General features: G+C 31.6%; 1 protein-coding gene across 1 annotated transcript; it reads left to right on the top strand.

Moving 5' to 3' along the window:
- The first annotated feature begins 12,390 nt into the window (after nucleotides 1-12,390).
- On the top strand, nucleotides 12,391-48,125 carry LOC124360003 (serine/threonine-protein kinase GL21140). Its single transcript, XM_046813228.1, has 9 exons — nucleotides 12,391-12,548; nucleotides 18,785-19,461; nucleotides 20,958-21,054; nucleotides 24,739-24,825; nucleotides 29,365-29,524; nucleotides 31,250-31,427; nucleotides 38,813-38,959; nucleotides 40,621-40,767; nucleotides 41,780-48,125. Exons 2-9 carry the CDS (start codon nucleotides 18,790-18,792, stop codon nucleotides 42,038-42,040), a joined length of 1,749 nt encoding a protein of 582 aa, XP_046669184.1. The 5' UTR covers nucleotides 12,391-12,548; nucleotides 18,785-18,789; the 3' UTR covers nucleotides 42,041-48,125.
- The last annotated feature ends 6,940 nt before the right edge of the window (nucleotides 48,126-55,065 follow it).

Raw genomic sequence — 55,065 nt, 5'->3', positions numbered from 1 at the left:
GTGTTAGAAACTATACGGCACCATCATTAGTTAATCTTGGGCATTAATTACCATGTAAAAATATTAAGGCTTTTAGACATGGTCTTAGATCGAAGAACTCAAAAAAGTAGATTCAAAATAATTATTTTTAGTAGTTGCCTAAACCGCTTCCATAAATCTATAAGTTAAACTTTCTTTCAGTGTTTCTACAATGATGTCCTTTCTTTTAATGACTACTAATATAAAAATTTGATATTTCTTAAAATGTTGTGACTTCAACAAAATTAGTTTAATTTCTTTTGTTTGGAGTTTGTTTATGACGATGGAAGGATTGTGAAGGAAACACGATTTCCCAGACATTTGCCATCGTTCAATGATACGATACGATTGTGTGTTACTGATTGTGATTGTATTAGTTTGGTCTTTAATTAATTATACTGATATTAGGCTAACAAAAGAATTATTTGTTCGAATTGTAACGATTTGGCTCAAATGAATTATTTTGTTGGAATATCTGCTACACCTGACTAAAAGATGAGAAATGTTTACCGAAAACATTTTGAAATCTTTTTCATTACTTTATCAAAATTGTATCTCCTGATGTGCAATGCAAACTCCGCACTTACTTTCTTGTCATAATTTAATTATTTTTCAATCTTTCTGTGGCCTTAAAAATAAATAAAATATCTAAATAGCTTATTTTTTTGTTAAAATTAAATTTGTAACATATTGCAAAAGTCTTAATTATGTGTGTTACATGGAGGTTGAACAAGTTCTTTGCTTACATTTAATATTTTGATTAGAGAAATAAAGCATTTAAGTTAAATTTACTTTTTAATTAAAGTAAACCATAAAATTCCAATAAGCATTTTTATTTATACGTTTGAGTAATCAAGTTTAACCACCTTTTGACAAGGAAATGTGTTGTTTTCTGTGATTGCGCAAGATAAAATCAGATGAAGAAGAGTGAGAAAAACAACGTGGGATTCAATACGTTCTTGCATTAGTTTATTACACGCCAATACTTCATCAAAGAAATTGGCACTTCGGGCTCATCGGAGAGAACTAAGACGCGTGGGTGTTGATTAATAAAGTTGATGGTTTTTACCAGTGAACTTTTGCGTTCCAGTAGTCTATGAGATGAACTGTATCCAATTATTGCTTCTATTAGCTGAGCGTCAGCGAAACCTATCACATGATGGTCTGGAAAATATAAGTTTCTGTCCGAATATCTGTCAGTCTATCTGCACGATAGCTCGAAAACAAACCGACCTGTAGACTTGGAAATGTGCACGAAGGTTTATTTCTATATAGGTAGTGTTTGTTGACCGAAACTTATCTAGTGTGTTACTCTTATAATAAAGCTATAACGAATTACATAACTAATAAGGCCAAATGTTTGCTAGGCCTATATATACCTATAATATAAAAATAAAAATGTTATCGAATAAAAATATTCGCAAATTATTAGCGCGCCTGTTACAACTATTGTAATCTGCATGTGACTTTTCTTGCACCTTTTTAATGTCGATACTTGTCACACAAAGTTCGTGAGTTTTTAGTATCAAAAGCCTCAGTTATTCTTACAGTACTATTGTCGTAAAACTGATGGGTGGGCCCGAGCCCACCCTAGATTAACGATGGTTGGCCTGGGTGGAAGGTGACCGGGATCAGTGTTCTTGTATAAGCGTACGGTACTACACACAAAACACCCGTTTCCCATGTTTTGTTTCAACTAAAAAAAAAAAAAAAAAAAAAAAAAAAAAAAAAAAAAAAAATACAAAAACACTTAATTTGTGTTATTTTATGTTTTGCAAGGCATTTATTATTACATTATAACCATAATAGTGGCTTTTAAGATTTTAAAAAACCGTATAAACTATACCCAATATGTCGTAACGGTTTCATGTCCACGTTTAGTAACAGAACATAGTAGAAACCACGTGTTTAGACCTTTACTTATAACAATATCTTAATTATAATCGGATTGTTTTGGCTCTCTCTAACAAAATCTGATTGTGACTCATTAATGTAGGCTATTTCTTGTTCAACAAAGCAGTATTCCTTCTTAAAGTTTGAATTGGTGGTATTATTTTGTTCCCTGTTCAGATAAGATTAACCTAATATTTATAGGGAAGTTGCGACACGTTTCTTCTTCTTCTATGGCCAGAAGATTAGTCTAATAATACACCAACAGGAGCCACTGTAAACTGACCTCCGATCTAGTTTATATACGTACGTTCTCCTCCGTAGACTAATGCATATAGTCTCGGCTCTCTAACCAATTGAATCAGTAATTTGAGAAACACCTTATGTCCATTTTTTAATGTTAGTAAAGTTAAAATCAAAAAGCTCATCAGTGCATTTTTTACATTAACCTAAGTTGCAAACTCTAGCCATCATTGAACGGCTGTCATTTTTGACTCGGTTATCCGTTTGAGGTCGGGTTTGCAGCTCTGTCCTCTACTAATATAGACCTTTAATTTGATATGCATATCAACCTATGCTTACATTTAAGATTTTCTTTTGACTCCTAGCGGGCCGCCCCCCTGAGGAAGTAGCGGATCACTGAATATGTGATAAAATAGATATTTATGTCCAGTAACTTTGTGTAAGGTTTTATAGCTCTATTTTAAATATTTTGAAAAATATTTAACCGACCCGGGACTTTTTGGACACCCTGTATAATCATCCTATGTCGGCATTGTTGGATTAAATTACTGTATCGCATTGCATGAATGCCTTTTCAAAGCTTTTATTAATCATACAATTGTTACGCTATACTAATTAATTTATTCAGCTATACACGTTTGAATAGATGAATATTATGTACTGAGACGATCGCTTATCCTTGAGTGTATTACAGATTGCAAGTTGCTGATCCATCAAGTTTAATTTTTAAACAAAATAGATTTATATCCTACCGTCAATTCAATCCAAATAAATGTGGTCTTATGGTTATGGTGACATGTTTGGAAGGTTAACCGTCATCCTCAGACCTCAGTAGCCGTGGTTGTGGATGGCTTTGTCATAAAATCTAAATAACACAACACAAAATGCATATAAATAAATATCACTCGCACATAGACACAAACATGATCGCATGATCGCGCGCATGATGTTTTTTGCAGGCTGCACCCATTCACAACCATGGCTAATCAGGTCCGACTATGTAGATATAACATTCTAAATATGTCACTATAACCATAAGACCACATGAATATGAATTAAATTGATGGTAGGATATAAAACCAATATTTTTAGTCATTAAAATCGGTCCTTTGCTAACTACAATGAATAATAAGTTTCATTTATCATTATCGTATAGTACACCCTTCCTCTACTACATAACACTTACGCAAAATGTAACCAAAACAAACTTATTCTCAACCTGTATTATAGCAAAATTTTTACGTTATCTGGATGAATATGATGTTAAAACACAGTAATATTTAGCATAAATCTAGTAACTTATAGCCTCACATACAAGTAATTCATCACATTATAATAGATAATTTCTGTATTTATCAATAAAAATGAGGATTTGAGAAGACATAGGCAAGATACCGTAAAATAAAGATTGTCAAGGGCTCCACTTTAAGGTGGTGAGATCCTCCGCTAAGGCCTTAAAGCGTAAAGTGTAATCTGTATTACAGCAATTTAGTTATATTTTGAACGGGATCAAAACATTTTCTTGAGCGGTATTTTATTCAAATGTTACACTTTTCTAAAAATTGTTTTGACTATGTAGTTTCTAAGATTTCAGACAAATATAACGCATACTACGATTTTTATTTTATATGAAAATATTCTAATCTATGCGCGCAGTTTTGTTTGAGTTGAAACTAAACTAGTGAGCATACCTTTATAAAAAAACCTACAACTAATTGCGTAACTAAAAAGGCCAAATGCTTTTTAGGCCTACATGTATACATGCCTATAATATAAAATTGTTATTGAATTGAAATATTTATGCATATTATTCTTTTCTTCTCTTGTAACTACTCTTCATATGGCTTTCCCCACAACTTTTAAACGTCAATACTTTTCACACAAAGGTTTGTGAGTTTGTAGTTTCAGGTATGCTTACTTATAATATAACAAGATAATATATAAACACATTTTCACTATTTTTCCTTTCATAAAATACTGCTAAATTATAACTATGTTATGTTTATCATATGATTGTTATAAGGTGATTTGTTTGTAAACTTTCAACAATAAGGAGTTACAGATTTTTGTTAAAGGTATTCGTTATATTTCGTTATTCAATATTAATAACAATATTATCATGTATGCACACAACAATTTGGCGACGAGGTGTAATTGAGGATTTTGGTCCGTTTTATTCTTTCTTTGCAATTGTTGTAATAATTGTATAACATAATGGCTTATGAAAGTTTTAGTTTGTAGGCCTACTCAAGCAATTACTGCTCTTGTAAACAAATTCGATGCTGTTACAACAGCACAGGCTACCTCTACGTCAAGAATAAACGATACAGGATTATTTCATTTATAAAACACTAGCTGTTTCCCGCGGCTTTGCACGCTTTTCGTAAGCTTTGTCCGTGTAAGAGCATTTCTGGTTCAAGTAAATTATATTTCCATCGCCAATGTAGAGTTTGCCTTGATGTCACGATCATGAAAATCGATCAAAAGTGTATTGTACACGTACATGTCCTTTATTATAAAGTGGTCTAACACTCAACCCTTAAGTTCAACCAGAAACTTATTTTAAAGACAAATATACATCATAACTTAGCGCCTTCAAATAGTATTTGGCAGTTAAATATACGTAAATGCCTTGCATATTGCAGTTTATAATGTGTAGGCGATTTGAAAACTTTTATCTTTTGCAGCGCCGTCTGGTATCGAGTTACATCAATGGGCGTAGCATATAAACCTTCTCAGCGGAAAAATACATATACATACAAATTTTCATAATGATCGGCCACATAGTTCACGATTCTATAAAGGACAAACACACAAACATTCATTTATATATATATATATATATATATATATATATATATACTAGCTGTTTCCCGCGGCTTCGCACGCGTCTCTTAAGCTTTGCCCGTATATTTCTTTGCCTTCAAATAGTGTTTGGATATTTTAATATACGTAACTACTGTGTTGTAATTGCAGTTTATAATGTGCAGGCGCTTTGATAACTTTTATATCTTGCAGTACAGCCTGGTGGTTAGTTACATCAATGGGCATTGCGTATAAACCTTCTACATAGAAAAATACAAATTTTCATAGTGATCGGTCCAATAGTTTCTGAGTCTATAAAGGACAAACACACAAACATTCATTTTTATATATTATGATTGCAGAAACAGTTTAAACAAAATTTGTCGTTTCTCTTAAGCTTACTCTATGCTTTAAAACTATAAGTGTAAAGAAATTTATATATAAATATATTTTTTGTCGCAATATATATGTTTACAAAGAACAGCTGATTAAAAATTTGAAAAGACTCTTTCACTTAATAACATATGTTTGCTGCAATGCATTTCTTACGGGTATTTCTGTAACCAGTGGGGCGGAATCCTGAATCGGGAAAGGGATAAAAAGTATCCTATAACCTTCTACAGATCAAGACGAACAAATTAAAAAAAAAATTAGGCGAATCCGTCCAGCCGTTTGTGAGTGATGCTGTTACACACGAACAGTTTCATTTTTATATATATATATATATATATATATATATACAGTATATATATATATATTTATAGCCATTAAAACTTCAAAGTTTATCTATATATATATATATATATATATATATATATATATATATATATATATATACAGTATATATATTTATAGCCATTAAAACTTCAAAGTTTATATATATATATATATATATATATATATATATATAGATAAACTTTGAAGTTTTATTGGCTCAAAAGTAACTTTAACGTATTGCAAAGAAAGGGTAGAACACTGTTTTGAACTTAAACTTAGTTCTGAAATAGGAAATAATGATTAACTGAAGACTCCCATACTAATTACCTCTGTTGGAACTAAGTATTATCGACTGCTCTTTAGTATGAAAGTTCTTGTTCCATGCACTACTAAATCATATGCTGAACTTGTTGAATTACTGGAACACCACTTATGTTCTGCCCCAAATGCTTACACTGAACAGCATAATTTGTTATATTGTGTACAAGATTCAGGTGAGTCTATTGCTGAATTTATTGCAGTTCTTCGTAAATTAACCATTACTTTGCAATATAAGTGTGAAAATCAGGAATGTAAAACTGAAAATACCAATTAATTTCTCAGGGCACAATTTATTAGGGGCTTAAGTCATGTATACATCAGAGAAAGGTTGTTACAGGAGGTTTGAGCGAGCTTGCCAAATTTCTCTTTAGAAGCATATAAATAGGTAACTAACTAGATATCTTCTTCCTCGATTGTTACCTCAATTAATCAGGTATCTAGGAATAGCATTTAAATTAATCTTAAAATATCGGAGAAAATCGAAGATAAACGTAAAATTAAGTATGAACCAAATGGACGCTGTAACCGTCCGGATATTTAAGCTCTGTGTATTAATTGACAACATGTGTCTACCAACGAACTATACTACTGCCCATAAGCCACATGTTGTGTTTTCCAGTCGCACACAGCTGTGCGTTACTGGTGTATCCATGGACTTGCAGGCGCTGAAAGTGGGCAAGAACTCGCTGAGTTGAGCGGCGATCGACGGGACGATACGGCATCACGCCTTTTCATGCCGAAACACAAATCATTGTTTTTATTTGCATTGTTGGCAACTCTTCCTGTTTATTCCGTCAAGACGTCTGATCTGAGCAACTCAACTAGTTTGTTTTCCTTTTATTTGTTAATGTTAGTAATGTTTGTTATTTCGTGACATGGTGAAGAGTTGCTCTGCGTACAACTGCACGTCCAGATGGACTAAAGGCAGCCGCATTTCTTGTCACGAGTAAGTTCTTACTATATCAACCATGTCATTATTTACTTTTAACTTCCAAAATAGTAATTTTCACCAATATTATGTTCTGTAATGCCAAATTATTAACTGGGTTATCCAAATAATTAAAAGTTAAAAAGGACTGTTAATGAGTACATTAATAAGCTATCGTTTTTATTCATTACTAATAATTATATAGTTAAATAAAACATGCTTATCACTCAATTATTTTATCCGCATTGATCCAAGATATCAATGTTGGTCGTTATATCACTTATGAATGCATAAACTTATGTCATTGCTAAAACAGTATATACTGACCTACTCTACTTTATAATTATGGGAACTTTGTGATTTTCAGCTACCTGTATTTTATTATTTGTTTGTTTGTTTTGGCTTTCCATTGAATGATGTCAATTTACTAAAAAAGTGGATTCCTGCGACAAAGAGAACAATTTTTAAGCCTACAAAACATACTGTTTTATGCAGTAAACATTTTACAGAACATGATTACCATTTAATTTTGCCAAAAACACTACGAAAATGTCTCGAAAATGAAGCAGTTCTAACAGTTTTTTATTTCCCATCTCATATACAACAGCCACTGGAGAAACGAAGGAGGATTATTGTCAGAAAGAAGGTGTTTTCAAGGGCGTTTTCAAGGGGCATTTAACCTATGACGAATTCACTGGAAGCCACGGGTTATTTTTAATTAAAACTGTAATTAAGCTATTTTTTTAATAAATATCTCATCACATCTCAAAACAAAAAACTTTTGACATTACAAAACACCCAACTTAGGAATAAGGCAAAAGTTGTAAAAATAATTTTATTTTCTAACACGTAGATTAAGTATGTCATGTTTGTAAATTTTATGTAGTTTACTTTGAAATAAAATACCATCAATAAAAATGTTGTTTTTTCACTTGGGAAATATTTTAATCTTTGTTTTACATCTTTTACAGACATCTTCGTTTCCAACTTTATAAGTAAAATACCAAGTCAAAATCTCAGTTATTTTGATATTGTACAAAAATCTGTCCTTTAAACTAAAAATAAAAATCCACGGTAAAAAGCAGTTATTAACATTTGTAATAATAAATAAATGGTGGTATCTAACAATATTATTAAGTCTAGAAGTGATGTTAGATCATTACTATAATGCCTGCCATATGGGCGGAGTGAGTTCTTGCCCATTTCCAGCGCCTGCAGTTTCGGAACGCAGCCCAGGATTTCGGCTCGGTTTCTCCGCCCCAGAGCGCGTTCCATTGTTATAGTTCGTTGGTGTCTACACTGCGGATACACAAATCGCTTGTTAGCAGTTGTAAACGTGACCATTATTATCTAAATTTCAGTTCTTGTTGCCACATCGACCGTGTATCGAAAGCGTGTACTAAAACTCTATCCAAAAAGCTTAAGCCGGTAAATTATAACCACAACATTAGACAATTACTGAGTGGAGACAGTGTATTTAAAGATCATGTTGATGATTTTGACAATAATTACCTATTAGATAATAGTATTAAGAAAGTAATTAGTATATTTTACAAGCCTAAATAACTATTCTAAATTTATGGATCCTGTTAAGGTTGGTTCAAAAACAAAACTTTTTGAAGTTGATTCCGGTAGTCCAGCTAGCACCATGACTCTTAAATAATACAGTGAGTTGACATTGGGTCAAGATTTAGAACCCACTATACTGTACGTTTTCGCACATGTAAGGCGAAGGATTTACTCCTCTAGGAGTAGTCAAGTTTCCTGTCCAATACAAGATTGTATCTAAGGATGATTTTCATGTTGCTAATGTTCATCAGATCATATATGGCTTCGTAATCTTAACATCAGCATAGCACGGTCAACATGTCTTCTCCTGAACTAATAAATAGCTCAAACCAACTCAGAAAAGAAATCTGTCAGTCTTTCAAGGATATAATTAAAATTGATTTTATTCCCAACTACAGGTGTAGCCAAATCCAACTTTTGCAAAAACGAGACAAGTTCTGTATACATTGCGGAAAAAAGTGGAAAAAGAACAGAACAACCTTGAAAGTCAATGAGTTATTACAAAAGTAGAATATTCTGAATGGGAATCACATCTTGTAGTTGTACCTAAGTATGATGGAAAGTACACATATAGTAATTGAACTAATGAATCGACTTACATTTTGTATTAAAAGTGTCCCAAATGAGTTTCAAAAGTTCATGAATGATGCTACTTTAGATCTGTAGGAACAGCTGCATATTTTAATGACACTAATAATCTAAGGATCAACATTACAAGAGTGCAAGAACTTAACCTTAAAGTGTTTACAGCGAATAAGTGGATTATATCTTAATTTGAATCTCGATGAATGTAAGTTCTTTGAACAAGAAATAAGTTACCTTGGTCATGTAATTAGTGCTAATGGTCCGAATAAATCTTCAGTTAAAGTGCAAGCTATAACAGAGCAAACAATATCGAGGAACTTAGGATAATCCTTGGTGTAACAGTGAGTACTACTCAAAGTTTATTCCTCATGCATACACTTCTACAGCCTTTAAACCAACATTTAAAGAAGAACTCCAAATTTAATAATGGAATTCAAATTGTGAAATTGCATTCAACAGTGTGAAACACAAAATAGCAAGTAATAAGCTGCTTATTCCATTTGATCCAAAAGGAAGAACTATAATATAATAATCTCTCCAACAAAAACTTCATCTGAACAATATTTTGGGCAAAATGTTCGGACAAGACTCGATTTAATAAGATCATAAATTTGTGATAGAAACAAAACATTTCAACCCTATTGAGAAAATTCGTAAAGTGTGGGAGAACGGGTGCTTACACGAAGTTATTCTCCTTCAAATTCTTGGCTCTACGGTATAGTCGTAGAAAAACTGAGGAGACTCCATTGTATTGTTGAGCTTGATAGAGGTTAAGCCATAAACAGACAAATATACCAATTACAGAAACGGGAAATGGAGTATCAGAAAACAAACATAGACTCAGCTACAAAGATGTATTCGACTTCTCTATACATTCAGCCATCTATTTCTAAAAGCAAAGAAACCAAGAAAATGTTATCACTATTTTTGAATGGACATTGCACTACTTCAGAAGCTATAAAAGAGACACTAATTACAAATCAAGATACAAAAACCCACTAAATTCGACTACTAATGTGTTGAAGATATACATTATATATCTTTATTTAATATTAATAATTATTATCATGAATAGACACAACATTTACATTTGAATAATAATACTGTATAAAAAAAATCAAAATTGTTTACTTTAATTGAACAGATCTAAGAAATAAAACCACTTTTCTTTATCTAAAAGATTCAAGAAGTGCATAACAATTTGTAATGTCCTTTAGTATGTAACATCTTTTAAGATCTAAAAGAATAAAAACAATGTTCATAATTGAAAAATACATACTTTACAAACCCCCTTTTGTAATAGGAAATTAAAAACATTAAGGAGGGCCATATCAAATACAAAACCAGGGGTTTTAACAACACATTTACATACACTCTCAATCTAATTGTATGTTTGTGAAATACTGTAGTAGCATACCCCTATCTCTCTGATCACGACACCTAACATAAGAAAATAAGTCCAAGTAGGGTAAAGTTATAAAGAACACCCGCAATCCAGTTAAGACTACGCAGGAGGTTACAAACAGATGAAAACTATTAATTTGCCAAGGAGGGAGAAACAGAAGCACGAGAGAAAATAGTTCATGATCCACTAAACTGTTTTGAGTTATTATTAGTACTCTAAGGAAGTTATAGCATGACCGGTGGGATGCGCGTGAGGAGTGGAGGAGTTGAGCGCGTGGGGGCACAATCTAAAGTAGGGGAGTGAATACGGTGCTACTAACCCTACTGAGAGTTTTCGGCTCCCGGCTCATAGTGGTGGCGGGAGCCGAATATTGTAGTGTTTGCCAACATTTCTAGACCCTTATGTTCTTACCACGGTGGTCTTTTATGATGAGCAATTTAGTATAGGAGACCTTGAGAATATTTGAACATATCTAGACTCTTTTGAAGTTACGGCGACGGACTTTTATGATGGGGAATTCAATACAGGAAATCTTGGAAATATTGGGACCGGATTTACGTGATCTTAACAATGACTATGTTCTGCCGAAATTGTGTTCATAGCTCACCCTTCTTAATGAGTTCGCATTAGAGATACCTGGTGGTAAGAAAGGGTTCTCATAAATTGGGAAAGGGTAGGAATTTATATTATTCTTGATCTCCAACGACTACAACAGTTCAGAATTGTAATTGTTACGCTTTGTTAGCCATTTAAATTCAATTTATCATATACTAACCGTGTAAGCTTCAGGATTTACGATAGTAGATACAATTATACACTACAAAATTTTCAACTGACATAGCCTAGCTGCTAAATTAAAAATTAATATAAAACTGGTTAAACTAATTTGTCAATATACACAGTAGAATAAGAAAAAACTCAGTTTTATCTACCAACTTGTATCAAGTTAATTTAATGATGTATACTTAAAATAACAATAACGCCAACGATCCACACGCAATAGTTAACATAACAAAACCCCGTTGTCGATGAAAATTATTTATTGTTCTTCGAACTACACCCAAATCAAAATTGTCCAGATCACTTTTAGTATGTTTGCGTTTTCTTACTTTGTTGGGCGTACTAAAAGAATTGCCAATTGGACTTATTTTTTTCCTCCTTCAAAATTCGTCTCAGCGTACTTTCAGAAATTCCAGTTGCCTCTACGACACGCTGTTGAACTTTCTTCAAATTTATAAGTGTGTTCGTTTCTGCTTCCCGTTTCACAAAATGGGAAGCACTTCTCTTGCTTGGCCGTGTATAACCTTTCTACCTCAAATTTTACTTTTTACATTATGATCCATCACAAACTCTTTACTTAAAACGTAATGAGCACAACGCAATTAATTCACAAATTGTATTACAACTCGTGAATTGGCACAAGCGAATGTTTTTTGGGCGGCACGTATAGAAGACTGGAGACCGAAGTTCACAAGGCTAAATACGGCAACAGACTGAGCCGCTTCACCCCCCCACCACTTTAGTTCCGTCTTTGCCTACGGCGCATCTCGAAGTCACCGGTCATGCTATAAATTCTCTACTATAATACAGATCATTTATATGTATAACCCAATCAACCAAGTTCTTCTAATTGTATAATGCATCAAATTAGACGATCAATTTCCTTTAACACAATTAACACACAAAAGATGTTTTTTGTATTTTATTAACATTTTAAATTTAGCTCAAATTTTATTAATTTAAAACAAGAAACTGAGAAAACCTTTTTGCTCGTTTCTGTGTGAAGAGAGTATAACAACGCACGTCAATCAAAACTATAGCATATAGTTCAACAACTATTTTATTTAGCAATGTTTTCCAGATGATTCTATTTTTTTTCGATCAAAGAAGATATTCCTCAGGTCACTGGTCACTCTCACTCTTACAGGCTGTCATAGTTATAGTGGCAGTGGTTTGTTTCCATCACTTATAGGTTATGCTGTTAACACTGAGAATTGGAATTTAAAATTTTACTGATATGTTTAGTTGTTAGCCATAAATTCAAACACTGATAATTATTAAAAAAATGTAAGTAGAATTAATTTATTATTTTAAAGCATCTTTCCTAGACCTAGCCTATTATATTCGTTTTATAACGGGCAACCTTAGGTGAGTTCAATAGGGCTAATTAAATTGGTTATATGGTTAGTCATAGGTGAAGAATTTATGAAAGTCGTGGTCAGTATTTGTAAAATCATCCATATTTGATCTTTTTACGTTTTCCTTTAAAGATTAATTTCCAAATCACCAGGCTTATGGAGGTTGAAACATCATGAAACAGCATGTTTATTAACCTGTAGATGTTATTAAGTTAGCCTATGAAATTAACACTTTGTTCCTTCATGGTCATACATTCTAAATTAATGAAAGACCTTTTCTTTATAAAACAAAGAATTATAAGATCAATAAAGCTTACGACTATCTTCAGTTATTGATTAATGATATCAAATAGGCTAGATGTAAACTATGTAAGTATAATACTTTTGTAATTTGTAGAATTTTGTATTCACCAATGTGTCCAATATTTTCCTTCTAAAGCCAGTACACCTTACAGATTGATTGATTAAGAGTGGAAGTTGAATTAGAAAAATATTTAGTTATTATTTCTATATTAGGTATTATATGAAATTAAAAGTCTCCTTTACTTAAATTCTAAATTTTACATATAATATTTATCATCTAAGCAATTTGGGTACTTTGCTATTATCCGGAGGCCACTATATTTGGAAAAGTTTTTCTTACTAGGAACCGAAGTAAACAATATTATTAGAAAGGGGGAGACTTTAATAAGCGGCCTACACTCGTTATTGATTGCTGTAATCGAAAAATTCGATATGTAAAAATCGCATACAATAAGAGTTATAAATAACCGTAATAAGAAGAATCTCGTACATTACAATTTTAAAAACATATATTTAACAATAAAATTACAAAACTAATTAAGGCCTAGACTTTGATATCAAAGAAACCTTACAATATTACTTGCCTAGCTTGATATTGAGTAACCGCTTTAGTGAAATGGAGGAAAGAATCCTCCGCTTGGGTTACTAGGAGCCAAATCCATATGTTGAAGCCACATAAACAGTCACTTGTGAGAAATATCTCACATATTTTCCTCATATTTATTGCTATTTTCAAAGTTTACAAATATTAGTTACTTCTTGCTGTTTATTGTTTACATTAAAATTACTATAACTAATAAGTTCAAATCATATGGTTAGTTAAATCAATTGTAATATCGAATTATTTCTACGGATTAAAACAATCGAACCATTCGATAATAACAATTGAATAACGAGTGTAGGCCGCTTATTAAGTCTACCCTTAGAGAGAACAGACTTTATTCGACTTACTGTGATAATTACATGTCATTATTACGATTGGTTCTTGTTTTCTGCCTCCCACGCACGTATGTATAGCCTAATAAAAATTGTAGATGGGACCGAGTAGCCTCCTCACAGACATCACTTCCTGTTGGGAGGTAGAAAATTTGGACAGATTTTCATAATGACATGTAATTTTCATAGTACATCAAATAAAGTCTTTTCTTTCTAATAAGTAGTTTTTTAGGTCTCCAGTAAGGAAGAATTTAAAAAACAATGCCCTCCGGATAATACCAAAGTATCGTACTTTGTTAACAACTTAGGATTGTAGCATTGAATAAATATTTTGGATAGCTCAAGCCAAAATTAATTTTTTTCCTAAAGTGAATTGCAAAACACCCACTGAAAATTTTCCCCGGCATTCAAAATTTTGTTATTGCTGGAAACACTTTAAATTAGTGCTAACTTGCAGAGGGGCAAGTACAAACTCTACTACTTTGCTGATGTACTCATCATTGATAAAGGTTTATTTAAGTTTGTTTGTTGGTTTGTAAATTGTTTTCATTTCATGTGAAAATATGACTCAATAATTTATTGTACGGATAGGCCATTTCATCAAAGAACTGAGAAGATTATCAGAAATGGGTGACATTTTTTTAGGTATTGACATTAGTTGATAAGACCATCTAAGGTGTCATCAGGTTCTCATTCAAACATTACCAAAGTTTTTAAATGTGCTGTTCAAGCTCTAAATGGTAGAAATAAGTTTCATAAAAATCAAAAAGTGTTAAAGACTTAGCATGTACTTTTAAAACTGTGTATTAGTTCTTGTCTTATAAGATATGAGGTAAATGTGATGTTGGCCTTATTTAAAGGTTGTTTTCAAAATAATTTTTGATTTTATCTTTGAGCTCAAAAGTTGAAACACTCCAACCTTATAAGTTTAAAGTTTATTGGTAGAATATAGCTGCTTGGCCATGTACAGCCACAGTTCTGGATGTTCATGTATTCAAATTGGTTGTTAGAACATCAGGCCATTTAGGTAAGAACAAGAAAGTAGGTACTGTACTCTTTAAGTGGCACAAGCAACTTCATAATATTCTATACAGTCGGCACCAGTGCAAGTCTTTCTGTAACCCAACATTGTAAGATAGCCCATTGAACATCAATGCTTTCATCTACTGGCGGGTAATTAGGTGCACTTAATAACATTGTTAATAATGTGTGATAAATAATTATTACCCAGAATATCTCTACCAGCAAGCTGGTTCAATATGTGGTAGGTATTCTCTTCACTATTTTGAGCCCCACCACTGAACATATTGGTTGCTATCACTACTGAAAGAAATTACTTTGTTTGTTAAGTTACGTTTCTATAGTACTTCCTTTAAATAATCTACAATGATGAGTTTCCTGAGGCTGAGACAGACTATGTAATGTCTTGACTTTTATCCCCTCAAACTAATAACATATCTCTTCAAAATAAAAAAGTTTTTTGTGATTGCATGCGTCTGTCATCACAGAAAAATTTCTGTTTTGCAGCTTGTCTTTTAAGTTTATATTTGGTGAGTTTTTCAAATACTTGTCTTACAACAGCTTATAATTTTGTTCTAGTGGAATGGAATTTTTGGATCATAACATAAAAATTACTTTTGAAACAAAGTCAAAGTGAAAGTTGTGGTTCTCTTGAACAGTGAACAGTGTGGTGGCCCCAGATACCCTCGACAGAGTTGATACTTTGAGGTCTTCTCTCTTACCATATAAAAAAATAATAGATTTGCTAAAACAAGCCAACTTGTCTGTAGCTACAAGTTTTTAGGATTTTGAAGTATTTTTGTACTTCACATAACTGTCATGTGAATCATCAGAATACTTCAACATTTTGTACAGGCATGGAAACGTCATTATTAAAGAAACACATTTTGAGCATTGCCACATAAAATATTATACAATTTTGTTAATAAAAAGAAATCATGGCTTGTTGGCATCCTTCAAAAGAGCTCTTTTTGCCCGTTGCAATGGAGTGCTGCACAACGATGACATTGCCATGCCGCTGTTGACATTTATTTATTTTACTCTTGTTACTTTTACTTGTCACTTATTTTTAACTAATTATTTACTAATTTGCTATAATGGTTGTGATCCGTTGGAAACAAGTGAAAATTTCACAGTAGGTAAGAGTATGTGGTAAGGTATATTTATCATACTGTAGCAATAAAACAAACGACTAGTGTCGTTTTGGGCCCAAGTAACAGAGTGTGTAAGCACATGTGTGTCATCCACTTCTACTTCAATTTTTAGTGGCAAATATTATCTCAACAAATCTAATAGTTCTAATATTGTACTTATATTAATATAGTATTACTTATATCTTTATTACGACTGCTGGCACTAAACCATTGCACTATTGCATTAGACATTTATCCAATCCCCATTTAACTGCATAGGTGAACTTAAACTTGATTAATCTTTAAATTTATTTCATAGAAAATGGGACAATTGCCTGCCCCATATTTCTTGCGGATAGCGGAACACAACTTAAAAGCGGGACTGTCCTGTCAGAACGGGATGTTTGGTAACCTTAACTTTATCCCATTAATGAAAATATCTTGTTTTCTATTATAAATCCAATTTGAAGTAGGATTGTAAGGTTTTATATTTTGAATAAGTTAAAATTCATTATTATAACCAATACACGGTTAAGTAATATGGAAATTACTGTTGCTCTTCAATAACCTGATACGAAAATAACATGGTTATTTAGTAGGAGATATTAGTAACATTACTGTGGTGGTAAAATGTCACCTATTTCAGAAGTTCTGTTTGTTCAATATTTGCACTGTGATGTTAATGGTCTTGAATTGACGTTAAGGAACCGTAATTAATGTTATACAGGAAGTATGTTTTTAGAACAGCAGACGCATTGAGAACATTTTGTCTGTCAGTTAGCAGGCTAAAGTGAGCTTAACTGTTTTTCAAATGGTAGGCTTCTTATAACGTGTTATGAGATGGTCACAGGATAATCACTAGACTAGAGAATCCTGTTAATGACTGTAATCTAACATCCTTTTCTTTAATGTAGTCTAAAGATTTCACGTAATTTTCTCACTTTCTATCATAGCCTGTATAATTAGTCACATTAATCTATTATATAGTAAAGACTTAATTGTGGGTTTTCTGTATTGTCTTTATTCCTTGAAATATAGCACTGCCTTACAACAAAGATTTCAACAAGTGATTTGTTTCATTGAAATTATTCTCTAATTATTCATGTATTAGGTTTTTGTTTTAATAAACAAAGTTACAGAAAACAAATTTGTGACAACCAGAGTAATAGATAGTTGCCACTGACTGGTTACTTGTATTATAAATTTGCAAAATTCATTCAAATTCTTAAACTACCTGGAGACAGTTGGAAGTATGTTTGATTTTGTGTAATTATTTTAATATATATATATATATATATATATATATATATATATATATATATATATATATATATATATGATTAGTTAATTATACGCTTGTAATGGGAAGCAGTCCAAATCCATCTATAAAATCCAATGATATATGGTAAATTAATGACACAAAATCCATAACTTGTTTTTATGTGATGATTGTAACTGTTTATATATTTTGTAATGTGGGATGTAAAATACACCTTAGTGTTCTTATAAACACCATGGTACCTGTCAAATAATTAACCTGTATTAAAGTCAAGTGTCAATATATTTTGTAATGTGGGATGTAAAATACACCTTAGTGTTCTTATAAACACCATGGTACCTGTCAAATAATTAACCTGTATTAAAGTCAAGTGTCAATATATTTTGTAATGTGGGATGTAAAATACACCTTAGTGTTCTTATAAACACCATGGTACCTGTCAAATAATTAACCTGTATTAAAGTCAAGTGTCAATATATTTTGTAATGTGGGATGTAAAATACACCTTAGTGTTCTTATAAACACCATGGTACCTGTCAAATAATTAACCTGTATTAAAGTCAAGTGTCAATATATTTTGTAATGTGGGATGTAAAATACACCTTAGTGTTCTTATAAACACCATGGTACCTGTCAAATAATTAACCTGTATTAAAGTCAAGTGTCAATATATTTTGTAATGTGGGATGTAAAATACACCTTAGTGTTCTTATAAACACCATGGTACCTGTCAAATAATTAACCTGTATTAAAGTCAAGTGTCAATATATTTTGTAATGTGGGATGTAAAATACACCTTAGTGTTCTTATAAACACCATGGTACCTGTCAAATAATTAACCTGTATTAAAGTCAAGTGTCAATATATTTTGTAATGTGGGATGTAAAATACACCTTAGTGTTCTTATAAACACCATGGTACCTGTCAAATAATTAACCTGTATTAAAGTCAAGTGTCAATATATTTTGTAATGTGGGATGTAAAATACACCTTAGTGTTCTTATAAACACCATGGTACCTGTCAAATAATTAACCTGTATTAAAGTCAAGTGTCAATATATTTTGTAATGTGGGATGTAAAATACACCTTAGTGTTCTTATAAACACCATGGTACCTGTCAAATAATTAACCTGTATTAAAGTCAAGTGTCAATATAATATCAAGCAGTGCTCGATTTCTAGAATAGCAGTGACAGAACTATAACTCTCAGGGGTCTGGTGGTATGGAATCCCATAACATGTTGGAAACACAAGTTCTTAAAACAATATTGTTGGTGTGCAAGGGGAAGTTTTCCGTTAAAACCAAAATGGCATATTTTTCGTAGAGTGGGTAAGCATAAATATATTAGAAGTAACGTTGATTAGTTTGTAAGTAACCACCAAAGTTTGGGGAGGAATATATCAATTAACTATCAGTTAGTTCTAAGTTAAAGACCTGTATTGTTATCAAGCACATTTTTGACATTGAATGATTTTTTTCTGAATTCATTTCAGTTGCAATGTCACTAGTAGTGGGTGGAGACAGAAGCATACTCCAAAACAATACCAAAGTATCAAGCTACAACCCTCGTTCAGTGGAAGTACAAAGACATGTGTCGGACTTTGCCGTACAAAGCTCTCCTCTCCGGGGTAGAAAAGCAAAACGAATCAGGTTCCTGTGCAACGGGGATAAATTCTACAAGGGAGTAGTGATGGCAGTGACACCTGAGCGGTACCGATCGTTCGACAGTCTTCTCACTGATCTCACCCGCGCTCTGTCGGACAACGTGAACCTGCCCAGCGGAGTCAGGATGTTGTTCACCATGGACGGGCGAAAGATATCGCAGCTGGAAGAACTGGAGGACGGGAAGTTATATGTGTGCTCAGGTACCGGTGAGACGTTCAAACGTGTCGAGTACTCTGTGTCCTCGTCCAGCATAACCAAAGTGAAACCTTCAAGATCTCTAACTAGACTCTCGCCGTGTTTAAACAGTGCGAGGTCTACGAACAATGTTATCCGTCCTAGAATAATTGTAGTTGTTAGAAACGGAACGAGGCCTAGAAAAGTATTAAGACTTTTACTAAACAAAAGAAATGCACCGTCGTTTGACCACGCTCTCTCAACAATAACTGACACTGCCAAATTAGACACTGGTGCTGTGCGAAAAGTATTTACTTCTTCTGGTGTACCGGTAAGTGACATTGTTTTCCTGATTTGATTTGATTATCATTCCATAGATATGATTTTTCATTTATTAAGTAATGATAAAGACAGAAAAACTTTTCATTTATTAAGTAATCATAAGGCAGGAAAACTTTTCATTTATAAAGTAATGATAGGACAGGAAAACTTTTCATTTAATAAGTGATGACAAGACATGAAAACTTCTCTTTCAACAGTCTTACTGAATAAGGTTCAAACTAATGATATAGATCAACTTCTGGTGGTAAAACCAAATCAATGTTTCTATATACCCTGCAAATATAATACCTGAATATTTTAGAAAAAGATTTGTGAAGAATTATCACACAATTTGTTTGTTTGTATTCAAAACAATACTTTGTGTAAAAAGGTAAAAACACCATAATTAGCCTATAAAAATGGATGGTTCATAACCAGTCTAAACTAACATTTTTAATTAATTTCATCCGTTTATAAATCTTGTGGAGTGGGTAACATACTGTCCATAGTAGATGCCACTAGCTGTGGTTTTATCCAATTGTTAGTACACTCATTGTAATTCATGTACCAAAGTGGCAGTTTCAACTTTACTACATAAACTCTAGAATATTGTTTTAACATAAAAAAATAAGGTAGTTTAATACTACATATGATCTGAGGTTGTTGTTACTACTAACTACTATATCAATGTATGTAACTCATTCTAAATGGTAGTCATAGTAAATGCTGCAGTGATCAGAAATAAACATGAACCCACACTAATAACATTTTAGATGGAAGAACTGATATCTGCGGAGTCTTAAAGCTTCAGATTTGGTTCAGAGTTATATATACAGATTGGTTCTGGTGACAGATCTGAGCTTTTTTTTACCAGTAACTATCACCTTCTATTGTTCAGAATCTGTTCCTTAAATTCTGTAGGATAAGATCTTTCATAGGCCAGTGGGCTAAAGAGAACAATTACGTTAAGTTTAAAAAGAAAATAGGCATTTCTTTTTAGCACAATGCCTTTATTAAAAAGCTAAAGACAAGATTTTTGGATACCAGTAAACTTTAAAGCATTTTGTCATACTTGATACACAGCTGCTCTGCTGCTTGAGTATACATTTTGATTAGCTTACTATGTCTCTTGTGTTAGATTAAATATTTACCCTCCTCTTCAGATTACCTTTTCTATTATATACTACAGAAATCAAAACAGGTAATTTTGAAATATCAATCTCTGTGTGTTTGTTTTTTTTTCTTATCTCATTATAATGCCATATGTTTATTATTGACAATGTCCATTGCTCACAAGGCTTAAAGACAATAAATATTCTATTCTATTCTTTTCTAATTAATAACGAGGCCCAGTGAGTGCTCCATCACCATCCATCACCAATTACTCCACTCCATATATATTCAGTTTCTTCACTCACCTTACATCCAGGTTTTGTACAATGTTTAAAATTTTATACATATGTTACATGTAATGTAATATAGTAAAAGTTTTATTTATTCTTTTAGGTTGTTGCGTTAGAAGATTTCTTCGGTGAAGATGATGTGTTTTTTGTGTATGGAAACGAACGTCTAAGTTCTGACGATTTTGAGCTGGAATTTGAAGGTAACCAAAGAACTATTTTAAAATTAAACAGCAGTAGTTTATAAATATTTAGTAATACTATAAATTTAGGTTTTTCTATTTATCCAATAATACTTATATTATTTTATGTTTTACAAGAGAAAGCTAACTACATTTTGATTTTAAAATATTTATGCCATTAAAGGAAGATAAAGAATAAATAAAATTCGTAATGATTGTTCTTAGAATATTAAAAATTGTTTAGAATACTCATTAACCCATTGGTAATAACCAATACCGGTATATAACCAATACCGGTATATAACCAATAAATATATTAACCAATGACGTAAAGCTCATCATCAGTTAGCGTCGGCATAATTACCTAATTACACAGCACTGCCCCATCATGCTGTTTATAATTACACAGCACTGCCCCATCATGCTGTTTATAATTAGACAGCACTGCCCCATCATGCTGTTTTTAATTTTCGAGTTGAAAAATATTCCTGATATTGATTATTTTTGTATTTGTCTATATTATTATATCAATGGTCAGAAGATGTTCGATTTAGAGCAGGTTGACTCTCTTGAAATCGATTTTTGTGTACCGCTTCATTAAATGATGACGTTGCGGTAAAATAACGTAGTTATTTTCTGAAAGTTTTAGTGTGGGAACATACTCAATGAAAGTAAAAATGAAGTGAGTGATGGAAACTTTAATGACAAAATCTGGAGTGAAAGTGGCCATGAAGAAATGAAAAAAGTTTTGTGAAAAGGCCTAACTTTCAAACTTGGGGATTGGCCAAGGCCAACTAAAAATCCACATAATTCTATTTTTAGTGGTAGATGATCTGGTATAGATTCTATTGTTACTAGACAACTAAATATTTAAAATATAAGATAATAAAATACAATTTTAACATGCTATAAGGCCGTTTAATATTTTTAACTGACCTAAACACCCACACGATTTCCATTGAAAAGTGAAAAATTAATTCGGTACCTGAGAGTAAAAATATTTGAATTTTAATTGGTAGTCAATGGGTTAAAATTTATGTAAACTTTATTTGTAACACATCTGTTGTAATATATTTCTTTTAACCGTTCACTCTTAGAATGTTAGATACTATGCCACTTGGGACTCGTTAATAAAACCATTTCAAGCTATTTTCAAGATTAATAAATCTAGGATCTATGAAAGAAAACAACTGCAGTGATAAGAAGTCATTTGTCATTTATTAGGTGGGTAGACCAGAGGAAATGAATCATTGACAAATGTGATAAGCATTCTCACTAATGAATTAGTAGTGAATGATGAAAATAATGTTGACGTCAGGGTATATACTAATAACCAGTTTATTGTACAGTAAATTTGTCTTTGAAAACATTTCAGTATATCAATGGTTAATATATTTATAGGAAATTGACTGTACAAGTGGAAATTCCATAGATGAATAGTCATGTTTAGGCAATTCATATGGTATCAGTACCTGTTAAGATTTATATGACTTTTATATGAATATGGCACTATAAATAAGAAACTTTCCACCACATAATTTTAATATTTTTGGAAAAAAAAAACAATTACCGAAAAACTAACTTTATGATAAAATTGATGAGGTTTTAATTTAGTAAATGAAATTAGTTTTTTTTATAACGTGTTTAAAGCTCTCTTAGAAAAAAATATGGTTTTGGTGAGATGTTGACCAATTTAGAGAAATAGGTAAATAAAGGCTAATTTAGGATGAATTCAAACCTATTCGCTATCACCATTGTTGACACTGCACAGATTCTCATTATACAATATGATAGTAGGGAATTTCAATGAGTAATCAAAATATTTGACCTTTAACTAGGCTATAGTAAATTTCAAATCGGGCATTTATTGTTAACGTGTGCATTTATTGAAAGCCAGTCTCTTGAAAGATAACACTGACAATTGATAATCAGATGATTAGCACCTGTGGATTTAAAATAGTACAGTATTGATTACACTGGAACTAATTTTTATTATTATTCTCAATTTCTGTCAAATTATTGTTTGGTATCTTATCAAAGTATGCATAGCATCTTGAAGAGCAATTAATAGTTTTATTTTCCTCTAAATTAAATTATTTTAAAAGTCATTTTCTTTTATAAATGTTGAATCTGTACGATTCACGGATTCTACTATTAAAAAAGAACACATTCAAAAACAAGCAATAATCTCCATTTAATCCATACATTTAAAACCTAGATGAGTGGGAATGTAAATTGTACGAATCCTTCAGGATAAGTTTTAACTGATTGTCTTATGTGAATATAGGAAATTATTCTCAATCCATTTCTTTCACAAATCAGCATAATATTTGTTTAAAAAATCGTAAATCCAAAGTAACTAACAGTAAAGATCTAATCCTCATAGTTTTTGCTAAAAATAATAGATTATATAACATTTACATGGAGGATTACATGGAGAGCAGTACTTCCTAGTTACAAAATCTTCATTTATAATTTTCCAAATAGGATATTTAAATATAGAAGCCAATTTGTCTGTAATGCTGTTGTTATGAGAAAAACAAAAGTTTTTCATCTAGAATATAAATTAATTGAAATTGATGTGGTTACTTGCTCCATAAACGGTGCAAAGTTTAGATAATGTAATTTGTCAAGCCATTGACCTACATGGAGCAATGCAAACTATGTATGTCAGAGAATACCTGGTGGTTTTATCTTGTCTGCAGACACTGCATGTAGCTATTAGTTTCTTCACTAAGTCACAGCACTTGTCAGGGAGCTTAGAATTATTGATTTTCGTAATGAATTGAGCTAGATTTTCATGCAACAGTTGGCTATTATGATTGTTTGAAAATACAGTAACTGAACATACAATACAGCAGAGTTTTGAGGCTTTGTAAACAGCAAGGTGGATTATGCGGTAGTGCAATCGAACTTTACATGGAATATGATGGACTTTCTTCCTCTTCAATTGAAATTAAATTCAATGATCGTGTTATTACTACTAGTGGAATCTCCAGGAGGGTTCACTTATGGCTGGTTTATACCTTCCAGTTGAACCTACACTCGTATAGCAAAAACCAATGTGTCAAATCTGGGAAGCCCTATGGATGTTCAGGAGCGACACATAACTAACCGCAGGTCCAGATTGGGGTGCAAGGGTAGATCGATAGCTCTATTCTAATGCAGTGGATGACTGTTAAGAGTTGGTGGATCCCTAAGTGTTAGAGGCAGTTTCTAGCTTCTATCATAAGGGTGTGCATTCCTTGTCTGCTTTGACTGGAGAGGCTGCTATGGAGCTGGCCTCGCCTTTGTCCAAGAAGACATGACTGAAATTAATACTTGAAATCCTTCCTCTTGACAGCTGGCGGCCCCTACATCCAACCTTGCCCATCCAGAATATCTTATCACTCCGGAAGCAGATCAAAAGTTCTTTTAGGATTAAGTGCAATTTCTCAGCTTTTTGCCCTAAGGGCACAACAAAAAAGTGGAAAACAAGAATAGTTTCAGTGATGATCTGAGCCCGAGTAAAACAATCAAGCTAGAATTACACAGTATGTATACAAAAACATAATTGAAGTTAATTTGTTTAAATTAGTACAAAATCCTCTAAAAAATTGGATTTCTAGGTATATGCAGTTGGGAAAGATTGTTAGGTCAATGTGTTAATATATACATAGTTAAAATGTTATGTAAAGAAGTTCTATAATGAACACTCTTTTTCAGAACTGAAAGCAATTCAAGCGCAACGCAAGAGTCTGAGACGAACTGGCGGAGAACTGAAGTCAGGCACTCATTGCATCGATGAATTGGGTAAGTTAAGTAGATCTGTTATTTTATTTAAATTGTTTGTGTACTACTTAGAAAAACATGAACATTTAAACAGTGCCTGGAGAGGGGGAGTAATTTGATACAGAATTAACTTTTATAAATCTATTATTCACATTATCAAAATAAAAAAAAAAAATGTTTTATGTGTTCTATTGTTACCAAGAAATTTTGGTATTAAAACAATTTTAGACTTAATTTCAAGACACTATACTAAAAATCGAATTACTTTAAATTTGCGTAAACACTGGCTAAAATAGAAACTGTAAAAAATAAATTTTATAAAAAAACACAAAGTTTTGTTTTATTCATCTTACTTAACGTGAAAACCAAGAATTACTTTCATACATATACCTATTAAATTTAAACTAAACTATTAACTTAACCCTTCAATGAATTGCGACGTACGTGGTACGTTTACGTTATTCCAATGAGCTCACACCGCGATGTACGCGGTACGTTTTGTGACATTCGATCGTTCGTTCAGCAAATAACCGGTTATTTTTAGACTAATATATTCTAAACACATACTCGTTTTAAAGCTACTGAGTTGAAATATCGAATGGTTAAGTTATATATCGATTTATTGTTATCGATTCCGTTTAGCAAAACAATCGATAGTGGGTCAGCTGATGACAAACAGTCACTGCACAGTTCGAGTGCCGCCGGCTAAAATAGTCGTCCCGCGTGGTTTGTTTACATCATGTATTGTTGTAAAAAATATAACAAAGAAGTATTGAAACCTGCAGTTGTTGTTGAATACTTACTTACTTACTGCTGTGGCTCTTGCTACCCAAGGTGGTACTTCGCCTCGCCAACACACTGCCTCCAGATCTCTCTATCCATTGCCTCTTCTTCCCTTCTTCCCAGCTTTCTTATGTCTCTTCTGATCTGGTCTCGCCATCTCAACTTGGGCCTTCCTGGTGGTCTTCTGCCCTCCGGATTGTTTACAAGGACGTTCTTGACTAAGGAGTTGTCCTCCTTCCTTAGTAAATGGCCAGCCCATCTCATTCTCCTACTTCTCACCTCGGCCACTATGTCTGGGTCCATATATAGTTGCCTCAACTCTACATTATGTTTTATCCTCCACTCTCCATCTTCAAGGGTTGGCCCATAGATTTTTCTCAATAATTTGTTCTCAAATACTATCAATACTATCAAATACTATCAAATATCAATACTATATATATATATATATATATATATATATATATATATATATATATATATATATATATATATATATATATATATATATATACATATACTATATACTATTAATACAAATACTATCAAATACTTTTGTTGTTGAATACAACAAAAATATGGGTGGAGTGGACTTAAGGGACCAAATGCTGGAAAGTTATTTGATGGAAAGGAAACGGGGCACAAAATGGTATCTGAAAGTGTTCAAACGATTACTAAATATAACAATTCTGGAAACACATCTGGAAGGCCAAACATCCAAACAGAGACCATCTCTCTTTTAGATTAGGTTTGATCAAAGAAATTATCGAAAAATATCAACCTGGTTTTCCTAAACAAGTACATGGTAGGCCATCAACCGAGCCACCTCCGTCTCGTCTTACAGAAAGGCATTTCATTGAGAAGATTCCTGCTACTGGGAAAAAATTCAAACCTCAAAGAAGATGTGTGGTGTGTAGTAAACATGGAAGGAGGAGAGACACAGTGTATTGGTGTCCAATTTGTGAGGCAGGCCCATGCCTTGAAGAATGCTTCAAGGTTTACCACACTACCACTAACTTTTAGTGTAAGTAACCAAGTTTTGTTATATCTCGGTCAGGATAAATAATTAATTTATTTTATCACTAAATAGGTTTTTTCTGTTCATAGTTAATGTAAAAAGTTATATAAAATATCCCTATAAGAGTATTTTATAATTTTTATTTTCCTTATAGTAAATAGAGTCAAAATAAAAGAAACCGGGTAAAAAAGTGGTGCAGACTGGGTTGGACTGGACTTTAAAAAAAAATGTGTTGAAGGGTTAAAAACACACAAAAAGTAAAGTAATGAATAGATTTAACTAAATATTAATATTAAGATGGTTGCTCTTCCCTCCAAACAAATACATCAAAATTTTCTTGGCTTTGCTATAATAGTGGATTTTTGAAACTGCTAGGTATATTCGAAAAGGATAATACAATCAGTTATATGGCTGCGGGCAATTTTGAATAATTATTTGTTTTGCATTAAATGTTTAATGCGATGTCTAATTTATCTTACTATGCAAGTTTAATAAATTATATAATCTTTTGAGGGTAACAGGCTATAAACACCACTATAAATTAATGACTTGTTTGTAAGCTATAGAAAATAACAATTTAAACAGAATGGACATATCCTTTTCCGTAGGCTAGACGTTATCTTTTTACATAGTTTTAAGTAAATTAATAATTATTGTACTCATTTATATTTCTCATTATACTTATTCATTAGTATACTTATAATTGTGAAGTATTATAAAAGAATATCTAATTGAAAATTGGATACTATGGTGTTATATTTGCCAGAGTTTTTGTTACCGGGGGCCTAAAATGACTACATTAATAAAAAAGAACTGACTTTATTTGACTTAATATAGTAACGATTATTTTAAAGACAGTTTTATCTTGGCTTAAATATCAAATAGGTATAGCTCTTATCTGGTGAAGTGTGTGTGTTTTGTGATATTATTGACAAATGATGAAATGAAAACCTTTGAAATGGAATGGAATGTATCATTGTTTATATTTCTTTTAGATGTTTGTATACTAACATACCTATGTTCTCTAACTTACAGTAAAACAATGTTAGAGAATATTTACTGCTGATGATGAAAAACCATATTTTTTAGAAATTTTAAATTGGTGTATTAATGCAGAATACTTATATTTTGGGATACAGTGGGATATAAAACTGTATCAAATGGTTGCAGTGTATTTGTATTATATTATCATGTTTCTGTTTGCTGTAAAAATATTAATATCATTTTAAGGTTTTAAAGTTTTTTGTAATATTCTATTTGATATTAACAATGAAAATCATATGTTTATATATTATAGTTCAAACTTCATATGTAATAAAAAATCATTTTTAAATATTTCTAAATTTTTGTTATACATTTATATTCTTACTAAACAATTGTAAGATTTATTCTATTTTCTAAGATATTCCAGAAGAAAAATATACATGTGGAGATTGATTGAGTTATTAATTATTAAATATTTATAATAATTTCCCCTCAAAGTAAAAAAAGAAATCAAGTAGGGCCCTGTTTTACGTTTGGTAAATACTACAATAAATGTACGAAAGAGAATAATGGATATTTTAGCAGCAATTACTTTCAATTAATTTAGTTCATTTTATAATGCAAAACAATGCAAGATTGAATCTAGAAAGTAAATATCTGTAGCATTGCTGTTGGATGTTAGACAATATAAACATGAAGTCGTTATAGCAAACAAGACCTTAGTCACCACCCATGTGCTAGCTAGACTTTGTATCTGTAAGCATGGCAACCTGTTTGCTCCATTTATAGTCACTAGCCTATAAAACCTGTTATAAAAATTAGTTGGTTACATAATGCTAACAGTACTTCCATTTTAAACTTACAAGGGTTTACAATTTGTACTAATATAGTATTTTATTTGCAAATAGTTTAAGGCAATCAAGGCAATGTTTAAGGTTGCATGTACATACGAGTACATGTACAAGGTTGCTCGTACTATCGTAGTAATTCTACCAGATTGGGAGAAGTTGGCCTGAGCAGTTTTTGTATATAATTGAAAATAACTATACAATTAACTGTAGATGGTAATAATATCTGAGTTAGGGCTTGTTTCATACTGATTTATATTTTCGCAAGATATTTAGTGCAAATTTTTGTCCTACAACAAGTTTTTGTAAAGCAATTTAAAATTATCTTTCTAATTATGTTTAATAGTGATGTTACCTATTTAGGTCATAAGATTTCAAAATATAACTCTTAAATTGTATATAACCATAGAATTTACGTTTAACCTTAAAGAAATTTGTAAATATATAAAGTGTTTCCTAGTGAGGAAACTTTTAACTTTACTTTTCAATTTTTTTTTAACTTTTCGATTTACTTAAATTACTTTATTGGCTGAGTGTTAACAAATCCTTTCACTCAAGGGGTAGTAAAAATTTAATTTCTGTCAGTCTGTCACACGATGTCGAGAACAAACTGACCTGTAGTCTTGACATTTTGCATGACGCAACATCAAGTTCAATGTTGGTGCATGTCACTCCATAGGATTTGGCTTTTTACATTGTTTGTTAGGGGAACCATGATGGTAATGAGAACTGCACAATAAATATATTTGTAAATAAATTGAGTACAATCATATGACATTTTATGTGATTTATTAAAAGATGTAGTTAGTGACTTGAAATGCTTTAATAGTGGTTTTAAGGGTAAATTGAAAGACTCAAGTGATATATAACAAATTACTTCAGTATAACAGTTTTAGTTGGTCACTTAAGTCTTTTGTATGATTGTAGGTCGAGGAGTGCCAAAGTTACCAAACAAGACAAAGTCTGTTAAAGGATCCCGTAGACAGGACTCCAACCCCAGCATTCCAAGCAAGGTGCTCAGCAGGTACTCTGTGGGGCTCATCATCGGGGATGGGAACTTTGCCGTCGTCAGGCGTTGTTTTGACAAGTAAGTTTGTTCCTATAGATCTTATGTTAGGATGAATAGAGAAATTGTTGAAGCTTTACCTAAGTTAATTCAGTTTGAGATTTAAGAAGCGTAAGTATGTAAGATTAGCAATCACAAGGAAGGACTATGTTAATTCCTTCATATTCGAATAACGCTTATTAACGAGAATTTATCACAAGGAAAGGTGACATTGAGATGTCCAGTATCAGACCGGTTGTCATGTTTATCACAAGAAAAAGGTGACATTGAGATGTCCAGTATTATACCGGTTGCCATGTTTATCACAAGAAAAAGGCGACATTGAGATGTCCATTATCAGACCGGTTGTCATGTGTTGGAGATTTGTTAGGAGACAAGCAAGATGGTTAGCGGGTGAGGCAGATAATTGTCTATCTGGTAGTAGTTGATGGAAGAAAAATTAGTTTTATAATATTTGTCATCTAAAAATTTCACATTGACTGGACTAATTGTTCCTCCTCATAATTCAAACCAGTACCAATTTTATTTCTTCTTAGAAGTGCAGGTGATCACGTCTTGTCATTTACAAAATAGTTGGATACTATAAACACTGTATTTAACTATGTTTCTGCAATGCTGAAGATGGAGTTAAATTCGTTATTCATCACCAAAACAATATTTAGCACTTTTTTATTAACAGCCTTGCCCTTGAAATGGCTCATGAAATAAATTTTTCAGTATTGGTTTATTGCGATGATTAAATAAAGTAAGATTTTATCATTTATACTAGTTTAGAAATATTTATTCTATAAAAACACTTATGCACCGACATTATGCAAGTTTTTCAATACTATATCATTGTTCTTCTATTTGATGGTGTTTGGTTCAGTTTATTATAAAGTACAGTAAAACCTGTCATGTCCGATATGGTAACAAAAAAAAAAAAAAAAAAATTTGTAAGCGTGAGCTTTATGAGCAAGGAATGCCACATGGAAAGCTTGATCACTTCCTCCCATGTATGTTGATGTCAACTTGGGGGGGGGGGGGGAGGCAGAAGGTGAAGGTGAAGATCTTTGTTTTCCCATAAGAAGGCATTGCCCAAGCTATATTTATAAACAGTGATCTTGTAGAAACTGTGAAATCAGTGTTGTTATATCAGCTTTTTCAAATGTATGTTTGTTGTGTGGTAGAATTGTTATTTTGTTATTTCAGTAAAGTTAATTTCTAATTATTGGTTTTAACTAAAAGAAAGTTGTAATTTTTTGGCACACATATAGCCGTAAAAAAACAATTCAGTGCATTAGTTTAGTCACAAAGTTTTTGAAAGAAAAAGCGTTTTTGTATGATTTATTTATTAATGTCACAAAAAACACTTTGAGCGCAGTATTCAACATTTTCATAATTTTGTAGTGCCTTCAAACTGTAAACTGCTACATCGGTGCATTTACTATTAATAACATAATATGTTTCTCATATCACAATTACATATCCAGTTTAATGATAGCCAGCCTATCACATTGTCACATTAAGCTGGTTCTACTGTTCTAAGTATGGTATGGCTCCCATATGTAATTGAGGCATTACACTGTTATAATAGTCTTGTCTATATTAGTCTGGTAAGAATGAAAATATCCATGTACAGCAAAAAAAACCCACAGATATTTTATGAAGATGCAAGTCTCCAAGTTCAAAAGATTTATTATTGTTATTCTAATTAAAGTATACTATGGTTATTGGTAGGCCTACAGTTTTATTTTCATCTTCCAGAGTGAAGGGTGCAGAGTTAGCGCTTAAGATCATTGATAAGTCTAAGTGTGCCGGGAAGGAGCATATGATCGATAATGAGGTGGCCATCCTCCGCAGTGTCCAACATCCGAACATCATCAGGCTGGTGGCGGAGCATGACACACCCGCCGAACTGTATCTCGTCATGGAACTTGTCAAGGTAAGTAAGATGACTTGCTTTACCAACATTGTCAGTATACTATAGTTTTACATCCTCATTCTAATTTGCAATTTAAATAAATAAAACAAAATTTACTTGAGTTAATTAGACACTAAATATCATGTTCAAGCCAGTAGGAATGGACAACAGGAACAGTTACCGTTGTTAAAAACACTTTTGGAACATATATTTTAAATGGTGTTCAGATAGAGCATTGCATTCTGTATGATGGGTTTCCTTTATTTAAATAAAATTCCTTTCATAGCCATTTTCAGTCACATAGCCAAAAAAGTCACAGAGAACACAGTGAACACAGTTTCTAGCATATGTTTGGGGAAAAACATATGCTAGAAACACAGTGTATTGTGTTTTGTGCGGAAATTCTGTATCAGATTAACAGATTAGGCAGTTGTGTTGTCATGGTGGAATAAAAACCCTTTTTTGTCCACAAATGCACTGTACATCAGAGACAATGAAAGGTTTCCAGGTCCATGTTTGGTGTAATGGTGTTTACTTATACTCATGATTCCCACCCAAGTAAAAAAAATGGTCATCATGACCTTGCATTACTTATGGATCTGCTCTGCTCTTTTAGGCTCAAGGATGACAGATTTTTCCACTGTGATGACTCCATCTTGGTTTGTGGATCATACCCATTAATCCATCACCCATCCATCACCTGTTATCAGATTTTTCATAAAAAATTAGTGTACTGTAACTGTTTGCATTACCCAGCATTCAGTATTGCTTCTGTCAATTGTTAACAGTTTCTGCACAAATTTTGTGAACACTCTCGTCACATCGAAATCTTTAGTCAAAATTAAATGTACCATCATGTATCCATATTTAATCTGCTAGTTCTTGAACTTTAACACTATGATCCATTGACGTCTTCATTATGATTTGTAAGAATCTGACTGAATGTGGTTCACCATCAACCGATGTTTGGCCATCTTTAAAGCCGATGTGCCATGAGTTGTTCATCGCATTCTCCTTAAAAGCCTGATGAATCATGTGAATGGTTTCCACTTTAGTATCATGTAGCTTTAGCAAAACTTTCACTTAGATTTTCCATTGTTTTATTACCTACTGAAATACAACAAGCACTATCTACGCTTCCTCATTATTAGTCCAACTTACTCTTTAACGTCAATGGCTGACGCTTTCTGCTGGTGGGAAACAGTGCGTGATTGTTCATGGCTGACCTCTCACACCTCCAGTAAAATATGCCTCTCACAGTTCACTGATTTAAGCGAGCAGAAGTACGGTATAATACTTTTTGAGAACATTCCATCTCTTATTGTATTTAAAACGATAAGTCCCACAGATTTGATGACAATTATCAGTTGGTTTTAATATTCTTGGATTCAAGAATTTTATTACTGAATTCAGAATTATTAAATTGAATATTTGTTCAGTCAAACAATAAATGCAATATCACAATATGGTAGTGGTAATTGAATAAAGTTAAGGAGGTATTGCCCTTGTGCAAAACAGTTACTTTACAAAACAAATCTCATATACTATTAAACTTTAAGTTAATATGGGATATGTTTAAAAATGCAATGCTTTTACTGTTAACATGTCACCTAAGTTGGGAACCTCTAGTATATTGTAAGTATAAGTGAAAGTGGTGAATAAATTTTATATTTTTAATCTGATTTAAAAAATAACTTTTCTAAGAAAGAATTTAAGAAAAATAACTAGTTTTCACAACATAGGCTATTAAAACACGTCACAGAAACACACATTTTGTACCTTTATGATATTATTCTTGTTTTTCTTTACAATTGATCGAGAAACTATTCACCATACTAATGAGGTTAATAGAAGCAAAATTGTTGAAGTCTACAATTTAAACTTGAGTGACATGGAAGTGAGAGTTGAGTGTTAGCCAGAAGCCTGTAAGCTGAACAGTTATATCTGCAAGATCATTAGCATCTAGCTGTGTTACGTATCTCAATTAGTATGCTACTCCTGTGGGAGCCTCATTAACATTCGTTGCCCACTCGGTGTTAACTGAGCTGGACTTGAGCCAGAACCACTTGAGACAATCTGTCATCAAAATGTTTCAGTCACTCGCTTTCTTTTCAATCACTGGTTGAGACTTGTACAAATAGTTTAATAACATGCTATGGCAGTATAATTATAGTTGTTTCTAGCTGAAGTTTAATTTGCTTTTCAGAGAAGCTTGTTAGATATAATTAATTTATTAACATAATGAACAATGAATTGGTTAACAGTTGGATTTAATTTACTGCAAAATTATTCCTCTTTCTCTTGATTCGTTATAATAGAATTCAGTTAATCACACTAATTGAACACTATTGTTCCATCATGTTTATGTAACAAACTGTTTTTGTATAACAAATTATATTGTAATGCTTCAATTTTTAATTTTTATTAAATGTGTCACCAATTATTATAATGCTACACAACAAAACTTCTAAACAGTGGTGAATTAAATGGCAAAACATTTTTAGTCCTGAGTATTATTTTGAAAACATATTTATTAAAATAAAACTGTGAACTTGAACAAGTTTTATAACGAAAATATAGATTAACCCTTACAAAAAATTAAAACAGACCTCTATATTTCTTCTCATATTTTTTCTTATGAGCTAGAGTTTTAGATGCTGTGTATCACAGTAAAAAAAATACATAACATTTAGCTGATGTTAATAATTGTCTGGTTGTCCAATAGTTTTTCAATTACATAAAATTATACAATATATTTATTCTTATTGTTAGTACAAATTATTCATTAATTTCATGTATAATGTGTTTTATGTGATAAAAACACTGAGTTAAATACATTACAGAATCTCTTTCCCCATCCCTACAATCTGTCCTGAATGTCCAATCAAATATATTTTTTGTTTAAAAAGATATTATTTAGGTTGCAGTGCAAGTTTCGTCAACTTATTGCCAATTATTAAAAAAATATATATTATAATTTATGTTGGGCTTAGCACATCAATAGTAATTTTCTTCTAAATAACAGTACAATATTATTAATTCTTAACAAGTTTTACCATTTGTAGAAAGTGACTAAGGCAGTTACTTAAAACATAAAAACAATTAATGTTTATGTTAAATTTGTTATAAACATGAATACTATTGTTGGTTAAAACAATTGAACAGGGTGTTTCCAAAGTAACACTGCATCATAAGAGAAGGTTTAGAACAAAATAAACAACACATTATCATGTGCCCTATCTGCTTCGTTTAACATTCTCTATCTGTGGTGCTGTTTACCTAACATTCATAACAACACATTGGAGATAAAGTATTTAATTTTACATAACATTTTGTCTTATTGAAACTAGACGAATTGTTTTTATTGCTTTAATGTGGTCCGTTTTAAAACATGGGGATACAATTTGGTGAAAACTTATACTAGAAAACAAATCATGATACATAAAAATAGCTATATAAAGTTCATTTTCTTCTTTGTTATAAATCAGATAAAAAAATCAAAACAATCTATGTTAGTTAATTTTACGACTTAAAAAACTACACTTGTATTTTCTCAGTTTAATTTGGTGTGAATAAACTAATTAGATTCCAAACCTGTTTTGCTATCTCACACAAACAACATTTACTTAAATATGCGCCATTATGATTGCTGTTGAACCGACAAGTAAAAAGTGAAATAGGAATGAAAAATATTAATTATAAGGCAAATATAAGACCACTTGACCATTTTTACGCTTAACCTGATTAAACACTGAAATCATAACTAAATATATCTGAGAAAAATGAACAAATGTAATAAATCTTATATTGAATGTATCTTTACAACTTCATACAGGCTGAATAGTGAGTAAGATTAAAGCTCCTCTTTAAGAATATACCAAATTATTAATGACCTCAATTCAAATTTTTAAGTAAAATTATCAATTTTTTACACACAAACTGATATAAAGGTAAGAGCTGTACTAGTAAACAAGGTAGAAGTACACCAAACCTCATGTGAGATAGCAAGGTTCGCTGAAGTTTCTTGTAAAATTTCAAAACAAGATAGTTCATTTCATCTTATAAACAAATGGATGATATCAAAAAATTTTACTATCCCCTTTCACTAACAATCTCCCAAATCCTATCTAGTGACTTGTGTCATCTTCAAATGCAATCTGGACTGTAGAAATGAAGTTCCATGAAAAATGTCTAGTCTATAACTCAATTTGTTCTGTAGGTATCGTGTAGATAGACAGACAGACAGAAGAAAAAATGTTGCCTGCTCTCTGAGTGATGGACTTAGTTAACACTCAGCTGATAAATATAAATATTAACCCTTATAACGTCAGTATATCTTTTCACGACTTCCAGCAAACGGCACAATATTAAAAAAAAAAAAATTTTAATGTGTAAAGTTCATTTTTATTTTTTACTTTCTATAATTATGGTAAGTATAAAAAAGTAAAAATTTTAAAATTATCTTGTACGTACATATATTTATGGGACATTAAATTGTAGATATAAATAAAGTCAAAATAAAAGGCACACAAAATTTTATTAGCTAAACTATAAACATTACCAGACAATTATATAAATTACACTTGTGATAAATATAAAAAAGAAATGCATGATTGTAAATATACAACTAACCTAATAGTGTTCTTTTATATAAACAGAAAACACGACGAAGGAAACCGACTCAGCGATGGTTAGACACGCACTACCTGAAGCCAAACTGCAAACAAAAGCGCGCGCGCTGTACGGCGTCTGTGCCGTGTGGCGGGGAGAGTGTCTAGACACCGCGTCTATTGTTTCAAACAATGTAACGCGACAGCTATATTTTGACGCTTGACATAGGTCAATAACCCACACACATGGTTGACGCATACCGTTAGTGACATTGATCGGATTTAAAAGGAACTTAAATTTGCTATAGACGCAGTTTTGTGTCGATGCGCCGTACCGCGTCTTTGCCGTTTGGAGATAGTTTGTCTATGCGCCATACGGCGTCTGTGACGTTATAAGGGTTAAACAAAATAAAATATAACTTGACTATGCAGATTTGTGAAGATGCACAAAGACTTTAAGGACCAGTATCAAACCTCTTACAATGTTTTATAATTCACATTTCATAGAGGTGTATTTGGTGAACTATTAGTTTTTAAATTCAAGGGATCTTTTAAAATAACCTGTATAATTTTTTTGTATCACTGAACAACAGCAAATTTAAAAAATCCTGTTATGTCTATAATTGTTCCATAACCATAAACATTATAACATTACAATAAATAAAGAACTGTATAATTTAAAAAAAAATATGGAACCACTATAAATATAGAAAAGTGATTTTGAATGAAATGATTGTTTTTTTTTTTTTATAATTGGTAGAGGAATGAAAATAAATATTTTTTGGGAAAAACATATGGGGAGTTTACCAATGTTTTACTATCAAGATAGTTCAAATTTTAAATGTTGCCCTTAGCTAGAAAATTTTCCATACAACATGATTTTGATCCATCTACATTATGCTGTCATGTCTCAATTGACTTCAGCACAATTTGCTGCATTTAATATTAGCCAGAGAGCACTTTTGGAAGGTTTATGCCATCCATAAAAATCAATCCTCCTGATTATAACTTTATTCGAACATTCTTAGAAGTATTTTTGGAATGTCCTTTTAAATCCAGAGTTTTAGTCACATTGTTCCTGAGCGCTAATGAAATTTTAACTGTCAAAACATGTATGTGTGGAGATAAAAATCCAAGTGCCATTCGTGTTCATCATTTCTAGAAACAATTTTTTGTGAACACCTTGGCTTGCATTGTTTAAAATAATTGCTTGTCAGATCTTACGTCCTCTTTCAACTGTGTTTCCCTTCTTAACACTTTGTACCCTGGGCCCTTAATACATGTTTCGGCGTGGCTCCCTGGGGGTTTTATGATGCTTTTAAAAAATTCTGTGTTATTACAGTAATTATGTTATAAACTCATACTATATATCTTTTTAAAGATAGAGATACATATTTTTTTTAAATGTATACAAATATAAAGTTTATTTTCAAAATAAAATTATTACATACTATTGAATGTTATGTAAAAAATACAAAAAAAGTTTTTGCTACATAGCTTGTTAGTTCAGGTAGTTCGCCTGAATGTGGTAATTTTTAAAGCACAATGGTCTGAATCAAATACAGGATATCGCACATTTTCGTTTAGATCGTTCATAAAATCAATATTTGGTCCCAGGTGTGTATCAAAATCATCGTCACTTTCCGACTCGGAGTCAAACAAAAGATTGCGAATTGCATCACTTTTGATTTCATCACCCATATTATTTAAACTCGAAAGTAATAAGTAAAGAATATAAAAGAAAATCAACGGAAAGTCGAGAAGAAAGAACAAAGCGTGTGTAAATACAAAACACACGGATAACCTCACATTGCTTACATTTGCCTTTACTTCATTCAGTAAGAAACTAAAGTTCTGATTATTTACAAACAGTTAAATTCACATTTAGAATACATTATAATAACATTTGCTTCAGTATTTGTCGGCAAGATTTGTAGAAAACTTCGTAAGACATCACTAAGACTCACAACAACACACAACGTGAAACACTACAAAGCAAACTGACAGTACCGACAATCAGCCGCGGCGCCTACGATCAGCTGTCTAGACTCGCTTGTAGTACGACGATAAATATACTTATTTTGTTACTAAAACGTGACCCAGGGATCTCAAAACCAACAAATACGAACTTAGACAACCAATGAACATAATCAAAATGTTTGAATCCAAAAATAAGATGACTGAGCTAAATAATACAATTTAAATAACACAACCCGAGCTATACTCGGGCGCCGGTAGCAGGCGCTGCATACGCGGCCCGATCAATACTTGGGCTCAGGGTACAAAGTGTTTAGAGTTGCGTATTCAGGTATAATACATTGTCGAACGTGGTTTGAGCAAAACAAACAACAATCTGGCACACTAAATATAACTGGTTTGCGATTTCTTCAGCCAACAATATCAGGGAATTGAGAGAAATGGTACCATATGTACCACGCTTGAATTATTTCTATGGAGCTGCCTGAAAGACATAGTTTACATGGCACTGGTAGAAAATACCATACAACTCATTGTGTGGATTGTTTGTCACACCAGCAGAATTCAGGAAAAAAATCACAAAAATCGAAAAATAATACATGTGAATGTTGCACAGAGCTCAGCTTTGCACAACACAAAGCAGCTACATGTGAATAAGTTCATTACAAATTAACATGCTTGTTAACATCATGTTTTTGTGTTTTTCTTTTTCTGATCTACAAGAAGTTGTGGGGATTTGTAATTTAACAAACACCCTGTTTGTACAAGTTTGGTTGATTTAGTGAAATGCAAGTTTATGTACAATGTTTTCTAATGCAGGGAGGAGACCTGTTTGACGCTATAACGAGAGCAGTCAAGTTCCCGGAGAATGACGCTCGGTTGATGACTCAGAACCTGGCCTCGGCACTCGCCTACCTCCACGAGCAGAACATTGTGCACCGGGACATCAAACCTGAGAATTTACTGGTAATTAAAATACTTAATTACATGGATCTTTTTTACGTTTAACTTCATACATTCTGCACATTCATTCATTCGTTTCTTGCCACATTTTGTTTCATACATGTATAAATTTCTTATTCCAAAATGGTTTTTATTTAGATTAAAATTGTAAATTAATGTTTAACAATAAATCACAAACGTTTTTGATGATAAAATCAAGTGAAAAACATTGCCTTGAACTGTTCATGACCGGAGTAATCACTGTGTTTGTTCGTCTTTGCGGATGTTTTGGGCAGGATGGACCTAATTCTAAATGTCATGGACATCCATTCCTCTGGGTGTAGGCTGATATTGCCTAGCCACTTTTGTATGTGAAAGACATGTAACATATAACACTATAATGTTTGACATTAGTATTGTTAAAGTCTTCAGCAGTATATACCACATCATCATCCTTATTGAACAGCTTGGCAAATGCAAGTTTGCCCTTGTCCTTGATTGACATCTTCTCTCAATTTTGTTTCATCAATATGATGTCTTGGTCTTTTGTGGTGGATTGGTGCAATCAGGAGACCAAATGGAATGCCCAGAAGATCCAGAACCAGATCCCTCCTGCCCAAAACGTCTTTAAAGAATAAATGCAGTGATTACTCCAGGTGTGAGCACTAAAGCAATGTTATCACATATTTTTCACTTGATATTATCATTACACACATTTGTGACTTATGGTTAAAGATTGATGTACTATTTTAAATAAAAATGAAAACCATTTTGGAATAAAGAATGTTTTGTATTTAACAATTGCCCTTAATTTCCATTTTTTTCTTTTTTCTTTCTTTTGATCCTAACTGAAGATTGTACAAGGGGTTGGAAGTGCACAAAAAATAAATTTCAATTCAAATTTGGCCATTCATTGATTGGGATACCGTACAGTACCTTGTTACTATCATCTCAGAGAATAAACAACTGAGATATTATGTCCTAATACACCAAGAACTCTGTATTCTGAGAAGACTAAACCTGTGCCTAGTGATATACTAGAAGATAATGTTATTAAATTAAAAATTATTTCTGAAATAGCTTCTAGATTCTTGATTACTTAGAAGAATGAGCTATTGAAAACACAGCTATTGTCAAAGCAATGCTGGTGCACAACGATTACACCCTCCTTCTGAAGGTGCTTAGCCAAGCAAGATCTTTTGAAGTGTCTGGTGCCCAGTGATGTGATACAGGTGGTTCAACAGTAGATCTTTTAGAAATGAAAGTTATCCTAATAACCAAAGAATTGTCAAGGAAAGCTTCCAGAGCCAAGAATGATGTTGAATTAAACAGTAAATATTGAAAGCCTATTCACTGCCTCTAATGACCATAAAATCCAGGTGTATATGAGGGAATAAGTCAAAATATTTAATTTGCATATCACCAAACCCCACCATTTTTTCTTCTTGACTCTCTGCCTCCATGATTCCAAAATCATAGGCACACCAAAACATGTTTTATGTATATAAACTTTTGACCTTTAAACTTCCAATTCACTCTTGGTGGTTACATATCAACCTCTAATATATTAATGTATAATTTACCAGTGTCACATTAGCATTAATTAATCTGCCATAATTGCATGGCATTATTTATGTGAAGATGCGGATTAATGATGTGATTTCTAGAACGGCTTTAATGTGCAGGTTGAGTTTGAGGGAGAGACTGTCCGAACGTTGAAGGTGGGTGACTTCGGCCTGGCGCAGAAGGTGGTGGAACCACTGTTCACGGTTTGTGGCACGCCAACCTACGTGGCTCCTGAAATACTGACAGAGGTTGGCTACGGCCTCAAGGTAACTGAAATTTTGACTTAGACAGAGTCATGTTTGTTCAAAATTTTTGCCAATATCTAACAATACAGTTAATGGTCATGATGAGTGCTTTGTTTAAAAAACTTAACAGTTATGAAACCAACTTTGTATTTTTTTTCCACCTGAGGGAAAGGGATGATTGTCACCGCACTTAGTCCTAAAAAGGACCTTTACATTTGCCTTACTTATATTTGTGACCTCAGAACTTTGTATTAGTAATAGTCTATGTGTCTGATTTCTGATTAACGGAAACACATGGTTAATTGAGGCCATTTCTTTTTTAATTAATAACTTGTTAAGGAATTGCATACAAATTAATTTCTGTTTTTGATGTATGTGGGCAAGGAACACTGTATGGCTCTGCTCGCTTTAAGTCAGTTAGAGAAAATAACACAATTATTATAAAAATGTTTCTCTTATTTATCACAACATATGTGCAAAATTTGGTATCTGTAAGTTCAATAGTTGTTCAGATTTAATTGTTTTAGTAAAAATACAAATTGCGGCTAGCGGGTAATGCACCTATTAATTACAGCTGGGTTTTCTATAAAATAAAATAATTTATTTTATAAACTATTATTGATAAATAATAGTTTCTTATTGATTAATATAAATTGTTCTGTAAATTAAGATATTTTATCACTATCTCCATATTATCCGTGTTTTTCCAAGAGGTAATTTTGGAACATCATGTTTTCCTACAAACTCAATATGAATCAGTATGGCATTCTATCACGCACAGGTGCAGTGAACCTATATGAGGAATATTTCTTTAGCTATTTAGAGTACAGTCTTATCCGGCTTCCTTGGATATACTGTACATGCTAAGAGTAATGACTGTCAATTATTCAAGATCTTCTTGAACATCATCTTGCTCACTTCACTTGGTTGTTGATAAAAGTATGAGTGACAGGGACATTTTACTTATCCTCTTTTGTGGGCTTTTATTGCAATGACCAGAAGTATCATCCTACAACTGATTATTTGGTTCTAGATTGATGTGTGGGCAGCAGGAGTGATCCTGTACATTCTCCTCTGTGGGTTTCCTCCATTTGTTAGCCCCAGCAATGACCAGGAGGAATTGTTTGATGATATTCTCAGTGGCCAGTACAGCTTCCCTTCGCCCTACTGGGACGACGTGTCCGAGCTTGCTCGGGACCTCATCAGCCATGCCTTACAGAGTAACCCCGAGCTCAGGTTCTCTGCTGAGGATGTCCTTGATCACCCTTGGTTCGAGTCCAAACTCGAGGAATGACGAAAATCTTAACGTCTTTTAGTTGTCTGACAGAAAATTGTTTGTTTGCTATTTATTATTTTTATTAGCACATCTAGTAAATTTCCTCTCGTAAGACAAGATGGTGGTATTTATTGTAGGTAAGTTTTGGTTAACTTCATTGTTACATTTTTTGTTTGTTCTTTTGACGTTGGCTACGGTGTATAGACAAACCTTAAGACTAACTGATACAGTAATATAATTTAACAAGAAGTAATATAAGACATTGTGTTCTATTCACAATAAAGAATCATGTGTTCACACAAGTTAAAGTAATATTTTTATGCATAAATCGTAATACTTTCCCTCTTATATCAAAGTATTTGTATGTGTATATTTAAATAAATAATTGTAATGATTGTATTTTCTCTCAAGAATGCAACCTCAAAAAATTAATTTTTTCAAATAAAACAATTTTACATTATCGTATTAGCATTAATTAATCTGCCATTATTGCCATTATTACACGGCATGATTTATTTGGAGATGTGAATTAATGATATAATTTCTTGAACGGCTTGAATGTGTTGGTTGGGTTTGAGGGGGACTGTCTGAGCGTTGAAAGTAGGAAACTTTGGCCTGGCGCAGGAGGTGGTAGAACACTTTTCAACGGTTTGAGGCACACCAACTTGCGTGACTCCTGAAATACTGACGGGGTTGGTTGCAGCCTCAAGGTAACTGAGATTCTGACTTAGACGATGTTATTTTTGTACATCTGGATTGATTATATAAACACCAAAACACAACATAAAGACACTAATTGCAGGTTGCAGAAAAACGTTCCTCATAACCATACAAAGAGGAAACATGCTTCAATCAGCAATTTTTTTTTTATTTGGTTGAATGATTCTTGAGTCAGATAAAAACATCCAAAATACACAATAAATCACTATTTCTTAAACATCTGCTTGGTGCTGGAGCATTGTCTGGAGTAAATCGCGCTTTGCGCCATACATACAGGAGATGCCAGTTAGAAAATTAATTATATCTTATTTACGTATTCAATTTTCAATTTTGAATATTGGAAAGTCAAAATATTTATTCAGATGTACAATCATAACTCCATCTAAGTCAAAATTTCGGTTACCTTGAGGCCATAGCCGTCAACCTCTGTCAGTATTTCAGGAGTCACGTAGGTTGGCGTGCCATAAAAATTTAACAGCGGTTCCACCACCTTCTGCGCCAGGCCGAAGTCTGCCACCCTCAACGTTTGGACAGTCATTGTTCCTAAACCAAAGCAATAATCTAGAATATCAGCTGGTAACGACATTATTCAATACAAGTTTGAAACACAACACAACATTACAAAAGATTGCAATTGCATGCACTGCCAACATACGCTCAGCTGTCCAACAATGCTCAGCTGTTTATATATCTATCTCGATTCGTTCTAGAACAGGGGTTACTGAATTACACTTTAAAACACTAAGTTTCGGATGTTATCCTAATAATAATGTACCTATGTCACATACTCCTCCTCAAACCCAACCTGCACATACAAGTCGTTCAAGAATTCACGTCATTAATCCACATCTCCTAATAAATTATGCCATGTATTTATGGATACTTAATGCTAATACGACACTGGTAAGAATTTTGTATAAAAAATATACATTTTTTGAGATTAATTACTTGAGAGAAAATACAAACATTACAATACTTTTTTTTAAATATACACATACAAATACTTTGAAATCGGAGGGAAATACTACAATTAATGTATAAAAATATTACTTTTTCTATCTAGTTTGTCGAAAAATGTCATATGACAGCCATACTTACTCATTTTGTGAACTGTTCATCACTCTACAAAGGACTAAGCATTTATAAAATGTACACCAGTATTTTATGTGTTATGTAGCATCATAAAATAAAAAGAATTATTTGATGTAGAATACTGTTATTTTTTTCTGTGACGAATGTATAAACATGTACCGAATGTAGCAAAAAGGTTCTTTTTCAACGGTAAAAACTTTTCAAATCATTATACACAATCACCAGTATTGTGTGTGTGTGTGTGTGTGTGTGTGTGTGTGTGTATATATATATATATATATATATATATATATATACACACACAATTTAGACTCTCGTACTGGATGATGTTTTGTAACTTTATAATATTTTGTGTAAATTTAATAAACCAAATCAACTTTCAGGGGTCTGTTTCAAGTAAACCGATATATTGTATACCGTTATATTTTCTATGTAAAAAGTTTCACCAAAATAATTATTTCAAAAGTGACTACAACTGTGTATTTGTTTTCTAAATCAAGATTTGTATAACTTTACTAACCAAAATGAGGGATCAAGATGGGATCAATATCCTTGGAAATTATGCTTCTAATTATTTCACAGATATAGAGTTAATCACTATATATCACAACACTAAAGTGTTCTTAACTAATAATTATTAATTTTTTTCAACCACTTAATGTATGAGGACTGTCCAGAAAGTAATTAGACGTTATGAAGTAAAATAATGTAGCCAAATGAAAAAACCAAATTTTTATATAAAAATTTGGACTATTTTAAAGCCTTTTCTACACAATATCTAATCAAATTAAAGTACTTTTTGTAATATTATTTTTACCTGTTTTAAACTATTGTAAATTTACTCTATATAATATGAGGTTGAGAGGTAGAGAGGGCTTGACAGTCCTAGCTCCACCTCTTTAAATAAAAACATTTTAAAATTTAATTTAATTTTTTTTTATAGTGTCGTCTCCAGTTACAATATGATATATTATTCTATTTCTTCATCAATTTGATGGTAAATGTATACTGTAGTATGTACACTAATAAATAGTCAATCATTGTTCCTCTTTCTTCATAAATTTTATGATAAATTTGTACTGTAGTGCAGGGGAATTTACACCAATAAATAGATCTAAATCTTTCAAGGCTGATAATAATCATTTATCATAATGCTTTGATTAAAATACTGACATTCTGTCTAGGGTGAATATTGCTGACTGACAAGCTTTATTTAGAAAACATAGTCCTAATTCTGAATACTTTGTTTCTAACATTGCAAATTACACAATAATTTTCCACATTTAAATACTCCCTTTTCAACTGGACCATGAATCTTGGCTCTACAGATTCTGATGAATAAGAAAGCACAGAGACAACCACCACAAAATTTTGCAACCATGAAACTTTACATCCACTATGAACTTTTGTCACCACAAAACTTAACAACCACTATGAACTTTGGCCGCCACGAAACTTGACTCCTGAGAATTGTTGCCACCACAAAACTTACCTACCACGAACACATCTAAACAACTCCAAACTAATTTGCTTTAAACCAAGCCAATAATTTACAACAAATTAAAATTCCTTCACCAGATGGTTTGTTGTGCAAGTATACAAATTATAATTTAATAAACCAAATAAAATTTTACGGGTCTGTTTCAATTAAACCGATTATTTGCGTCATGCTTCATGAGGCGGTTTAAGCATATGCAACTTCACTACTGGTTTTAATTTTATAAAAAACATATGTATGAACTGGATTACTTTTATCATTTACTGTACAATATATAGAAGAGAAGGTGGTTCCTGCTCTGTGCACCATCATGATAGGCTAAGATGTACGTTACTTTCTAGACAGTCCTCATATTAAAGATTCTGTTTGGGCAACATATAGTCTACACAGCAGATCTGTTATGTATGCGTATCTCATAAAAGCAATTTGTCTGGAAGAAAATCTGTAATTTTTTAAAATTTATTGTTATGGTAAAGAATACAGAGTTACTAAAAAACCACTTAATAATTTTTGTTGAGACAATTTTGTTGTTTAGTAGTTAACATGTTATTTGTTTGCATACTATTTAACATGTTTGTTTCCTAAATACTATTGTGAATTGTGAACATTTATATTTATAATCATTTTAAAAATAAAATAAGATGTGTTCTATGTTTGTAAAGAGTTAAACTTAAATTATGTACTTTTACTCCACTAGTTTAAAGATAGTTATTTATTAAGTAACATTATGGGAATGTTCGCAAAACTTTGCATAACTTAAAGCCATATTAAAATGGTGTGTTTTAACTCATATATGTTCTAATATTGAATATGGAATTGACATGATTTTTGATTGCGTTACATAGTATAAAAAATGTGTTAAATATCAAATTTGTTTTAGAGACATAAAATATGAATCCACTTTTTGACATGACAAGCTGTAGAAAAGTCACGGATGTTTCTATCTTGTCAGCACTCTTAGGATGTATGTTCAGTTGTGAACATCCTTGACAAAATGTGAACATTAAACATTTGAAATGTTAACCAACTATTGCAGGGTTTAGGTTTTCAACCAATGCCACTTTTAATCCTCAGCACTAGCAATGAGGGTTTCTTCTCTACGGTATTCCCTCATTGCCATTTCTCAACGATTAATGAATGTGCCTCAGGGAACACGTGTTGGCACTACTCACAACACATTTTTCTTTTTTTTGAGAATTCACAATCCCCATTTGCTAGATTAGTCACTAAAAAATTTCTTGCATTTGCAAAGGTACTCTACCGAATGACGTAAAATGTGTACTGAATTCATTTTAATTAAGATAATCATTTCATAATGACTTCTTTTAACTTTTTAAACAAGTTTAGTCTTTTAGTAGGTCATATAGTTTTTGAAGAGAAAAATGTACAAGTACCAATTCTCTAAACAGTACTCCGTTATTTCTACTTGATAAAATATACTATATTTACAAAATATGAAAATACTGAATTGTGTGTGTATTTTGTTACTAAGTTTTTATTTTAAGTTATGGATTTGTGTTTTGGAATCAACTAGCATCAAAATATCTATGAAAGTAGGAAAGATATTTGGTTTTTAAGGTTATTTGGTGCTGTAGAACAACGGAACTCTGCTAGATTTGCAATGTTTGGTTTTCAGTACGGTAACTTGTGTTTTCTTGTAGATAGAGAGTATAAAGAAAGCGGAGATATTCAGGCACTATTCGTTCAATACCAAATGCCAGCTTTAATATTACTGTAAGTATGTGGCTAATTTATTTTTTTTAGGATGTTTCCTAAAAAAGTAGGCTTCCAAAAATGTGTAGTATTTTTGTATTGAGTGCTATTAGATTTAAGGCCATTAGAGTTTAGCACCAAGTCGGTAGATCTGTACATAAACATTACATTTTTGTATCCATGCATATTTTACACGTTGCAATATTATAGTTCTAGCCTTTAGTTTTTTCGTTTAACCAATCAATGTTTTTTATAATTTTATTTTTATAGAACTAAGCAAAGGTAGTACAAATGAAAATAAAGGGCTTTTTGAACATTATCAGCTTGAAGCATTAAGATTGAATAGTAAAATTAATGTTTGGTGAAAACAAACTGAAAATGTTGACTTATGTGTAATCTAATTGTAAAATCTTAGTTTTATAATCTTCATAAAAGAGAAGGTTTTAAACACATGGTGGTGTTTAGTGATGGAATTCTCTCCCTGACAAAATAAGGAAACGTTTTCTATACTTGCATGTGACTAAACATAAATTATTGAAATAAAAAATGGTTTTCATTACTTATTTAAAATTATTTAATGATACATTATTTACATAATAATAAACAGATTCTGGATACACAAGTAAGATATGTCTTTAAACTGACTTTCTGTATCATGGATTAAATATAATCCACATTGTTGTAATTGTGATGGTTAGGCTGCACAGGAGATAAGGTGTCAAAGATATTGGTAACTCTAACGTATTCTTGTATGTGACATTTTCTTTGGACTGGCAAACTTACAGAATGGCATTACAGTGGATCCACAATATTGACAAGTATAACAATATTTAATTCACCTCTAGTCAAAAAAAAAAAATTTTTTATAGCAGTTTGCATTGTGCGATTTGCATTTACCACTCAAACTACTAGTTTTAAATCGGACTTATTAAGGTTCAGTCTATAGTTGTTAACATTAATGAAATTATAAATGTATTTTTTTCTTGAACATTGTGTTCTCACCAACAAGTCATGTTAACTTAATTATACTATAATTGTAATATTTTGTACTTAATAAATTCAATTCAATATCTTTATAAATTAACAATTCACTTTTAAAAGATTACGTGTACTTGTTAATTTTATTATATGTCTTGCTGAAATAATAGTAAACATGGCGATAGTGAAATACATTAAGCTATGTTTACAAGTATGTAGGAAAATCCGTTATCTAACATCTGCGATATGTAGCTATCCAAGATATAGTTCCAAATATATTACTCAATTTTATTAAATTGTTATCCCTGAAAAAATATCAGTTCTAAATAATATAAAACGCACCTTGATCAAGGAATAGAAATGTTAAACTTGAATCGAAAAGACAGGAGAAATACTAAGACAGCCGAGTCAAACACAGATTTTGTGTTGAGCCATTTTAAGAAAATTTTGTGAGTTGAAAGGCAAAATTGATGAAGATATGTGCAGAAGTTTGAAGCAGCTGATGTTCATGAGCAGTTAAATCAAAACGTTGCTTCATTCTTATCTGTTATTTGATTCAACTGTTATTGTTATAAATCCATCCGTATTAGCCATTATAACACTTTACTGTTTAATCCTTAAAATTTTAGTTTTGCAGTTACAGACAGCAATGTCACACTTGTCACAAAGGACTGTATGGTTGCTAATCTCTTTTATATCTTATCTCAGGTTGCACATGTTAGTCTTGTGGTAACAAAATAAAATTTGCAACAATAATTATATGAAGAAACGTGAAATGTCACAATTCTGTGGGGGATTGTGTTTACATGAATATAACTTTTAAATATCATTATTTAATTTATTATAAGAAAATTTGTATGTTTTAATAATTACTTTGTTATTGTCATAATTAATTATAAGTACTTACATTACAGTTTATTAAGTTGCATTATTAATTGTACCTTTATCCTTTGGCTATCCCAATTTTAAACAGTACTTATATATTAAAATTGATGATAAAGTTTTGTCTATGTAATCAAAAATATGAGAAATAGGTCAATGTTATAACATAAGTAAGAAGAGCTACAACTTTTTAATTTGTTTCATCTTATGAAAAGTTTAACTCACTGTATAAAAATGCAGTATTTTTGTTTTTATAACTCTGTGAAATATTTCGATGCTTTTTAGGAGCAAAAACCTATTTCATGTGCATTAGAGATATCTGAGAAAGAAGTTAGAAAATAACTAAGAGCATTGCTTTATGTAAATAAGCAAGTTGTGACATTAAAGCTTGAGAATCTATGTGTTATTGATCATAATAGGCAGAGTTTGCATTGTAAGGTAACCTTTTTTACTATGATCATGTTTCTCAAACCAGCCATGGAATAACACCAAGATAATGCTTTGATAAAAGCAAACATTTGCTATATTGGATATGTTGGATATAACAACCTTATACCCCACAATTAAATTAGTTTATAGGCAGCAAACCTGATGTAATATAAATGGAAATAAACTGGGAATGGGATGAATAAAGAAGAGAATGGTTAGGAAGAGCTTTGGTACACAAAATACTGACCAAAGTGAATGTTGAGTTTAGCTTTGGTTCATCTTCTTCTTAGTGCAGCATCTGGAATGTGATGCTGTCACAGACTTGACTCCTGAAATCTGGAGTCATGTTCATCTGAAGAGATCCAAAATAGTGTCGTAAGGATGTAATAAGTACATTTTAAGCTTCTTTATCACTGACTGTTTTTAGATTCCAGACGCTGCACTAAGAGGAGGGTGAACCGAAGCTAAACTCAACTTTCACTTTAGTCAGTCGAAGTCAAAGAAAGTTTTATTTTACCTGGCAAAGTTAGGGGTAATAAGCCCTCCCTAACACAGCCTGGGGACCAACGGCTTAAACCGACTTCCGAACGACCACCAATGGCCGGGCAGGCGGACTGCTTGCAAGGACAGGATCGCTCAGCGGTCACCCATCCAAGCAGCATGCTCGACGTTACTTGATTCAGTTATCTTATAACCGCTGTACCCGTTTCACTGCGCCATTAGCAAAGTGCTGTATTTGCCATTAACAACTGTGCAGCAGACTTTAATACAGTCTTGGACAGGATGTCCAGTTCCATCTTAAAAGATTGTAGTCTGTTTTACGTAATTAACTTGAATAATGATGTTCAGCCATTTAGCCCTCGGTATGATACGTGACTAACCCACTGTGGCGTGATAAGATCTGTGAGAGGATATTCGATCAGAGCTTTTGCTTCCATCCTGGGTGTAAAAAGCTATTTATGGTTTTAGGGTCCAACTTTACTGGATGTAACAGCAGGATTACTTTTCACTCCCCAACAGGGTTTTATGTGCCTTTGGCTACCTCTGCCATGGATAGAGCATATGCAGCACCATCTTTTTATCCCTTCTCTCAGTAAGCTATACAAATAATCTTAGAATGCATTATAAAGGATGATGCAGCTTCTCCCTTATGTAAGCCATTTTATTGGTGGCAGTAGTATTAGCAGGTAACTAAATTATACAGAACTGCTGCTATGATTATCTTATTAATTGGAGCTATCTTTTTACAATACAAACAAGGTGTTATGAACAATTCATAACCAATTTTACCATATTTACTGTATGTCACTGATTTTATTATGCATTAGAGTAAAATTCAAAACCATTATATGAATAAGTAACAAATAAACTTGCATTGAATTGTTGAAAGAAGATGGATGGAATTCAAGGTGTCAAACCTGTATTAATGCTGGTGGTTTGTTTGTTTTTGGAATTGTCAGTTATGATGAAAGATTTATACAATTTTGTAACAGTCATAAGTCATGTGGAGTGTTATGATTTGAGAGTTTGAAGACAAACTAATGTTAGTATTAAAAAAGTTATAAATGAACTAAATTATGCACTTTTTTCTGTAATTGTGATTCAGAATTCTTCAATAATTTAGCTAAAACTGGGAAAAAATTGGGATCTAATGCACTGATAACGTTCACACACAGAACCCACTTGATCTTATTCTACTGAAGATCTTTTGGATACTCTTAAAAGATCAAAAACCTGACAGCTGTTGTTCATAATTTAAAATATATCTATGATTTAAGTATTATGCGAGTTTTATTAATTTCAGTTGGAAGATACTTGTATGGTAATAATATGTTATTTTTTATTATTTATAATGTGTTTAATTTACATATGACTATTTTAAAAATACTATTCAGTATTAACTATTATGTTTAGGATTTTTTTTTAATTTTCTAATTATTATTTAAACTGGTAATCATTGAATTTTTGATTTTTCTGAAATCCTTAAGTAGAACATGTAATATTCTTTATTTATAAAAACACCTATGACAATCGTGTTCTATTGTTTGAAATCCGGTTAACCATATAATTATTTATTAAATTTGTTGAAGCTCTTTTGTTTAAGTCTGGATGGAGTTAAACAAATATAACAATAATAACAATAATATAACAATATTAATACTCCACCTCATGAAGTATTAAAATGGATTATTTCAATAATTACAGTATTTTATTTTATTTAGCTGTTTTATGGGTTTTGTTTGATTAAAATATTCTGAAACCTAAATCAATCAAATCACATATTTTCTGCTTTGTAATTGATGGATGATTTTGTTTGATTTGTTATTATGTAAGTATTGTAAATATAACCAGTGTAATAGTTTACTTTACATATTGCAACCAAACATCTTGTTATTGTAAAGTATAGAATTAATTATGAACACAATAAAGATTAAAATTCAATGTATACAATTAATGAAGGTTTTTAAAATTCATTATTGTTTTGTGCAATCATTGCAATTTAATTGCTTTGTAGCTTATGTAATGTACATGCAATAACATACCAGAAGATTAAGGTTGAATGATCAAAACACTAAAATTTGTTTACATTTTTTGTATTGTTAGTAAAAACTGCCTTATAACATTAATTTATTACTATATTTTCCCTCAAAATATCTTGTATAGAAAAAGAACCTGGTAATTTAGATTTTTAATGTTATTTATATTACAATTACAATTTTATAATATGTAATAAGAAAATGATCCAAGTTAACCATGTTATCACTTATAAGTTCCTCAAATATAACAATATTTATATAATATGCAATTATTTTACCTCATATAAGTATTTTCACTTCTATATAAAGCATTTTTATTCCTAAATATATGTACCGGTGTGTTTTTAAAATGAAAGTATATGCAGCATTTCTCGTTGACCATTGTTAAATTATTTGCCGTCTAATAATTTGTCTTTAACCATATTCAGATTTTAGTCTTATATCATAGTGTATCATATTATAGAACTACCGTATGTTATTTGTATATTTTATAAATAGTTTACGATAAATAAAGCTATGAAATTAATTTTTGTCGTTTTTGTACAATTCCCTGCCATTTCTCATTATTGCCAGACTAATATAATGCTCATTTTATGGTGCCTTCGCAATTGATCTGTGGGGAAGGGAGACGTGGCATTCGGGGAATTTCATCACCACATTCCTTCTGTTTATTGTTGAGGCGGTCTGTCTGCCTGTACGACCTACAGAGCTCCAACGTCACAGTTCTGTGACTGATCAAGTATTATTCAAACTAGTTATAATGACGAACTTAAGATTTATGCAGAGTTGAAATTATTAAAAAAAAAAAAACTGTGGCAACAGTTGCGTTTTAATTTGATTTTTACTCCAATCAGTTACGAACCAAAAGTTATTAAATTATTTAGAATTGAAGCATTAATTTTGACAGAAAATAAGAATATTCTTTTTATATAGCATGAAAGTAATAAAATTGCCAGGAAAACGCTGTTTCTCTAAGAAATACATTTTTTGTGTAATGGTTTCCATTTTAAAAACTATTCAAGCATTTAGTTGATTTTTTTGTAAACTGCAAGTATATATTCATGCAATAGAGCTAAATATTTAAAAAAAATTAAGGTATACATTGAATAAATTTAATTTTCTACTTACTTGCAATTTACTATTATTAACATTTTTTTTCTCATTTCCAAAAAAACTTTTCTTGCATGATCTAATCCTATGTTGTTTTTACGAAAATGATTCATAACACATTGATTTAGTTAGAATTTAGAGATATATGATGTAAATAATTTGTAAGGCATGTGGCTGATAGTCAAATTTCTAGTGCAGGATTCACTAATTTACTGTATATTACTTTCAGTCTTTCTTTCTTAGCTGTGATTTCTTCTCTACTGATGATGATAAAGTGAAATATTCAAATTATTACTAGGCCCGTTTCACAAATTGTAATATGTAACAATTGCAAAGCCGTATTTTAAAAATATAAATGTAACCTGCATAAAAAGATAAAAACCGTCTAAAAAGAAATGGAAAATACTTTTAAAAAGGGATAATTGTTAAATAAATAATAGTATTAGATAAATAAATATTATTTAAAATAGTAAGGGTATTAAATAGTACTAAATGTTAATAAAACAAAACTTTCCAACATGGTTTATTTTTTGATCGAGGCCTTGTTGCTTGATGATAAAACCTTTGGTTTCAAAAGGCCTCGTCCAAAAAATAAACCATATTGGAAAGTTTTGTTTTATTAACATTTAGTACTATTTAATTTTTTTTCCAATTGCTCCAAGAGTCTTCAATAGGAGGGGCATTGATTTTAAAATGTCTGTTTTCATAAATTTATTAAAATGCCATCAACAAAATCTTTATGAAGCAAGAAAATAATAATTATATAAATAATTTTAACATACTGCAGTTTTTTTCAATACAGAGGTTTCTATTTTTTATTATATTATTTAATGTTCCATTGACTGAATAAACAATTGGGTTTCATACAACAATCGTAACAAAACCAATAATACAAATGAACATTTTAAATAACTGAAAGGTGAAGAAATATCCTAAATGTAAGATTATGACACTGGCAGATTCCAGAATTTTGTCATGTGTGACCCTTTCAAAGATTTAATTTTGTGCTATACTTAAATTTTACATCAAAGAGTAATAATTACAAAAATACTTTAGGAACACAATTTTTTAAATCTTCATATAATAGTAACTAACCAACATATGTGATTAAAAACAATAAATTGAAAGATTTACTGTTAAAAAGGTAAACCTTTGTGACACATTTCTATAATGCACAATGTTCATATAAAAAGTCAAGCTTTATAAATTGATTTATTATCCCAATAACAACACCTCAATACGCGAAATATAGCGAAAAAACCACACAACGTCTCAGGTACAGGTTAAGACATAAAACTGGGATCAGACAAACCTGTCAGACAAATTGTTTCACTATCACTAATGTTTTCACAACAGTAATTTTTAGTAGCCTCTTCAGTAAACAAGATTCAAATGTATCACCAGCCCAATCCTAGTTGGTGCAGAATTAACAATCTTCTCCCCATTTTCATCTCTCCCTTCCAAATCCAAGATCGCACAATTATCACTTGAATTGAAAAAAAACTTTTTGTTCATCAAAGTATATTATAACTCTTATAAACCTGTCTACAGCAATCAGTCTTGTGTCAATGCTTCTAAATAACAAAAAAACAAAACAAAAACGCTGAATAAGACAAGATGCAATATATTATATAAAGAGGTAAGGGAACATTTGTGTTAATTTGAAACTATTTCAAATGTACCTTAGGTTTTGGTCGAATTTTCAAACAGGTTGTGTACTTTTAAAATTGTTTGGGTTGATCCATATGAAAAAACTAAAAAAATTTGATTGTTTTTCATCAAAAAAATATACATCAACCAATATTATGGTTGGTTTTCTTCTCATTTCATTAGTTTTTTTTAAGGATTTTCTTAACTTATTAAGATTAGAGAGGTGTAATATGTTTACATTAGCTAACGTAATAATACAAGTATTCAGCTTCTCATACAAATTTTGAAAAAAAATAATTAAATAACAGAAGTATTAAAAGATCTTTTCCATAGATATATTCGTTTAAATAGTCAAATGTAAATATCTTGGCATATTGTTAATCTTATTTTGTATTATTTTTCAGGTTTTTTGACTAGTCTTTGTTAGTTTTCTT

This window comes from Homalodisca vitripennis, chromosome 4 (assembly GCF_021130785.1).
Source record: "Homalodisca vitripennis isolate AUS2020 chromosome 4, UT_GWSS_2.1, whole genome shotgun sequence".
NCBI classification, from domain to species: domain Eukaryota; kingdom Metazoa; phylum Arthropoda; class Insecta; order Hemiptera; family Cicadellidae; genus Homalodisca; species Homalodisca vitripennis.
Note: the sequence above shows the minus strand (reverse complement) of the source record. Positions and strands in the feature narration are given on the sequence as shown.

Bases quoted from the DNA above. Each gene is read 5' to 3' on its own strand.
- LOC124360003 (XM_046813228.1), top strand. From the start codon at position 18,790: ATGTCACTAGTAGTGGGTGGAGACAGAAGCATACTCCAAAACAATACC. The intron at 38,960-40,620 runs GTAATTAAAATA...TTTAATGTGCAG, and splicing joins TCAAACCTGAGAATTTACTG to GTTGAGTTTGAGGGAGAGAC. The intron at 40,768-41,779 runs GTAACTGAAATT...ATTTGGTTCTAG, and splicing joins AGGTTGGCTACGGCCTCAAG to ATTGATGTGTGGGCAGCAGG.